General features: G+C 39.6%; 1 protein-coding gene and 1 long non-coding RNA gene across 2 annotated transcripts in view; both read right to left on the minus strand.

The window, feature by feature from the left end:
• The window catches only part of LOC107648888 (uncharacterized), a 9739-nt gene extending 1448 nt beyond the window's left edge, over positions 1 to 8291 (minus strand). Inside the window, exons 1-2 of the long non-coding RNA XR_457596.2 lie at positions 8085 to 8291; positions 3596 to 3757 (exon numbers count right to left, since the gene is read on the minus strand). This is a non-coding gene — a long non-coding RNA (uncharacterized LOC107648888). The remainder of the gene's footprint in view (positions 1 to 3595; positions 3758 to 8084) is intronic.
• A 10945-nt stretch (positions 8292 to 19236) lies between these two features.
• On the minus strand, positions 19237 to 27492 carry LOC130457195 (transcription initiation factor TFIID subunit 9-like). Its single transcript, XM_056816383.1, has 2 exons — positions 27429 to 27492; positions 19237 to 19778 (listed from the first exon to the last, which is right to left on the minus strand). Exons 1-2 carry the CDS (start codon positions 27490 to 27492, stop codon positions 19312 to 19314), a joined length of 531 nt encoding a protein of 176 aa, XP_056672361.1. The 3' UTR covers positions 19237 to 19311.
• Between the last annotated feature and the right edge of the window lie 44597 nt (positions 27493 to 72089).

Here is a 72089-nt window from a genome sequence, read left to right on the forward strand (position 1 = left end):
GAACGGCTGAGATAATGAGAGAGTGCCAGAGAAAGAAGGCTGGGAATTTTTATCTTTATTTATTCTACTTTCTTCTCCCCTGAGCTATGCCCCATTGCTGATAGCTAAAGCTAATGGGGTCCACAGGTTCAGCCTTGGGCTGGCATGCTAGCTGCTAGCTTCCAGATCAGAGAAATACCCCATTTCTGCCGCCCACAGGGGAATCTATTTATTCATGAGAAAAGGTGGAAATATTGGGATAGATCCCATTGCATCCTAGCCCAGTGCTCACCAAGAAATTGGGGAAGACATTGCTGCTAAGTAGCTATTAGGAGATTTTTCACCAAATCATCTGGCACCAAATGGATCATCACAGAATTTTGGTATCTTAAAATCTGAGAATCTGTGTTTCTTCTATGTCTGAGTATGCTCAATTCACCTTTGAGGGTCCTCTGGAGCATGTCTAGATTGCCTAACATGGAGACCTCTTCTTCTCCTACCACGTAGGTCATGATAGCCTCATTTCGTTGGTTGTCTATATCTTTAAAACTGGAAAGACTAAGCTGTTCACTCTCCTGCTTCTTGGTTTGGGGCATCTCGTATCTTCTGTGTCTGGATCATGAAGATTCTAGCTAACCCACAGCAAGGACTCCATAAAGCAGAAGGGCTTTCTTCTACATCCTCTTTTACCCTAGTTGTGAAAAATGGGTTTGGAGGTGTTTGTTTCTACTATGCTTGTTCTCAGTTTCAGATGCTGAAAGTGATCCCCCAAGATAAGAAAAGAGAATCATGGAGCCCTTGAAGACAGGATTACAGATAGGGGGGCCCAGGCTGGCATGGAAGCCCTGAGAAGGCTGGTGTCTGGGACTCTGAGCTTGAGGGGAGAGTGTGGGATTTTGGAACCGAGACTACATTCTATAGAAACCAAGGAAAGCTATGGACCTAAGCTGCCTCCCCTCCCCAGAGACTGAGAGGGTGCTGACAGCAAGGATTCCTTGTGTTGGGGGCAGAGTATGTTTGTAATTTGTGATTATACCTTCTAAAGTAAATATTTCTGCATAAAATCTATTAATCTATTATTGGCGAAATGGAGCTAGGGTAGAGAGAACCACCCTCTACATTTAGGACAGCACCATCAGTTGGGGCTGGAGTCATTTTCAGAGTCTAGACACACCCCAAACCCCTTTTAAGGATATCTGAGAAACCTGGTTAGAGAAGGAAGAAGGATAAAATCTTACCTCCCTGGCTTTCTAGACTAAGTTGTCTGTCATACTTAGAATCATAGAATCTTGGTATCTTAAAATCAAAACATTTTTTCTATCAAAATCATGGGACTAGCATGATAGAATCTAGAATTTTGGCATTTTAGTATCATAGATTCATACTTATACTTCAATATGTCAAATGCCACCTCCTGTAAGATGCCTTCCATGTAGAAAAGCATATGGGATTCTTTCTAGAGTCTTTTTCTCCCTTCAGAAACCTCTTTCTGAAGAGATTCTGGAACCTTATATTTTCTCGCTGGAAGCTGAATGTCAAAATACCAAAATCTCTTCTCTCCCAAGTTCTCTACCCTTCTATGCATAGAAGCATTTAATAATCAATCTCCGTCAATGAGGAGACCCCTAAGCCCTGGGTTACACTAATATCTGTAGTTATTGCTCCCCCAAGAGAATATAAGCATCATGAAGATGAGGACTATTTACTTTTTTCTTTTGTATCTCTACAACTTGGTGTTTGTGCCTGGTATAAAATAAGTGTGTAATAAATGTTTGTTAATTTATTGATTACTTGATTGGTTTCACCCTTGTAGCAGACTGCAACCCAACTCAAGCAGACTACAGACCCTTTACAATTAAGTTGTAAATTGATAGTTTACTAGAACTGGCAATTAGATGGTACAGTAGATAGAGTGCCTTGAGTCATAAGCATTCATTCTTCCTGAGTTCATATCTGACCTCAGATACTAGCTGTGGGATCCTGGGGAAAAAAATCTCATAACCCTGTTTGCCTCAGTTTCTTTATCTGTAAAATGGCAAACCACTCCAGCATCTTTCCCAAAAAATTATCCAAAGGGGCCACAAAGAGTTAGAGGCAATGAAAATATTCATCAACCTGCAAGCCACCTAGAAATGAGTCTTTCCAAATTAACTAGCCCATCCCCAGGCCTCTTCTGGGAACTTTTTCAGTTTGTTAGGACCTGCAAGAATCTGTACTTCTCAAAAAGGATCCCATCTCGTGAGGTCTTAGGCTTCCCCAATTTGAATAAATTTAATAGAGCATCAGTTTCTACTGGAGTCAACCCAGAGAATCTTTGCCCTCAGCCTCAGGGTTGCCACTGCTTTCTAAACCTGCCATGTTCATTATACTTCCAACTGGAGGCTCTGAGCCTATTGGATATAGCTGGCCCCTGAGGCTACTCAACATTCTGATTTCAGAGATCTGCTGCCTGGATCTGTAATTAATTTCCCCCTCATCCTGAGCTATGACTATATCTTGGTGCCTAGTTCCTGCTCCTACTTCCCTCTTTTCCCATCTCACCATTGCCTCCAGCATATGCTAAACCACAAGAATGTATTTTCCAGTGCTGATTCACAAGGGAAAAGAGAATAAACAAGGTTTAGAACAATGGGCCAGGAGAAGGCAATTAGAAGTATGGATGAATCTACTTGATGTTATATTTGCTTGTCCATAAACTCCTTGTGATATCCTAGGAAGTTATAGAGCCATGGCCTCATGTGATTTCCTCTTGACCTCTGGTTTTCTTGGAGCCCCAATCAAGCATGGTGTAGTCCATCCCCTCAACATTTCCATGTTATTTTGGTGAAAGCAGCATTCTGATATTGCCCAGAGTGATATTCTTCAACCATCCTCTCATAGAATCCAAGACTCTCAGACTTAGATGAGCAGGGGACTGTAAGGAGGAATCCCCCTTATAATATCACTGTTACTTGATTATCCATCTAAAAATTTCCAGTGATGAGAACCTCATTATCTCTCAAAAAAATTCATTCTACTCCTGGATTCCCCATAATTGTTCAGAGACCAGGTAGGTGGCATAGTGGATAAAGAGCCAGGGCTAGAGTTAGAAAAACCCATTTTCATAAGTTCGAATCTTGCCACAGACACTTCCTACCTGTATGACCCTGGTTAAGTCACTTAATTCTGTAGGTCTCAGTCTTGTTATCCATAAAATGAAATGGCAAGCCACTCCACTATCTTTGCCAAGAAAACCCAAAATGTTCCCCAACTGAGAAATGGTCAAAGTATATGAATAAGCAATTCTCAGAGGAAGAATTTAAAACTAACCATACACATATGAAAAAATGCCCCAAAATCATTATTGATTAGGTAAATGCAAAATTAAACAGTCCCTAAATACCACCTTGCACCTACCAGATTGGCTAACATGACCAAAATGGAAAATGATAAATGTTGGAGGGGCTGTGGGAAAACTGGGACACTAATACACTGCTGGTAGAACTGTGAACTGATATAATTATTCTAGATAGCAATATGGAACTAGGCTCAAAGGGCCAAAAAACTACACATACCCTAATGCAGCAATACTAGGTCTGTATCCCAAAGAGATCAGAGATAAGGGGAAAAGACCTACCTGTACCAAAATATTTTTAGCAGTTCTTTTTGTAGTGGCAAATAACTGGAAACTGAGGGGTTGTCCATCACTTGAGGATTCAATAAACAAGTGGTGGTAAATGATTGTAAGATAATTCTATTGACTCATAAGGAATAATGAACAAGATGAGTTCAGAAAAACCTGGAAAGACTTATATGAATTAATACAAAGTTAAGTGAGCAGAGCTAAGAAAATAATGTATATAGTAACAAATATCACATGATGATCAGCTGTGAAAGACTAAACCATTATCAGCAAAGCAAGCCTCCAAGATAACCAATGTAAAGATTAAAATTTAGGGGAGATGGGGAGACTGAGGCAGGTAGAAATTAGTTTCTCTCTGCAAGAAGTATTATATTTTTTAGAGGTTTATTAAAGGTTAAAGATTAAAGAATATACAAGTAAGAAACATGTGCCTAGGCCAGAGGCCTAGACAAAATAACCTCACATCACGCAAGAGACGCTCCTGCTGCAAAACGGAAGTCCAAAAGACCCAAGAGAGACCCAAAAGCCTTTGAATCAGCTTAAATACCTTCTCAATCTCAGCCCAGGTGAGATTACAAGGCATTCTGGGGAAGTGGAGCAAAGGCTTGTGGGGATTGTAGTCCTGTATTCAAGTCTATTTTTTACACCAACCACAAGTAACTCATGAAAAAAATGCTATCCATAGCCAAAGAAGATACTATTGGAATTTGAGTACAGATCAAAACATACCATCTTCCGCTACATATCCTTCATGAAATTTCTATTGTATGTGTGATCTGTGTCTTCTATCATGACATAAGCAATATGGAAATAGGTATTACATGAAATTATGGATCTAACCTATATTGGACTATATTATCCTCCAGGAGAAAGGGGGAGAGTAGAGAAGAAAATCTAAGTTTTAAAATGTCAAAAAGCAATTGTCAAAAATTATTTCTACACATAATTGAAAAATAAAACATTAAAAAATAAATTTAAAAATTATTTTCTACACGTAACTTAAAAAAAGAAAAGAAAAACATTAAAAAAGAAAACCACAAATGAGGTCACAAAGAGTCAAACATGACTATAAAATGACAACAACAAATTGTTAGGAATTTTTCCTTATTGAAATGTGCATTTGAGGCTTTGACCAATTGCTCTTGATTCTAAATTCTACCCTCTGAGGCCAAAAAGAACACATTTTATCAGTCCTCAAACAGGATGACTTTTCAAATACAATCATCATTCTCCATCCAATGTCACACCCCACCCAAACCTTCCCTCCTCAAATCTGAATACTCATTCTACTTTTGGACAGCTCCAATTGTTGGGAAGTTTGTTTTGTAATCATTAGAAAAAAATAGACCTGATCCTTTTACCCTAGCCCCAGTGAAAAGAAAACAAGGAAATGCAAGTAGTACAGACAAGGCTCTCATCACCTCAAAACTGAAAATAATTCAACCAGAAACCCAAGTCAACCTGCAAAATTTACACACACACACACACACACACACACACACACACACACACATACACGCACACACACACCATTCTTTTCCTGGTCGTGTTCAATATAGGACTAACTTCCATTACCAATTTCAGGACAAGACCAAAGAAAGAGAATCCCAGAGTATCAGTGCTGGAAGGATCTTTATAACAAAAGACACAGTGTCACAGCTAGAAATAACCCCATAATCATGAAACATAAATGTTAGTGCTAAAGGGAACCTTAGAACATAGAACATAAATTATCACTGCTAGAAAGGCCTTTGCTGTTATTCAGTCATTTCAGTCATATCTAACTCTCCATGACCCCATTCGGAGTTTTCTTGGCAAAGCTACCAGAGTAATTTGCCATTTTCTTCTCCACCTCATTTGACAGATGAAGAAACTGAGGTCAATAGGATTACGTGAGTTGCCTAGAGTTACACAGCTAGTAAGTGTCTAAGGCTAGATTTGAATTCAGAAGATGAGCCTTTTGGACTTTTTTTTTTAATATTTAATTTTTAAAAACCTGGCATTTTGAAAATTAGACTTACAAACTGGATAGTTCTTGATATTTGCAACTGTGTTACTTATTATCCAGGAAAAATAGGATTTATGAAGTTTGTAATAATGTGCTGAAAAGGTTTTGCCCTAAGGATTTATATACAGTATTTTATAAACAAGTATTCATTTTGCTTGCAACTGACCATTGTGGCCACAATGGAAATTTGTACAAAAATACTCAAGCACAGTTCTCTGGAAATGTACATCCTACTCATTCTATCTTTTACAGCAGCTTTCTTTCAATGAATATAATTGTCAAGATGATGATCACTGTACAGTTAGGGATCTCCAAGTCAGAAAGTTGAGCTAAAGGGTTCTCAGATTGTGACCACAAAGACAAATAATGATGAGGCAGCCCACCTGTGATCGTTGTGGCTATCCCTCTCTTTGGTAACTGAGAAGACATCTACAATAGGGGCAATAAGGCTTAAAAGAAAGGTGCTTCCACTAAAGCAGAGACCCATTGTAGTTCATAGAACCTGAAGAATCTTGATGTATGTCATTGTCAGGTAGATAATTAAGAAGACAGTGAGGACCCATTCATTCTGCCTCTTAGTCTAGTGTTCTAACCATTGTGACACCTAAGAAGGAGCTTTAGAGAATATTTAGTCCAACCATTTCTGGTAAAGGAAATGAAACCAAGAAAAGAGAAATGACTCCTATAGCATTACCTAACATCTGAATTAGTGACAGGACCAAGACTAAAACTCAGGTCTACAGACTCCTACCCCAGGGCTCTTTCCTCTATGACCTGGTCTTTCCCAAAGAATGAAAAAATGGCCAAACTCATTTCTGTATAGGACTAGGAACTCCTTGGAAAGGAAGAAAACCAGCATCTGGAGTAAATCGATATGGTTTCTAATATTTCATTTCCTTGGAAATATAACAAGAATGAGGCTGTTGATAGAGCCCACAATCAGGGTCCTCCACTAAACCAACTTCCTCTGGAACCAGACTGAAAACAGGTTAGCATTAAGAGAAAAGAATGTGTGTGTGTGTGTGAAAGATTTGCTTCTTCTTCTTCTTCTTTTTTTTTTTTGGTTAACATAGCTCATGCTTAATAACTATTATTCTAAGCTGTCTTAAAGAGCTGACCAAATGACTAAAAGTGCCTAAACTCAGTCAAATGAAACAATAAAATCAATTCTTAGGAAAACATAAAATAATGAAAGACCAAAATAGTGTAGCTTTCAAAATAACTCCTCTTTTGAGAAAGCAAATGCTTTCTGAGTTCTTTGGTAAATGGAGTCTCTTTTGAATTTGAACTTAGAAATTGAGTGGAAGATGCTGTTAGAAGCAGTGAATAAGAGAAAATCATGGGAAGATCTGTATAAATTCACACAAAATAAAATAAGCAGAAGTGAAGAAGAAAACAATGTACTGAAGGGAATAATGTTAGTAGGGGGAAAAATAACAATAAAAGAACCCAAGCGGACTGCTGTAAAATAATAATGACAAAGCTTGGCCACAAAGAACTGTGGGAAGGCATCCCTTCACTCCTTCTCCATAGAAATATGGGGACCTATGGGTATGGAATCTTTATTTGATTGATGTATTGGTTGGTTTTGCTGAACTGGCTTTTTTTTTTTTTAGTCTTTGTTCCAAGGGATGCCTCTTTGGCAAAGGGAGGTACATTGGGAAATGTAGGTGATATAAAAATAAAAGATATCAATAATGTTTAATTGATGTGTAATGTGGCCACTCTAGCCCCCACTGCCAGAAGGATCTTGGCATGCTCCAAAGACCTCATTATGGATGCATGTAGTAAAGGGAAGTAAAATTTTATGTATTGGAAAAAAGAAATTGAATGCCAAAAGTTGGTCAAGATGGGAAACTAATAGCAAGAGATTTTTGAGCCATGTTGAGACAAGACCTAGAGCAGCCAATACTCCAGACTTAGTCTACCAATATACTAAGACTCTCCTAGAAAGGGATCAGTGGATTTGGCTTGGAGTTGTAATGACTGGAGATAGGAATCAAAAGAGGTAATTTATGTAAAGTGCCTAGTAAAATAAAGGGTACAGAAACTATCAACTACTATTGTTATTTCTGTTGTTATTATTAGATCTATCCCGAACTGAAAAGAATGTCTGGGAATGTGGACTAAGGGCTAACTCCCCGACTCCCGCAGCAACCAAGCCTCCAAGGGGGAGAGGGGAGGAAGAAGGGGAGAGGTGAAAGGAGGGAGGGGAGGGGAGGAGGGGTGCAAATCCTTCACTTCATGCTGGGGCCACAGCAGCTGCAATCTATCAGCACTTTCCCAGCTTCCCCTGAGGCAAATCGGAGATTCTCTCCTTCCACCTTGGAACAGAATCCCAAAGTCGGGGACCATTCCCTGAAGACCAGTGACCAAAAAAAGATCACATCTATATACAGACATGCATAAATGCACCCCGTGGACTTAGGTGTTTCCATGGCCCCCCGAAATAGAGGCAAGTGACTGCAGACTCACTGGGTCGTCTTCAGCAAGTTATTCAGTTCTCTGGGTCTCTCCTTCTTCATCTGGAAAAAATGGGGAGGGGGCGGAGGAGAATTGGACTAAATAGGGTCTAAGGTCCCTTCTAGCTTTAAGTCGTGCCAAGCCGTGCCAGACCATGCCAGGCTGTCCCCTAAACACGTTCACACATCCACTTGCACACACAACACCGAGGGCTCTGTTTCTCCACCAGGGAAAGTGCTGCCCTCCCCCTTCACACAACTGTATTTAATTATGAATTTATGCAAACAGAAGATTTCAGAGTACTCAGCTCTGTTCTGACAGCCTCTGGCCCCGGGCTCTTTGAAGCCCACAACTGGCAGGCAGAGAGGGGGTGGGGACGCACCCAGCGCCATTCCCCCATTTACTGGTGGCTGGAAGCATGTTCCAGCTTGTCTGGGCCTGCCCCTTCCATTGGGACTTTTCCTCCCTGTCTTGTTCTGCCAACCCTCAGTTCATTTGGAAGCCGCTTTTAAGACAATGGCTGATTATTTATCCAAAGGAACAGACATGGCGCAGAGCTTGGCTCCAGGCTGTTCTCTCCCCTCCCATCCCCAACCCCCTTGTTGACTGTGTCAATCCCAGCAGTCTCTGCAGAGCATGGTACCTTCCTCTCAGTCCCAGACCCAGGGAGGCCAAGGGAGAGACAAGAAACCATCCTAAACAGCCCCAAACTGCGCAACACCCAGAGCAGATGGAATTACCAGAGCAGAGAAGAAAGCCTCCATTAAGCACCTACTGTGCGTACTGTCCTTTGCTCAGTCATAGGAGAAATACAAAGTTAAATGAGTCCAATGGCTCAGCATCCCTGACCCCACCCTACTTACTGTGATTTGGTGGTGGGGGATTAGGGAGCCAATTAATTAATTATCTTGGAGCATATAGCAAGAAAGTACAAAATACTATGATAATACATAATTTTATGGGATAAACTCATTGGGTAAATTTAAAACAAGTGATTCAAATCTAGCCTCAGACATTTCCTAGCTGTGTGACACTGGGAAAGTCACATCAACCTTGAAACAAAACCACCCAAGTAGTTATGTTGTGGGGGGTTTGAGGCGAGCCTCTGGGGTTTGGGATGGGTATCCTTTGTAGGAATGCAAGACTCCATAACTTAGTCTAGAAATAAAAAGAGAAATTTATTAATTTGGAATTCATGCTGAATTTGGCTGGGAGGACAGGATAGATGGAAAGTGGCTTCCTAGAGGAGATCAATTCTGGGGTCTTTATACACTTTACAGCAGGTGATACATGACTTGAGGAGGGTTTGCACTGGGCATAAGTTGGGGGGCAAGATGGGTCATCTGACCGGGGTCAGAGAGATGTCTTTTGTCCTGAAGTCATAAGGAGTGACCCTCATAGTTTAGGGGACAAATAGATGCTTTAAGTACAACTAGAGGGTATCAAAGCACAGGCTGGAGGTATATCTATGTGTCCATCTTGAAACCCAGGGGAGAATCCAGGCTTACCCTCTCTTTAGCCTTAACATGCTAGGAAGAATGCAAGGAAGCAAAGGAATTTTCCTGCTTACAGTTTGGCCTGAAACACTTTTATAATTTGGGGGTGCAGGGTAAACCTAGGGTCCCACATCAGTTAGAAAGAACAAGTCTTTAATCAGAACAAGGGAGACAGTGCTCTAACAGCCACCACAAAGAGTCATGCACAAAATAACACAGAGACAAGCTCTGGGACTCGGAGAATACTGAATGGGGGGGTGCCCCTCATAAGGGGATTTTTTTCAATGAACTGAAGAACTTGGGGTCATATATACACTTTGGGGAAATAAAGGGCAGGAAGGAGAACTGATTGGCTTATAATGGAGTCAAGGGAAGGAGGATTTCAACCAGAGGCTGGACTACCTGGGAGAGACCTAGATACAATGGGAGAAACTTCTCTCTATATATCTTCTATTATATCTACTAATTTTATCTAAGCTGAGATCATTGGGTACTTTAAGGTTTATTTTTCATTCTAGGACAAGGATTAGTCTGAGACTTCCCCAAAGGCAAGGTCCCAGAGGACAAAGGCAAATTTGGGGGTTCCATTGAACAAGGTCATCACACTTAAATCTGAATGCCAAGCCCTAGTTATAAACTCTAGATCTTAGAATTGATTCTAAAACAGAAAGTAAAGGTTTAAAAATAAAATAAAAAGTGTATAAGATCTTATGGGAATGATTGGTACCAACAGCAGGAAAAGGGATCCTTGAAGAGTTATCATTTTATTGGGGCTTTGAAGAGTAGGGAAGAATTCCATGGAGTAAGAGAGAGAGATGGTGAACCCTGGTGACACCCAAGTGATCTTAGAGAGGTAGAAAGTGTTGGTCTACCAGAAAGAAATCTGGACCTGGAGGCAAGAGAGACCAAACACTTAGCAGCTCTGGAGTCACCGGCAAATCACAACCTTTGGATACCTCAATGTCACCATCTATAAAATGGGAATCTATAATACCTACTTCATCCAGAGTTGCTCTAAAGTTCTTATGAAATAAGTTGATAATGATTGAGATATATGCTATTTGAATAATATTCCTTTTGTCTTTCTATCCAACATAGTCCTTTAGTAGGCACTACATATGTTATCTCATTTGAGTCTTACTTCTGTCAACCCTGTGAGGGATGTACTGTAACTCCCTGATATTATTATTCCCATTTTACAGGTGAGAACACCAAAAACACAAAGTCGAAGTCACTTGTCCAAAGTCACAAAGCTAGTAAAAGTCTAGGTTGGGAGTTGTACCCAGGTCTTTCTTGACCTAATCAACTGAACCAAAGGTGTCCAACAAACATGGAACATGTGGCCCACAACATGGCTTAATGTGATTAAAATGTAACTGGGAAATACTTAACAAAATAAATTAAATAAGATAAAGCATAATATTATATTTGAAAACTAGGTCAATAAGCAGGGATACCCTCAGGGATCCTTAGGTAAAGATTGGTGAACCCTGCTTCTATTTGATGTCAACACTTCTAGACTACCCAACTCACTGACTGAGTTTAAACTCTGTGACTCAATACATTCTTCTCTCACAGTGACTTCTGGGTTAGGATTATGGAGCCGATTAATTATTACTAGATTCTGGGTCAGCAAGATGGCAAAATGGAGAGAACACTGGGCCTAGGGTCATGAAGACCTGACTTCAAACCCGACCTCAGACACTTATTAGTTAGTGATCCTGGGCAAGTCACTTAACCTGTTGCCTCATTTTCCTCATCTGTTTCCTCATGAGCTAGAGAAGGAAACAGGAAACCACTGCAGCATCCTTGCCCAGAAAATCCCAAATGGTGCCACAACTGAAAAACAACTAATTTATGATGTTAAGAGGTGACAATAGGCTTATGTATTTGATAGTGGGTTAATATAAGATGGTGGTGGTGGTAGATATATTAATGGTTATAAGGTTGGAGATGGTAAGAATTTCCAGAAAGAATCAAGGCTAGATGCTAATAGTTTAGGCTAAACCAGCAAACGTGAAGAAAAAGAGACAGAGAATTATAATAGAAATAACCCTAAATTTGAAATGAGAGAATTTAGGTTGGAATCCCAAACATGACCTTGGGTAAGTCACTCTCTCTGCCCCTCAGGTTCCCAGGCTATAAAATCAAGAATTGGACTGGATGATCCCTAAAGTTCCTTCCAACTCAGACTTCTTTGATCCTGTGTTTTTTGTGACTCTTCAAGTATTTCCTGAATGAAGATACTTTTATAATGAGGTTATTTCTATTGCCAATGGGCTTATTTCTCGTTGTTGTTATTCAGTCATTTCAGATTCTCCATGCTCCATTTAGGGTTTTCTTGGCAAAGATAGTAAAGCAATTTGCCATTTTTTTTCTGCAGTCCATTTTACAGGTGAGGAAACTGAGGCACATAGGGTTAAATGACTTACCAGGATTACACAAGTAGTATTTGAGGTCAAATTTGAATTCAAATCCTCTTGACTCTAGGCCTGGCGCTCTGTCCAATGTACCACCTAGCTACTTGATTTAGGGGCTTCCTAATCACCACCATACTCCTTTAACAGACATTTCATACATACTGAGTTACATCCCAAAGATATGCAGCCTTTCACTTCCTGTCATAGTAGAAATTTCATTTGAAAGAAAAAAAAGATTGGGGGTGAGGGTGGGTAGGAGAGAAAACTTTGTTTTAGAAAAAGCTTCTCCAAGATATAGTAGAAAGAGACCAGGGATGGAAATCAGGAAATCTGAAATCTAGGGAATCACTTCCTCTTTCTAGGACTTAGTTTCCTCATTTGCAACCTGGAGCCTGTAGTCCTAGATAGGGTGTAATGTGAGATTCCATCCAATAACGTTAATGAAAAATCTCTGAATAGCTTAAAGAACCAGAAAGATATAGCTATAATTATTACATTACAAATAGCAAGTTTCAGTATTTATGGCAGCAATGAATTCAAATTAGTTTGGTGTAGTGATAATCCCAATAGTCTGGTAAGCAGGAGATTTGAGTTTTAGAACTACTTGTTGCATAAATTTGCTGTGTGACCTTAGACAAGTCACTTCTCTCTGGACTTAGTTTTCTCTTTTAAAAATGCTAAAGAGACTATATGTCCCTTGAGGGAATGGATAGTTATTTTTATCTTTCTATCAGAACTTAGTACAATCCCTGGTATATAGTGGGCACTTAAATACTTGGGTTTTTTTTCCTCATCTGAAAACTGAAGGGGTTGACTTAAATGACCTCCAAAGTTTAGTTCCAGGTTTTAAATTCTATAATTCTACTCCAAAATGTTATGAACTCTAGGGGCAGATGGGTGGCTTAGTACATAGAGCTCTAAGTCTGGAGACATGAGGTCTGGGGTTCAAATCTGTCCTCAGATACTTTCTAGCTGTGTGAGCCTGGCTAAGTCACTTAACCCCAATTACCTAGTCCTTACTGCTCTTCTGCAGTGAAACTGATAGTATCAGTTCTAAGACAAAAAGTAAGGATTTAAATAACAAACAAACAACAAAGTTATGCACTCAGTAGTTTTGCTTCACATACTGATGTCATGGCCACTCTAGATACTTTCAGGAGGGTATGACCAAAAGGGCAGTCAGATAGCACACTGGATAGAGTGCCACGCTTGGAGTCAAGAAGATTCATCTTCCTAAATTCAAATCTGGCCTCAGATATTTATTAACTGTGTGACCCTGGGCAAGTCACTTACTCCTGTTTACCTCAGTTTCCCCATCTGTCAAATGAACTGGAGAAGGAAATGGCAAACCACTCCAGACTCTGAGAAAACCCCAAGTGGGGTCATGAAGAGAGCCCAAGATGACTGAACAACAATGAATAACCATGGCCAAATCCTAGGTGATCAGAGCTCCACAGAATCTGTGGGTATGTCCCCTCCACACTCAGCTGCTTGGTCCAACAAATACAGTCAGTCACAGAACTATTTGGGGAGGTTTTTCAGCTTTCTAGGGCCTGGGTTTCAGGGTCTGCCATTCCTTGACTGGGGCTCTAAGCCAGAATATGCTTATTACCGGATAAGTAAAACTCCAGGCAGGGCTCCTGGTTGCTAAAGTGTGGGAAGTGAGCTAGCTCCATTGTTTCTACTTGTGTAGTGAAAAGGGCACAGAGGGCAATTAGCCAGCAATTAGCTTTAGTGTCAGGCCCTAAAGGAACATTAGCCCTTTTAAATACTGCCTGCATTTCCTGAAAAGACCATCTTTGAGAGCGCAGGGTGCCATATTGAATAAGAAGGTGTGTGGCAGACAGGATGCATGCTCTGTTGGGTTTTGTGGGCACCTGAGGGCTGGCGGCAAGAAGTGACATCTCTATGGTGGCACAGTGCAGGCGTGCCCGGCTTTACACAGTGGTTCCAGCTCCTCAGATTGGTGGAGGTGAGTGGAGGAATCCCAGGAATTAACACTGTCACACCTTTGGAAGGATTTTGAAGATCATCCTCTCTAAGCCCCTTGTTTTATGGGAGAGGAAGCCACCCCCCACAAGTGAATTAGCAGAAAATCATAAAGCTGAGATTTAACCTGAGTATCCCAGTTCCCAAGTTCAGCAGCTTTTCCCATTATAATCAATGGCTCCAAACCCACACAGGCTGCCTCATTTAACAGATATAGGTGACTCTGTCTTGCCTCCATTCCTAGCCTGTAAGCTTCCTGAGGTCAAGATTGTTTGTCTCACAAAGCACAAGATATATCTAATTATCTAATTCATTTTACCAAATAATAACTACTTCATTTTACCAAATAATAACATTGTAATAATAACCCACATTGACACAGCGCTTTAAATTACTTTATATATGTTATTTCATTGGCCTTATCCCCCACAGACTACGTTAGGTTCTGTGGGTACCAGCACAAAAACAAAATGGCCCCAGTCCTCAAGGACTTTCTTCCTTATATTTAGGGCTAGAGGGGGAAGGGGCACAATGAAGAAATGAAATAGGAGATATAAATGGTAGGGCTAGAATTTCTGCCCAGGCCTTCTGGTAAGGCATCATAGGATGGTAAAGAGAGCATCAGAGCCTCTGGATTTGAATTTGGACTCAGGCACTTACTATCTGTGGGATTCTCTTAGGCAAGTTACATTTTTCATCATCTGTAAAAATGAGGAGATCAGACAAGATCTACTAAAGTCCCTTCTAGCTCTAACAGTTTGAATGGTTCTTATGAGCCCATAATTTAACCCCAACCTTTCAGGAGCTGTATCCACTGTATAAAAGTACAGCCCCCATCAGTGAGTCTCTTTGAACTAGGCGAACTCAAAGGTCCCTACCAGCTCTAATGATCTATGTGATTCTTATGAGCCCATAACTAAACTCTAACTTTTTAGAAGTCATAGCCACTGCAACTGCATAAAGTGGGATATTCCCAGGAGCCCCCATCAGTGGGTCCCTTTGCACTAAGTGAACTCAATGGTTCTTTCCAGCACTGTGTATCTATGCTTCTATGACTAAAAGTCTAATTGCTTCATTACTTTTCCATCCTGCATTTCCTTCCTCTTTTTGGACTTTCTTTTAAATTAAAAAGTTTTTTTTAATTTTTTAATTTCATCAAAATATTTTATCCTCAGTAGTGGGGTCCACGTACATGTCCATCTTTGTATCCCCAGTGTTTTGGTCACAGGGCCCTACGCAGAGCAAGTAGAACAATAGATACCATACTGAACTTGGAATTAGGAAGACCACCTTCAAATTCTGCCTCAGATACTTATATCAGGGGAGATAACATGTCTAAATAGAAGTAAATACAAACTATTTGGAGAGGGGGGAGTGAAGAGGAAGAGGCACAATGAAGGAATAAGTGACAAATCACTTTACTTCTCCATGCCACTATTTCCTCACCTATAAAATGTCAGTAGTAATAGCCCTTAACTCCCACAGTGTTCTTACGAGGAACAAGTGAAATGACATTGTAAAGCACTTTGCAGACTTTAATGCACTATATAAATTAATTACTAATAAATGTTTATTTAATGAATAAATGAATAAATGTTCAGTAATATAGGATTTCCATGTATAGAAAACTTCAATTAACCAAGGCCCACTGAACTGAATTAAAATCTAATCAAATCAGTAAAGGTTCACAGAGGCAGGCCTATTTGACCTGAGCCCAATAGACCAGAAACTGAAACTAATATCCAATATTTTTGCCTACTCAAGGCAAAGAAGTTAATGGTAAGAAAATAAGGTTAGTATCAGAGGTTCTCTCCAATAATTCTCTCTTGGGACATGTCCTGGACTTTAGCCCTATCACTTCCCTATTCCTTTCCCATAATCCCTAGTCCTGGAAAGGCAAGGAGAGACAGTCAACATGGAACTTTAGAATTTGAAGGACCTTTGAAATGTAATCTGACCTGTCTTTTATAGGTAGGGACATGGAAGTCCACAGAGGGGAACAGACCTGTTCAAAGCCAAACAGATAGCCATTAGCTTCTGATCCAGGGTCATCAAATTTAGAATTCAAAAGGATTTTAGAGGCAATTAAGCAATTAAGGAGCAAATATTAAACAAGGACTTCAACCTTCTTCTTGCTATTCCAAACTTCTGTACAAAATACTTTACATGTCTTATTTCCTCCAGCTCTACAAGAGCCCTTTAATGCAAGGGTTGTCGTTTTCATTTTACAGCTGGGAAAATAGAGGCCCAGAGCAGGGTGTGACTTGCCAGAGATCATGTATCATCAGACCTGTGCCAAAAATTCACAACTTCTGACTTCATGGAGGGTCCAATTTTCTACCATACTAGAAGTAAATTATCTGTGTTACAACTAAAATTATTTCAAGAGATTAATTATACCAGTTTGTTGGTTAGGCCAGCATCTCAACCAATTAAGTGACACAGAGGAACTTCTGGATAAATGTGGCGGCACTCTAGATGCAGGACTCTTCCTTTCCTCACCACCTACAAATATCGACTACCTCAAAAAGCAAAAAAAAAAAAAAACTCACATGAATGAAGGGACTCCACAGTAGGGTGCAGCATTGAAGGTATGTGGGATTTGGGCATTTCCACACCGTAAGGGGGTGAAAAAGTTTCCACCAAAATGTGAGCTGATCCACCCCACCTACAGAGCCACAGCCAGAGCCAGCATGCACTAGAATCAGTGAATGAGTGAGGGACACCTCTGGAGTGAGTGAGGGGCACATCTGGGTCCTTGGCAGCTGACTGAGACTACCAAGAACCTACCCCTGAGAGCAGATAGACCTGAGGCCCCAGCAGGCTCAGGAGCACAGACTGTGGGCACTGACAGGGAGATAGAAAAGTGAGGTATAGCAAACAGTGAAAGCTGCAGAGACTCAAGAGCTGGCCTCAGCCAAAATCCTTGCTCCTTAGCTCCATACACAGAGAGCCTGCCCATCTCACTCATATTTCTAACTGGAAAAGGAAAGAAAAACCACCACAGTAATGGCAACCAGTGCCCAGGAACAACACCTTCCCAACACCAAGAAAAACAAGAAGAAGGGGTTGGTCCTGGATAATTTTTCTGGAGGAAAAACCCAGGCTACAAAGAAAATAGAAGAGGAAATGCAAATAAATGCACAAAAACCTTCCAAAAAATAGAAATTGTCCACAGGCTCTTGAAGAATTTAAATTGGAGCTTATCAAAAAGATGGAAGCCTTCTGGCAAGAAAAATGGGAAATAGTTCACAAAGAAAACAAAAACTCCCAATTGGAGGAACAGCTGGAAGCCACAAAAAGCAGGATAGGCCAAACCGAAAAGGAAAATCAGTCCTTAAAGTCCAGAATTGGGCAATTGGAATCCAATGATCTTGCAAAATAGCAAGCATTAATAAAGCAAAGTCAAATAGAAGAAAACATAAAATATCTCACTGAAAAGATGATGGATCAGGAAAACAGAGCACACAGAGAAAATTTGAGAATCATTGGTCTACCTGAAAAGCCAAAAATAAACAGAAATCTTGACATCATACTACAAGAAATTATCCAAGAAAACTGCCCTGATGTTCTTGAACAAGGGGGCAAAATAGACATTGAAAGGGTTCATAGAACACCCTCTACACTAAATCCTCAAAAGACAACTCCCAGGAATGTAATTGCCAAATTCAAGAGCTTCCAAGCTAAGGAGAAAATTTTACAAGAAGCCAAAAAGAAACAATTCAGATATCAAGGAGCACCAATCAGGATTACACAAGATCTGGCAGCTTCCACACTAAAGCTTGGCATATGATATTCAGAAAGGCAAGAGAATTGGGTCTTCAACCAAGGATCGACTATCCATCAAAACTGACTATATACTTCTAGGCGAAAGTTTGGGCATTCAACAAAATAGAAGATGTCCAAGTATTTGTAAAGAAAAGACCAGAACTAAGTGGAAACTTTGATATCCAAATACAAAGATCAAGAGAAACATGGGAAGGTAGATAAGAAAAAGAGGGAAAAGGGGAGAAATGTTTTTTTATTCAAACTTTCTTCTTTAAGGGTTTCAATAAGATCAAATTATTTATATTAGTATATGGGGAAAATGTTATTTGTAACTCTCAAAATATATATTCACTATAATAGTATTTAGAGGAATCATTCACAGGAAGAGATTGGGGTAATAAGTGATATAAGATGATATGCAAAAAAAGAAAAAGGGAAGGGGGAATCGAAGATGGCATCAAGAGATACTTGAAGAAATAAAATAAATAGGATAATCTTTATCACTCAAAGATACACATGGGAAGGGGAGGAGAAGAATACTCTTATAAGAAGGAGAGGAAGAGAGTGTTAATAGGTAATACTTAAACCTTACTCTCAGTGAAATCAGTTCTGACAGGGAAGAGCATCTAGATCCATTGGGTTATTGAATTCTCTCTTACAGGGAAAGTAAGGAGGGAAAACTAAGGGGGGCAGGGAGTACAAAAATGGAGGGAAAGAGAGGGGAAAGGGAACTTAACAGACCCTAAAAAATAAGAAAGGAACAAAAAGGGAGGGGGAAGAAAGGGAAGCTTATTAAGGGTGGGGATTAGGGGGACTGATTAAAAGCAAACCACTGGTTTAAAATGATATAGCAAAAGAAAGGACAGAACTAGGAAAGAATATCAAATGGCAATCATAACTTTGAACATGAATGGGATGAACTCACCCATAAAATGAAAACAAGAATATTCATAGCTGTGCTCTTTGTGGTGGCAAAAAAAAAATTTGGAAAATGAGGGGATGCCCTTCAATTGGGGAATGGCTGAAAAAATTGTAGTATATGTTGGTGATGGAATACTATTGTGCTCAAAGTAATAATAAACTAGAGGAATGACCTCCAGGAAGTGATGCAGAGGGAGAAGAGCAGAACTAGAAAAACATTGTACACAGAGACTGATACACTGTGGTACAATCAAATGTAATGGACTTCCCCATTAGTGGCAATGCAGTGATCCTGAACAACCCTGAGGGATCTATGAGAAGTTTTTTTTTTTTTTAAATGTCAAGAGAATGAAATTTTATTTAGGATTGAGTCCATACAGCTTTAGCTTCATAAATAATTCAATACTTAATAGACCTTCCTTCCATCTTCCAACATATTGATGAATAACATTGAGTTATAATTATTCTTTTTGCATGCAAGTTCTAGTGAAAAACACTTAAGATCCTACTAAAGTTTAACAATCTTAAAGGGGAGAAAAAAGTTTTACAACTACATCAGACATCGATTTGCTTTTTTTTCCTATGAATTAACATGATTACATTTATCTTCTTTAGAAATGCACTGAGGCTGTCCGATGAAGCTGTTTACAAGTTATCATAATCATCGTCATCTTCATGTTTTCTTTTCAAAGCATTTGGTGACTCAACTGGGGTATTCTGGGATACCACATTAGTAGTGATGAGGATGTTTTTTTGCCCCATCAGAGAATGGTTAATCATAACATTCTGAACAGCAGGAGCTGCTGGAGCAGCTGGCTTGGCACTCATTTCATTACCTGGTATGGGAACAGCAGATTGGGAGGGTGGCATCTGCACAGCAAACCTTTGATTTTGTGGTGGCCCTGATGCAGGGGTTCTAGCTTTATTTGGAGCAGCAGCTGGCTGGGCAGGTGGGTTGCCCAAAGTAGGAGTGTTGGGTCTGCTGATAACAGCACCAACATGCAGGTGAGGAACGGTTATCCTTCCAGCTGGAGCAGGCCCCTTTTCTGATAAAGGCTTAAGCCTGTAGTTTGGTGCTGTTAAACAGTATCTTTTGGGTGGCAGAAAGAACACTATCCACATTCAGAGGAAAAACTGTGAGAGTAGAAACACTGAAGAAAAACAACTACTTGATTGCATGGGTCGAGAGGGATATGGTTGGGGATGTAGACTCTAAATGAACATCTAAATGAACATCCAAGTGCAAACATCAACAACATGGAAATAGGTTCTGATCAAGGACACATGTAACACCCAGTGGAATTGCGCGTCAGCTACTAGAAGGGTCGGGGTAGTGGAGGGAGGGATAGAATATGATTCTTGTAAACAAGGAATAATGTTCTAAATTGACCAAATAAAATTAAAAACACACACACAGACAAAAATTAAATTAAAAAAGTGACACAGGTCAATGGCCTTCTCTCAATGGCCAGAGACCCTGAATTTGGTCAGGCAGCTCAATAAATAGGGTTTTAGGAGCTTATTATTCAGTCCCATCCCCCCTTGAAGGACTCCTCTAATTGGTAAACAGCCAGTTAAGAGTCCACCAAACTATCCAGTCCTCCCCATTCTCATGTCATGGGGGATATATACATGGGAAAACAACCCTACTCCCCTTCACTTATTTTTTTCTAACCTTTACCTTTCGTCTTAGAATCAATACCATCTATTGGTTCCAAGGAAGAAGAATGGTAAAGGTTAGGCAATGGGGGTTAAGTGACTTGTCCATGGTGACACATAGTTTAGAAGTGTCCGAGGCCAGACTTGAATCCAGAATCTCTAGTCTCTGGTCCTGGCCCTCTAATCATGGTGCCACCTAGATGCCTCCTTCCCCTCCATTTATTAACCAAATTCTTTTTTTTTTAAAGGAAGACATTCCTAAAAATTCCTAAGAACATAGAAAATGCAAAAAACAGTAGACCAAATGAAATCTATGGTCCAGATCACAGGCACAGAAATACATGGTAATTCTCCCTAACATACAGTAATTGAGACCTTTACATCCAGGGATATAAGAATATGAACAGTGTATATAGACAGTACGTGAAAAACAAATTCTCATGTTGGATGCATTAGAAACCTTGAACTTGGGAGTCAGGAGACTTGTGTTCAAATCCCATCTGTGACACATAAATTTGGACAAAGTCACTTGTACTCTCTCCCCTCAGTTTCTTCATTTGTAAAATAAGTGTGTTGGATTCTATGTTTCTAAGGCTTCTTCCAACTTTGACAGTCTAGGTTCTGAGATCATTTTCTACACGTTTATTCTTGGATGCTGCAAAATTTCCCAGGATGGCAATATTCCCTAATCGCTGAGAGCAAGAAGCTGGAGGGGAATGAGGGCTACTGCCAAGCCCCTTCTACTGCTGAGGCTGATTCCAAGGTGTGAAAAGGCAATCAAGAAGGAAGGTCCTGGCAATACAAAGGTGTGAAAAGTGGAATTTTCTCATTAAACCAGCAATGCATCCAGGCTATTGTTGATGCAAACCATTGGCACAGAAAGTGGGTTTAGAGGGAGACCCTTGTAAATTGCTTTATCAGTTTGGAAAGAGCCACTGTTTTCCCTGAAGGAGATTCAGGAAGATTTTGTTGTTGTTGCTATAGTTCTTTAACATTCCAGTTTGACATTCCAAGATGCCTTCACACAGTAAATATGGAAGCAAATAGGAGAAGAAGGAAGGAAGGAAAAAGCATTTATTAAGTACTTACTATTTGCCAGGCACTGTGCTAAGTGTTTTACAAATATTATCTCATTTGATCCTCAAAACTACCTAGATTGGTGTTCTTATTATCCCTATTTTACAGAAGAGGGGAAAAAAAACTAAGGCAGAAAAAAGTAAATGACTTTACCAGGGTTACTCAGTTAGTAAGTGTCTGAGGCTAGATTTGAAATGAGGTCTTCCTAACTCCAAGTCCTGCATTCTTATCCACTAACCTTGCTAGCTAGCATGGTACCAGTTGAGGATACCCCAGATGTTAGGCATGTAGTAGGTGTTCAGCAAATTCACTAAAAGATTCTGAAGAGTTGGAGGAGATTAATCTTGTTGAAAGACATCTAGTACATTCTAAGCAAAATTTCTCCCTATAGTACAGAAGAAAGAACATTGGTTCTGGAAAGTGGATTTTTTGTGACATTCTCCAAGTCTCCTCACACACTTTTCTTCCTCTCCAATAAAGGGGCTGGATTAGATGGGTTCTGTGGTCCCTTCCTACTCTAGATGTCCAAAGGGTAAGTCAGCATCCCAGTGTTCCAATGTTTGTGTTTTCAGTTAGCACAGCATTGTTCCCTGAGGAATAAAGCCTTTGGCCTTTGGGACCCAAGAATAGAAAAAGCTGAAACAAAGACTCATCTAGATCACCTGTAGAAACTTTGCTCCTTCCAGCAATACAGTGATCCAGGGCAATTTGGAAGGACTTACGACAAAGAATGCTTTCCACCTCTAGAGAAAGAACTGGTGGAGTCTGATCAAAGTAGATTAAAGCAAACTATTTTTCTGCTTTAGTTTATTTGTGTTTTATTTGAGGGGTTTGGTTTTATACAAGTATTCTCTTACAATAATGACCAATATGAAAATGTTTTACATGATCATACATGTATAACCCAGATCAAGTTGTATGGAATCTTGGGGAGGGGAGAAAGGAGACAATTTATATCTTGTGGTTTTGGAGATCATGTGTTGGAAATGATTGTTTCAGGGGCAGCAAGGTGGCCCTGTGGATTGAGATCCAGGCCTAGAGATAGGAGGTACTAGATTCAAATATGACTTCAGACACTAGCTATGTAACCCTGGGCAAGTCACTTTAACTGCCACCCTCTTTTCTGCCTTGGAACCACTATGATGGAAAATAAGGGTTTTGGTTTTTTTTTTTTTAAAGAAGAAAATTTCTCTATGCTTAGAAAGACCCCAAAATATTACAGAATTGGAAAGATGGTAGGGAGCTCAGGAGCCAAGTAGTCTAACTTATATATGAAAAGAATCCCCATTAGAACATACTTGACAAGAGAACATCTAGCTTCTGCTTAATAACCTCTAAGAAAGGGGAACTTACCAGTTCAAGGTAGCCCATTCCACTTGTAGACAGCTCTAGGAAGTTCTTTCTGACACTAAGTCTAAATCAGCTTTTTTCAACTCCCATCTTTTGCTGCTGGTTCATCTCTCTGGGGTCAAGAAAAACCATTCTAATCCTCTTCCACATCACAGTCCTTCAGATATTTGAAAGCAGCCATCATGCCCCACTCTCCTCTCACCCCAATCTTCTCTTCTCCACAATAAACATACCCAACTCTTCTTTTTTAAAGGCCTTACCTTCCATCTGTGTATTGGTTCCAAGGCAGAAAATTAGTAAGGGCTAGACAATGGGAGTTAAATGACTTGCCCAGGATCCCACAGCTATGAAATATCTGAGACCAGATTTCTGAGGCCAAATGGCTTCCCGTGCCCAAGCCTGACTCTCAGTCCACTGAGCCAAATAACTGCCTATGCCCAGTTTTTCTGGTGGATTCCAAGCTAAACATGCTCAGTTCCTTCTGTCTAGAAGCATAGATAAGATGTTGACATAAGCACAATATGAAGGAGAATATGACATGTAAATTAGATGGACAGTGGTCTAAGAAGTCTGAAGAAGTATCACTCTCTGCAGAAGATATGATGACAAAACTCAAGAATCCTAAAAAACTAGCTGAAATAATTAATAACTTTAGCAAAATTGCCAAATATAAAATAAGTCCATATACATCATTAGCATTTCTATACATTACCAATACAATTCAATAGCAAGAAATAGAAACAGAAATTTCATTTAAAATAACTCTAGATAGTATAAAATACTTGAGAAGGTACATACCAAGACAAACACAGAAATTATATGAACACAATTACAAAACACTTTTCACACAAATAAAAGTAAGATCTAAATAATTGGGAAAATATGAGCTAATATAATAAAAATATGACAATTTTACTTAAATTAATTTACATATTCAGTGCCATACCAAAAATTATTTTATAGAATTAGAAAAAATAATAACAAAATTCATTGGGAAGAACAAAAGGTCAATAAAATTAAAGGCATTAATGAAAAAAAATGTGAAGGATTGATGGCCTAGCAGTACCAAATACCAAACTATACTATAAAGCAATAATCAAAACAATCTGGTATTGGCTAATAAAAAGAATGGTGGATCAATGGAATAAATTAGATACACTATTTACAGGAGTAAATGACCATAGCAATCTAGTATTTGATACATCCAAAGATTCCAGCTTTGGGGATTAAAAACTTACTATTTAACATTGCTAGGAAAACTAGGAAACTATGGCAGAAACCATTTAGACTAACATCCTATACCATGATAAGGTTAAAATGGGTACATGATTTAGACATAAAGGGAGATACCATAACTAAATTAGGGGATATAGAATAGTTTACATTTTACATCTGTAGAAAAAGGAATTTATGATCAAAAAAGAAATAGAAAGATTACAAGATGTAAAATTAATTATTTGATTACATTAAATTTTTAAGTTTTTGTACAAACAAAACTAATGTAACCAAGATTAGAAGGGAAACAACAAATTGGGGGGAAATTTATAACAAATTTCTCAAAAAAGGTCTCATTTCTCAAATATATAGTAAAGTAAGTCAAATTTATAAGAATACAAGCCAATTGACAAATAATCAAAGGATCAGTTTTCAGATGAAAAAATCAATAATCATATGAAAAAATGTCCTAAATCACTCTTGATTATAGAAATGCAAATTAAAACAACTCTGAGGTACCCCCTCACACCTATCAGATCGGCCAATATGACATTTAAAAAAGTGATAAATGTTGGAGGAGATATGGCAAAATTAGGATATTAACACATTGTTGGTGGAATTGTGAACTGATCCAACTATTCTAGAGGACAATTTGATATAACTTACTCCATTTTACTTCTCTCTCCCCATTTTTCTTAGTACAATCCTCTTTTTCAGCCCTAGTTTTTTGAACATATCATCTTAAACAGCTTACTTCAACACCCCCTGTCTATGTATACCTCTCCTAACTACTATGATAATGATAATTTCTAAGAGTTACAGATATCATCTTTCCCTATAGGATTATAAACAATCTGATCTTATTGAAGCTTTAGTAAATTTTTTCTTTCTTATTTGCTTTTTTATGTTTCACTTGTATTTTATATTTAGACATCAAATTGTTTAAGTCTGGTCTTTTCTTCAGGAATGCCTGGAAATCTTCCATTTTATTAAATAACCACACTTTTCCTTGAAAAAGTATAGTTAGTTTTGATGGGTGAGTGATTCCTGTTTATAAACCCAGTACCCTTGCCTTCTAGAATATCATATTCCATTCCTTTTGATTTTTCAATATGGAAGCCACTAGATTCTGTGTAATCCTGCCTGAGGCTCCATGATATTTGGATTGTTTCTTTCTGTCTGTTTGCAACATTTTCTCCTTGGCATGAGAACTCTTGATCTTGGTTATAACATTCCTAGGAGTTGTCATTTGGGGATTTATTGCAGGAGGTGATCTGCACATTCATTCTATTTCTATTTTACTCTCTTGTTCAAGAATATCAGGGCAGTTTTCTTTGATAATTTTTATGATATCTAGGTTTTTGTTGTTATTGTTGTTCATGACTTTCAGGTAGTACCATAATTCTTAAATTGCCTCTCCTAAATTTATTTTCTAGGTCAGTTGTTTTTTCAATGAGATATTACATATTTTATTCTATTATTTCATTCTTTTGATTTTGTTTTGTTTCTTGATGTCTTGTGAAGTAATTAACTTCCATTTATCCAATTATAATTTTTAAAAACTAAATTTCTTCCATGGCCTTTTGATTCTCCTTTTCCTTTTTGTCCCTTCTCTTTTTCATGGAACTCTTTTCTTCACTGGATTTTTTTTACCTCTTTTTCCAGTTGACTAATTTTGCTTTTTAAGCTGTTATTTTCTTTTTGTATTACTTTCATTTCTCTTTCCATTTTCTTCAACCTGTCTTATTTTATTTTTGAATTCTTTTTTTAAGTTCTTCCAGAGCTTGAAACCAATTGCCATTATTTTTTTAAAGTTTCACATGTGGTTGCTTGAATTTCACCATCCCCTGTTGGTTCTGTGCTTTGCTATTTGTCCCCATAGAAATTTTCAAGTGTTAAATGTTTCTTCTGCTGTTTGCTCATTTCCCCAGCCATTTTCTGCCTGTGGCCTGGGAATTCTGAAAGCTGCTTGCTGACTCTGTTTCCTTTGCTGCTGGCTTGCTGGGTTCAGAAATATGAGCTATTTTGCTATGAGACTAGGTCTGCACTGCAGTAGGGCAGGCTTGAAATGGCTCAGCCCTATGGACTTCCAGGTCTCACTATGGGTTGGTGCCAGGACCTGGAACTTCAAAGTGTGGGTCACAAATACTCTTTTTCTCGTATAGCCTGCATCCTGGAATCCTGAAGTTAGCCTATGTCCAATTTCAGAAGCTAGAGTATTTGGGAGGAGGAGGAGTGGGAAGATTGGTTTGGAAGGATTATCAGAGCAATTTAGACTTTTGCTGCTACTAAGCTACCATCTTGGCTCTTCCTGACCCCCCCCCTCCACCTAGGGCAATTTGGGACTATGTCCAAAAGGCTATAAAATTGTGCATACCCTATGATCTTTTCATTACAGGATATATCTTTTAAGTCTGTATCCTAAGGAGGTTTTAAAAAGAGGAAAAGGGCTTGATTTCACAAAAAAAATTTATAGCAGCTCTTTTTATGGTAAAAAGAATTATAAATGGAGGGGATATCCATCAATTGAGAAATGGATAAACAAATTATGGATAAAACATCATCATGATGGAATACTATTGTGCTATAAGAAATGATGAGCAGGATGATTTCAGAAAAAAAGAGACCTACATGAACTGATGCAGTGTGAAATAAGTAAAAGCAGGAGGATATTGTACACAGTAACATCAATATTGTACAATGATCTACTGTGAAAGACTTACTATTATCAACAATACAAGGAACCAAGACAAAGAACGCTATCCACCCCCAGAGAAAGAACTCTTGGAGACAGATCAAAATATAGTATTTTTCACTTTAGTTTATTTGTTTGTATTTGGGGAGGTTGGTTTTATATGAGTATTCTTTTACTACAATGACCAATATGGAAGTATGTTTTGCATAATAAATGTAAAACCCAGATCAAATTGCTTACCATTTCCTTGGAAGGGAGGAAGGGAGATGATTCAGATTTTATAATTTTGGGGAAAATATGTTGGAAATTGTTCTTACTTATAATTGGAAAAATAAAATATCATAGGTGGGGAGAAGAAATCTGAAGAAGTAAGGACCATTTAGAGCTGGAAATAATAAGAAATAATTCACAGAAGAACCAGCACCTGAAATAGGCTTTGTAGGATGGGTAGGAGTAAAAGCCAGAGAGGAAAAGAGCATATCTCAGGTTTGAGAAACTGTGTGTGTGTGTGTGTGTGTGTGTGTGTGTGTGTGAGAGAGAGAGAGAGAGAGAGAGAGAGAGAGAGAGAGAGAGAGAGAGAGAGAGAGAGAACAAAATCAAGAATGAGGCAGAAATACCAATTTGGGATAAAGAGGAAAAGGCCAATGATGTCTGGTGGGATAAGACTAGAGATACTGCAGCAAAGTGACATTAAGTTTTGAGTAGAAGGTAGGGGCTGCCTGGTCCTATGGATATGGTAAAAGGCAAGATATTTAATCTATCTGACCTGGTAACTCTTCTAGTTGATGGCAAGAGTTGTTAGCAATGGCAGTGATGGCCATGATGGCCATGAACCTAGTAATGTTCATAATTAATGGTGACAGTAATAATAGTGATATTAATAGTGATTATTGTGATGACAATAATAAAGAATAGTGATGACCACTATGAGATGGGATAGTGAAAGGTACATAGAATGTGGATTAGACACTAGATTTGTGGATGGGAAGACCTGAATTCAAATCACATATTAGCTGTGTGATCCTGGGCAAATCTGTTAAATTCCCTGTGCCCTAGTTTTCTGATTTGTAAAATGGGAGAAGGGAAGAAGGGGGAGACTCTGCAGCAGTTAAGGTCCCTTCTAGCTATAAATCTCTGCTCTGATGATGGTGGCAGTGATGTGATAATAATGGTGACTATGGGCATATGACAGTGCATAGCAGTTCCCTTACCCTCTCATTCCGGAGATTTACTGATGCCAGCATAAGATGGTGATTTACTAAAAACCATTATCTCCAATAACAGGAAAAATTCTTGAGAAATGGAAACCATTATTCTTTTCTGTAAACTGAGGACAGTTCCTTGCACATAGTAGTCACTACATAAATGTTTATCGAACTGACCAGCCCTACCTACTTTGCAGCATGGTTACAAGGATCAAATTAAACAAAATGCCAGTCCCTTGAAAAAGTATGATGTGCTTTGCAAATGTAGTGAGTGATAATAACAAAAGCTGACATTTATATGGCTGGTTTCCAAGAACATTCCTCTCCCCATTAACCCTTTGGGAACAGGTACTAAGAGTATGATTCGCTTGATTTTGCCAATGAGAATGCCAAAGGTCAGAGAGGTCAACCAGCAGAGTTAGAGGTAGAATTCCAATCAACTTGTCTTTCTGGACTCCAAGTCTGGTGTTGCTTCCATTATAGCACACTGCAGGGGATGGACACTGTATCTGTAATCCAAGGACTAGGCCTAGATAAGTGTGAAGAAGCTTATTGCCACAGTATTGGTCACCAGGAAGTGATTTTTTGAAAAAGATAGTTATCTACCTTAGGGAGTAGGGAAAGGGAAGGAGGGAAGAAGAGAATTTAGAACTCAAAAATGTTAGAAAACAAATGTTAAAAAAAGTCCTTAAATCCAACCTTCTATCTTAGAATCAATACTGTGTATGGTTCCAAAGCAGTAAGGGCTAGGCACAATGGGAGTTAAGTTACTAACCCAGGGTCATACAGCTACCAAGTGTCTAAGACTAGATTTCAACCCAGGATCTCCCATCTCTGGGTCAGACTCTTAATATGCTAATCCTCCTTGCTGTTCCCTTCACCATAGAATTTTGATCAGGAAGACATCATGTCAATTGTCTAGTCCAACCTATTAATTTATAGATACATTAGAGAACTAACAGGAGTGACCAGTGTGGCCCAAGGTCATATAGGTGGTAAATAGCCAAGATGGAATTTGTACCCTGGTTTTCTGACTCTAAATCCAATACCTGTTCCTCTGTGCCCCACTGCCTCAGGCCCAATTTGCTGAGCCAAGGTGGAGACCTAGACAGGCAGCCCTTTCTCCACAGAAGCCCAAAGCAGCTGGCACAGCCTCAGGCAAGGCCCAGGTACCATGGAGACAGCTCATCAGAGAGGAAGAGCTAGAAGAAAAATGCCAGGCTCTGTATCCCTTCAGGCAGAGCTGATGCCACCTGCTTCCTATCCCCTGCCCCCCATTCTCAGACATGGCCCTCCCATGCACAAAAACATCCACTGTGCCACCTTCAACGTCATTCCTCCTTACTCCCTCTAAGAAGCAATTGGAACCAAGTTTGAAGACTTTACCGGTTAGGCCAGGGGAAAGTATGTTATTATCTCAATTCTGCTATCTGGGGATTCTGTAAGATGTCAATGCAAAGTCCAAAATCTTCTAGATCCTTTAGATCTTTTTTTTAATTGAAAATTTTCATTTAATTAAATAATTTAGAATATTTTACCATGGTTACATGATTTACATTCTTTCCCTCCTCATCCCAACCCCTTTAGCCAATGAAAAATTCCACTGGGTTTTACATGTGTCATTGTAGATCCTTTAGATTTCATGAGGTTACCCCCATCAACTCCAAGTGATCCCTTCTCAGAGGATTGACTAGAACACGTTCTCTCAATTCACTGCTCAATTGAATCCTGGCCTTTAATTCCCACATTGGTTTCATACAGGCTCTAAAAGGGCATGACCAAACCCCTCAGCCAGGCACTGTGCTAAATAAAGCCAAGACCCAGAAAGAGCAAATGAATGACCCAAAGTGATTCAGGCAAGAAATAACAGAGCCAGGATTCTGGCCCAAGTCTTTTAACACCAAATCCTCCACTCTTGATACATCACACTGCCTCTGCTTTCATTGGTACAACGTTCCCCATTGCTCCTAGTTCTGCCCTCTAAGACCAAGCAGAAGAAACATCATCCCACTCCATTCAAAGTCCTGTGAATATATAAAAGCATGTTGTTGTTATTATTTGTACCTTTGTTTTCAAAGAAGAAGACCAATAACAACACAAGGTAGTGTCTGGACTTATTCATGCATTGGATTTTTTTGTTTTGATTTGATTCTTTTAATTGAAAGATTTTACTTAATTAATTTAGAATATTTTTCCATGGTTACATGATTCATGTTCTTTCCCTCCCCTCCTTTCCTGCCCTCCCCCCATATCCGACATGCAATTCCACTGGGTTTTTCTTCGGTCATTGATCAAGACCTATTTCCATATTATTGATTTTTGCACTGGGGTGATTGCTTAGAGTCTACATCCCCAGTCATATCCTCATCGAATCATGTGATCAAGCAGTTGTTTTTCTTCTGTGTTTTTATCCCCACAGTTTTTCCTCTGGATGCGGATAGGGTCCTTTCTCATAAGTCCCTCAGAATGATCCTGGATCATACACTGCTGCTAGTAGAAAAGTCCATTACATTCGATTGTACCACAGTGTAATGTCTCTGTGTACAATGTTCTCCTGGTTCTGCTCCTTTCACTCTGCATCACTTCCTGGAGGTTGTTCCAATCTCCATTGAATTCCTCCACTTTATTATTCCTTTGTGCACAATAGTATTCCATCACCAACATATACCACAGTTTGTTCAGTCATTCCCCAACTGAAGGGCATCCCCTCATTTTCCAATTTTTGGCCACGACAAAGAGTGCAGCTATGAATATTCTTGTACATGTCTTTTTCCTTATTGTCTCTTTGGGATACAAACCCAGCAGTGCTATGGCTGGATCAAAGGGCAGACAGTCTTTTATCGCCCTTTGGGCATAGTTCCAAATTGCCCTCCAGAATGGTTGGATCAGTTCACAACTCCACCAGCAATGAATTAATGTACCTACTTTGCCACATCCCCTCCAGCATTCACTGCTTTCCTCTGCTGTCATGTTGGCCAATCTGATAGGTGTGAGGTGATACTTCAGAGTTGTTTTGATGCATGCATTGGATTTAGGTAAGGTAGTGTTGCACAAAGTCTTCTGGCCTCACTCTCTTTTGGAGTCATCCAAGTCCAGTGTCAAGACAAAAGTCAAAACGACTGGTAATGCATGTAAAACCCAGTGGAACTATTTGTTGGCTGCAGGAGGGGGATGGGAGAAGGGGAGGGAAAGAACATGAATCATGTAACCATGAAAAAATATTCTAAATCAATTAATTAAATAAAAAATTTCGAATTAAAAAAAAAAACACTGGTGATGGCCCAGGATGTAGTGGATGACCTTAGCATCCTCGATGTCTGGCCAAGGTCTATTCACTCCACAATGTCTCCTTCAGCCTTCTTTATGAGCATCAGAATTAATTGTTCTCATCTTGAAAACATATATCTTGTCTCATCTTGTTCAGCACTTGAAACCATTTATCATGTGTCTCCTGAATCTTTTCTATGTTAAACATCCCCACCCCCTTCAACTGATCCATATATAGTAAGGTGTTGGATCGTACTCCAATTCCTTTGGATGCATTTTTCTGGACACCCTTGTCCCTCTATAAATATAACCTCCACAGGGGCAGCTGGGTTGCTCAGTGGATTGAGAGCCAGGCCTAGAGATGGGAGGTCCTAGGTTCAAATCTGGCCTCAGACACTTCCCAGCTGTGTGACCCTGGGCAAGTCACTTGACCCCCATTGCCTAGCCCTTTCCGCTCTTCTGCCTTGGAGCTAATACACAGTATTGGCTCCAAGACAGAAGGTAAGGGTTTAAAAAAATAAATTAAATAAATAAATAAATATAACCTCCAGGAAATGATAGACTCAAGATGCAGAATGAAATGTACATTTTCCCACCCCACCCCTGCCCATGACCCATATGGGAATTGCTTTTGTTTGACTATACATATTTATTTCAAGGAATTCCTCCCCACTTTGGGAAGTGGGGGTGGGTGGGAGAAAAAGTAAAATACATGTTAATTGAAAATTAAATTTAAAATGTTTAAATCTAACTTCCAGAGCTGAATACAACAATGCAGATAAAGTTCGACTAAAACAAAGGGATTCTAAGCGCAGGTTCTAGACTCTTGCTACATCTTCCTAAGGAGCAGGCCACAGCCCAATAAACCTTTATATTTCTTTAGGAGACTATAGGAACAACTCAGCAAACATTCAGTCCTAAGGAGTCAGTGGCTCCTTCATTTTCCAACAATACAGAGAACTAGTTACCAGCCAATTTGACCCACTCCTTGGGCTGGGCCATCCAGTGATTTTCATCCCAGATGCAAGGTACAAGAATAATGTTACCTAGGAAGGCTGGTAATGGTTTCCAAACCAGCTCCTGACACGCCCCAGGATTCAATCTCTGTCTCCATAGCCCACCACACTATTTGTCACTCCCAGCCTCCTGCAGATGGAGTGTACCTGCTTATCTGAGAGGCTCAAGCTGTGGGATTTATGTACTGCAAAGTCTATTTATAAAACCTACAAGAGTTGGAGCACAGATTCCTCACAATAAATTTTTCATCTCCACACTCTGGGATTTTCTCTGTGCCCATTTATCACATTCTGGGCACTTTCCAAGAAAGGGAATCCCATTCTGTGTCTCAGAGGAAGAAGCCTGGATCCTGCAGGACTTCCTAAAGTGGAAGGAATGCACCCCCAAACCTAAAAGTGGCCTAGATCTAGAAGGATGTGAGGATTCAATTCAATTCAGTAATTCAATTCAATAAACATTTATTAAGGACCTACTCTGTGCAGGTATTGAGCCTTGGAAAATGTGATTCCCTGACGCTCATCCCTTCCACACCCCTGCCCCAGGGAATGTCAGAACTCAAACTGATAATCTATCTCTGGGGGCAGCTATCAATGGATAGAGCACCAGGCCTGGATGTAGAAGGACCTGGGTTCAAATTTGATCTCAGATACTTCGAAGCTGTATGTGTGACTCAAGGCAAATCACTTAGCCTCGATTTGATTGATAGAATTGATACTAATACAGAAGGTTTAAAAAAAAAAAGTCTAGGGGGCAGCCGTGGATTGAGAGCCAGGCCTAGAAATGGGAGGTCCTGGGTTCAAATTTGACTTCAGATACTTCCTAGATGTGTGACCCTGAGCAAGTCACTTGACCCCCCCATTGCCTAGCCTTTACCACTCTTCTTCCTTAGAACCAATAAATAGTATTGATTCTAAGATGGAAGGTAAGGATTTTTAGATTGTTTTTCAAAGTCTATCTCTGTTACACTTAATCTTTCTAAGCCTCCATTTTCTAATCTGTAAAATAAGGGGGTTAGATTTGATGGCCTGATGGTCTAGATCTAAATATGATCTTAGGTTCCATTCACCTAGCACCTAGAATTAATCAATGGATAACAGATAAGAATAACTCTAATTTCTAGAGTGCTTTAAAGGTTCACAAAGTACTTTATCCACTACAACACAGAGACAGAAAAGACAAATATTATTATAATATAATATAGTATAGTATAATATAAGATATGATATGATATGATATATATATGATGTGATGTGATGTGATGTGATAAGATAATAATATCTATTTTATAAATGAAGAAACTGAGACTTAGAAACATCAAATGTCTTTCCCAGAATCACAAAATTCCTGGAAAGGATTTTTAAGTTCCCAAGAAAAAGTAGGGAAGAGATTTCTGGGCCAGGGTCTCCCTTGAATTCATATGCTGCCATTGTCCACTGTATGTAAGAATATCCCTTCCTCTAAAAAAAAAAAATGAGAGTACAGTTCAGATTTAGAAATTTTCTCTCCATCCCAAATCTCTTGCCCCAAATGTGGAGCAGTACTGGGCCCACGTACAAGGTGCTACTGCTATGGACAAAAAGGCCAAACCTGACATATTCTCTGCTCTCAAGGCTCTTGCCACCTGCAAGGGGGATGGCAGGTTTGGGGAAGGCCACAAATAGTGAGCCACTTCTAGGTGTATAGACCAAAGTTTCTAAATCTGTAGAATGAGGGTATTGAATGTAAATGACCTCAAAGGTCCTTTCCTGCTGGAATCCTCCTACCCAAACTGCCCTGTATTCAGTGTTTTGTGCTTTCCCTTTTCCCTAGCCATTCTAGAACCCATCCAGAAGGGATGGGAAGTCAGAAGTGCTGTCATCACCACTTTCCAGAATCATCAGGACTGTCATAGGGAAGAACCTACCACCAATGAGGGGTGTTCAGACTTCATATTCCTCTCCCTCCCTCTTTACTACCCATCCAGATGCTTGAATGCCCATAGAGCTTGGATAAGAAGCACCTATTCTGTTCCTTCTGATGAGATGGAAGACCACTAGGCTTTACCTGCCATCTGCCCAGCCATTATCTCTCAGCATCCACAAAGTCCCACCACCTGTGGACCCAGCCACCATCATCTGATCTACTGCCCTAGCAAACCTAAGGACCCCTGTGCCTCATCATCCACTTCTCTGCCAAATATTCTTTTCTGTACCTCCCCCAATTAATTTTACTTTTTCTATTTGTATTCCGAGCTTAGCACATCATAAATGTTTGTTGATTGATTGATCCTGTGAGAAGAGAAATCCATATGAAATGCTTTAGGAACATTTGAATAAGGATAAATAGTTTTCTGTTGAGTCTTCATGAAGGATGGGAAATACGAGCTGAATTTTAACAGAAAAGAATGCTTTCAATAGGTAGAGATAAAGTGAGAATATGCCTGGACCAATGCACGTACCATGGCAAAGGAAGGAAAGAGAAGTTTAGAAAGTGTCTTTACATCATTCAATTAACATGTGTTAAGGAGCATGATGCAATATATTAGGCCAGAAAGTGAGGATGAGGCCAGATTGTATCTGTGTTTATACTTCTACTCCATAGAGCATTTTCTGAAGCCTTAGCGTTTTTTAGTACAAGTCGAATTGTATTCATTGATTCAGAGGTCTTTCCTAAATTCCCCTCTAAGTGCCTGATTCCACTGCATCCCACACCAACCCCAGTCCACTGGACTTCAGTGCCTGGAAGAGTAAGCCTGATGACTTTAGGCAACTCTGTCCACTTATATCCAATTTATTTACAAGTCAAAATATCACTCATCATGGTGTCATTGGTCTTCTTCAAGAAATGAACAAGTCTTATAGATGGCTCAGCTATTGTGGAGACCAAAAGGAGAAGAATCAGTATTTTTGCCCTCAGGGAGTTTACATCAAAAGAGTTCCTATGCATGTTGAACTCTCACAGCCAAGAACCTGACCTACTGGTGAGAAGCAGAACCTAAAGTAGAAAGTGGGCTAGATTAAATGAGAGAGCTGGATTCTAGAATCTGTAGCACCTTGGGTAAGTCACATTCCTTTGGACCACAGATTATCCTTCTGTAAGATAAAGGAATCCATTTCAGGGACCTCTCAGACCTCTTCCAGCTCTAATATTCTATATTCTAATTTTCTTTCCATTTCTCACTTTCTGTGATTTTATCTACGAATAATGTTAGGCTCATTTAGCTCTAGGAAGGACTTTAGAGATCATCTAATCCAACTTTCTCATTATGCAGATGGGGAAACTGAGGACCATTGAGCAAAAGTGATTTTCCTAAATTCACCAAAGGGAGATTTGGGGATGGGGGGTCTAACTTGGAACTCTTACAGTTCCATGGCATGTACTTCTGCAGAAACATAAACTTTTATACAAACATTACATAAATTAGAATAAGTGCTTTGACTTGGTGTGTTTGACTCCCAAGGGCAAAACTGGAAGTAAAGGGCGTGCATTAGGTGGGGATGGGCCAAAAGAAGGCAAATCTTGACTTGATGTAAGGAAAATCTTTTTAACTATCCTTGCACTCTCCAAAAGTGGAAATATTGCTGCCTGGTCCATAGTGAGCAGCCTGCCACTACCAGAGGTCTTTGACCATTTGTCAAGTGCACTAAGAATTACATTTTTCTCAAGATAACTTCCCAGGTCCCTTCTAACTCTGAGATTTGGCAATAGCTGACTCTAAGATTATTACCTATGAACACTTGATTCTATAACCTTACTCCAAAATGACGCCATTGAACTCTACCAATAAATATGTCGTCACCTAGTCCCTGAATTACCCTTCCAGGCCTCTTTTCTTAGGGTTGAGGAGTGTGCAGGTGAAAAAATTGCCACACTTGAGCTACATTCCCAGAAATTTGTGGCAAATTTTCCACCTGCACAGGAGGCACAAGAAAGACCCGTAAGGCCTCAGTTTTAGGTAGCAGCCCTGGGAGAGGCAGGCCTAGCCAAAAGAAATGGCCCTTTTGTATCTAAAGCAAGATTCTGAATTGTCCGTGAATTTCCCCCTAAGTCAGAGTTATCCTGCTCCCTGCTTTAACACTACTTCTCTTCCCAACATACATACATACAAAATATGCATATATACATGAACATGTACACACATACATATGTATATGCACATACACACTCTCCCAAAGCAACCGAAGAACCTAGCCACTCTGTTCATTAAAATATATCCTCCACCAGGGAAAAGGTTAATTGCTGAATTTACATTTTGTCAGCAGCCAGTGGTTATACTAATAATTCTATTTTGTGGTGCTTGGAGATCTAGAGGGATTTGGGGTGGGGGGATGTCGATTCTTCACTGGGTTTCCAAGGCAGGGTTGGGCCCTCCTGGGGACCACGGCTCTGACACACAGTAATTGGCATCTTTCTCTAGCCTACTTGATGTCAGCACTCCCTGTAATTCTCCTGGACAGGGCAGTATCCCCTAGGATGCTGGCCCTTTTCATCTCTTCTTCCGGAAGGCCCCCCTTCGCCTTTGTGCTTCAGTAATGAGGAGGTGATCAATGAAAGCCCCCAAGCACCTTCCGTACCTTAAACCCCAACCCCCTGGGCAAGAGGGCCCGGCTCCAACAGGCAGGTGCCTGTGGCGACATCTAAGAAAGATGGCGCCCCTCAGGGGGGCCGAGAATGCTGGAAGCCTTCTCATAATCGTAGTGATCATAGCCACACCAGCTGGGTTGGAGCTTCCAAAGCCCTTTCAAACACATTCCCTCACCGGGGCCTCGAAGAGGGAGGCAGGACAGAAATGATGATTCACATCTCAGAGGAAGAAACTGAGGATATTATTTGCCGCGGATCTCACAGCTAGTCCTTATCAGAGACGAGAGACTTGAACCTAAGTCTTCTGACTGTGAATCTCCAACTCTAACCACCAAAATCTGCCCGGAGAATGGGGTTCTTAACCCGGGATCCAGGAATGTATTTTTAATTATAACTATTTTAACATAACTGGCTTCTTTTTTGTGTATTTTGTGCATTTAAAAATATTTATTTCTGAAAAGGAGTCCATAAGCTTTCTCAGATTGCGTGACATAGAAAAAAATAAAGAAACCCTGGCTTTATGTATAATAAAAAGACAAATACTAATGAACGCCACTGGGGCAGATAGATGGTTCATTGAGAGAGGGCCAGGGTTGGAGATGCTAGGTCCTGGGTTCAAATGTGATCTCAGACGCTTCCTAACTCTGTGATTCTCGGCAAGTCACTTAATGCCAGTTGCCTAGTCCTCACTCTCTTTTGCCTTAGAACCATTAAGAAGGTAAGAGTTTTTTTAAAAAAAGATTTAAAAGCACTTTCCTCAAAACAACCCAGGGAGGTAGTATATTACCATCACCATTTTGTAGAGAAAAAACCGAGCCTCAGAAAGGAAAAAATGAGCAGAGCAAAGTAATGGAGTATTATATACTATATATTGCATATAATAGATCATATTTTTATATACAAAGGAATAAATAAGTAAATAAAAAGAATATGCAAGAATACGAACGAAACACTAAAAAGACTGCAGGATTCAAATTAATGCAGTAATGAATCATAACTGTAGAGGATGGATGATGAAAGAGACTTCACACTCTTCCTGGGAGGAAGGTGGTGGACTACAGGGCCAGAAGAGGGCCTATGCTTTCAGACCTAGTCAAGGCAGAAGCTGATTTTGCATAACGATGCTTCCTTTCATGCAGAGGCTTTCATGAAAGGAGGATCTTGGGAAATGATTTCTATATTTAAGAAAATAAAAAGTCCTTTTTTAAAAAAATGGAAATTAATATGGGTTTTAGATTGGGTTTTAGTTTTTAAAAGATTATTACAAAAATGAATACTATGGAAATGGGTATTGAGTGATAATACATGTATAACCCAGTGGAATTGCTTGTCAGCTCTGAGAGGGGGAGGGAGAAAAGGAGGGAGAGAACATGAATCATGTAACCACGGAAAAATACTTAAATAAATTTTTTTTCAAAAAAGTAAAAGCAGTAGAGGATAAAAAAAATAAAATTAAAAAAAGTGGAAATTACTTGCCCATGGGCCACCCAGTTAGTAAAGGCTAAAAAATTCAGATTTCTCCAGAGCTAGATAGTACTCTCACCATTACACCCTGCTCCTTCCTTCCCTCTCTTCCATTATAGATTTCCTTACTTGGTGGGAGGTCTAACTGATTGGCTTTTTAGGTCCTTTGAAATTCCTGAAAGAACACACAGAGTTTTCCTAAAATAGAACTTATTCCTACCACCATCCTACCTCCATTGGAGATTGCAGAAAGGATTCCTATTTGGGGAGGGAAATCAGAAGAAAGGGCATATAAGGTTCTTCATCTCATGAAATCATTCCCATTTTCCAGTAGAGAGAACTGAGGCCCAGGAGGGTTATAGGGCTTGCCAGAGGTTACTGAAGGATTTGGGGCCAGAGTGGCACTACTGATTCCCAGTTCAGGTTTTTTCCACTGTGGTAGAGTGTATTTTAATAAGAAAAAAACAAGTTAGTCCCTCCCAGGCTCTGTAGAGAGTGGGATGGTTTCCCATATATGCCCCCAAGGGTTTTTCCTTATCTTATTTCAAAAGTCTACGGAGCCTGGTTTCTCTCCTGCTCCCAGCTAGACAATCTTATCGCCTAATGATTCTTTACTCTCCCAGGGTTTCTCTAAGATAATCAGACTAAACACCCCCCCTTCTCTTTTTACCTTGGCTAAAACTGGGGGCCTTCCTCTCTTCCCCCCAGGTCTTGCCACCCTGTCTGCATCCTGCCTTCACGTTTAAAAATGAAACAAAACCAACCCAAACTGTAAAACCTGTCTACTCCCTCTCCCACCCTGATGTTTCCATTCCTCCACCCGCTTCTCATTTTTCACAATAGCTCAGTGAAATAAATGAGGCTGTTAGGTCTCAAAGGCAGTGTGGCCCCTCACTCCCCAGGCCCAACAAAGTTATAGTTCATTGGGTTTAGAGCCAAAATGAACTTTAAAAATTATCTATTAAACTTCCAAAGTAGCTAGGTGGCTCAGTGGATAGAGTACTGGACCCAGAATGAGAAAGCTTCTTCTTCCTGAGTTCAAATCCATCCTCAGATACTTACTAGCTATGTGAGCCACTTACTAGCAAGTCACTTAACTCTACCTGCCTCAGTTTCCTCATCTGTAAAATAAGCCGGAGAAGGAATACTTATGCCAAGAAAACTCCAAATGAGATTCTGGAAACTCAAAAACAATTGAACAACCAAAAAATTTAACCTTATTTCCCAAATGATAAAAAGGAAGCTCAGCAATATTAAGTAGGAACACTAAGGTTCAGATCCAGGTCCTCACATTTGAAATCTCATGCTCTTCTCACACTTCTGGAGGTGTAATAGAGCAAGCTCTGACCAGACAGTGAGAGCCCACTGTAAAATTTTCAGTGTGAGCATTTACAGCTCAGAAAAAACAAATGCCATAAATGAGAACTTGATATATTGTTCTGTTGATTATCTACATTTAAGAAAGTGATGGAAAATGCTAATTATGTAGGTTAAACTTAAAAGTATATCTTGTATAGAGTCTTGGTTTTTTTTTGAGAGATAGTTGTTAAATATTTAGTAACATCCCACCTTATATACCCATTTCATTCTATCCCTTCTTTCTCCAAATCCCACCTCATTCCAGTGGGTTTAGAGTTTGGGTTTTGGAGTTAGGGGATCTGGGTTCAGATCTTCATTTATGCTACTTATGATAGCTATGAACTTAGGCAAGTCATCTCTTTAGATCTCAGTTTCCTCATTAGTAAAATCAAAATGTAAGCAAGACTACCTTGGAATAAGAATCAAATAAACCAATGACCTATCTTCTAAACTTTTATAATAGTCTCTCTCTTCAGTTCCAGGACAGAAGAGTAGTGAGGGCTAGGTAAAGGGGGTTAAGTGACTTGCCCACGATCACACATCTAGGCAGTGTCTGAGATCAAATATGAACCCAAGACCTCTCATCTCTAGACCTGGCTCTCCATCAACTGAGCCACCTTACTGGCCCCTCCCAAACTATCTTAAAAGTGATAGCAGAATACTCTTATTAAAGAACATCTTTTATCAATCAACAAACACAAAAGGATAGTTAGGGAGCTTAGAAACATATATGACTGTGGGCAAATAACTTCATTTCATTCTCCCCATCTATAACATGGGTTCTGGGGGACACAATTTAATGACATTATCACTGCCACATTAACTGGATGCTTAAAGCTGACATTCCTTCCTTCTTTCCCTTCTCTCCTGTCTTCACAGACATCGATATGTTTTCTTATTCAAAGCAGGAGAAAACTTGTCTATGAAAACTTGTCTGAAACTAGATTTTGAACTCACAAGGATGGGTTTTTCTGATGCCATATTGTGAAATTAGAATCTGTTACCCTAAAAACCTATGATTCCCAGCAAAACTACGATTCCCAGAACCTCACTCAAAATTGGACATTAATTTAATCCTACAATGCCCAGCTCTCTATTCACTGTGCTATATTCTTAGACATTTTTTAGCTCTCACACTCTATCTTATGTTTAGTGCAGCTCATCTCCCATCTTTCCTACCTATCAATGATAAATATATTAATGGGCTCATACCTCTCTTCCCAAAAGATGGCTCCCAGATTTACTTTTAAATCATAGAACATTCCTTGATAGATGCAACCTCTAGTTAGCTTTGATTCAACAATCCTCTGAGTATCATTGTCCAACAAACAGAAACCAAAGAATTTTGTTACTCTCATTATATATAGTCCAGACAGGAGACTGATTACCTACAGGAAGAGGAAAATCTTCAGCTGCTTCTATTTGCAGATCATGTTGCACTAATCAGATAAAAGATCTCCCTAATGGGATCCATAGCCCAAAAGACATCAAACTTCAAAAGACATCAACTTAACCATCCACACAAACAAGATAAACTGGATGAAAAATGTATATTACCCAAACCAGACAATGGTGCTGGGTCACAAGTTAATAGAAAGGGAGAGGAATCAAAATTATATTATTGAACCAAATTCTTCTTCTCTGAAACTTCCAACTATTTCTCTTAGTTCTGTCTATTGGGGCCATAAAGAACAAGTTAAATTCTATTTAGTCATCTGTAAAATGGGTATGACTAGCACTCAGAGGCAATACAATGGATAATAGATTTGAGCTTGGATTCAAAAAGACCTGAATTCAAATATAGAATCACACAAATTCTACCTTTGTGACCCTAGACAAGTTACTTAACCTCTTAGTATCTTAATTTTCTCATCTGTGAAATGGAGGAAATAATAGCATCTGCCTCCCTGAATTGTTGTGAGATTTATATGAGGTAATACTTGTGAATCTTTGGGGTAAAGCTGTGCAAATCTTAAAGTCTTATATAAATGCTATTAGCAAGATTTTTGTGAGGATAAAATTAGATAATATTTGTAAAATGCTTTGCAAATTTTAAAGTACTTTATAAATACCACTATTGTTATTAGAATTTGTTATTATATTCCACTTCCCTAAAGTAGTTTTCCTGGCTCCCCCAAATACTCTCTTCTTCAAACTAAATTTTCTTTCTAAGCCTCAGTTTCCTCATCTATAAACTGGAGATAATAATGACCCCTACTTTCCATGGTTGTTGTGAGAATCAAATGCTTATCCCCTTCTTTTCCTTCTTCCCTATGAACAAGACTCATAGAAATCCCAGCATCACCTTGAATATCATATAGAACCACAAAAGTGTATGAAATTAGACCTTTTCACTTGGTTCTCATTCAAATTCACTCATAAAAAGTATCACTTCCTGAGGAGAGGCAAAAGCATCAGGAGCTCTCCCATTAGTCAGGTGGGCTCAGAGAATGACGTGAATTCCCACAAGTCTCATTCCTGTCCATGATCTTCCATTATCGATGACCATTCAGCCCCAGGATGTGTGAGGGGCAAGCTCTGCTACCACTACTACCCTATCTCTCTCATTGAATATTCTGAAGAAATCCTTTACTGAATCCTTTACTGAAAGGAGGGGGAGAGAGAGAGAGAGAGAGAGAGAGAGAGAGAGAGAGAGAGAGAGAGAGAGAGAGAGAGAGAGAGAGAGAGAGAGAGAGAGAGAGAGAGAGAGAGAGAGAGAGAGAGAGAGAGAGAGAGAGAGAGAGAGAGAGAGAAGAGAGAGAGAGAGAGAGAGAGAGAGAGAGAGAGAGAGAGAGAGAGAGAGAGAAGAGAGAGAGAGAGAGAGAGAGAGAGAGAGAGAGAGAGAGAAAGAGAGAGAGAGAGAAGAGAGAGAGAGAGAGAGAGAGAGAGAGAGAGAAGAGAGAGAGAGAGAGGAAGAGAGAGAGAGAGAGAGAGAGAGAGAGAGAGAGAGAGAGAGAGAGAGAGAGAGAGAGAGAGGAGAGAGAGAGGGGGGGGGAATAGAGAGAGACAGACAGAGAGGGGGAGGGAGAGAGGGAGAGGGAGAGGGAGAGTAGGGAGAATTCTGGTTAACAGCTGCTTTACTATTTTTCCTCAGGGAAAGAAATAAATCGGTAGTCTAATGAAACAAGAGTAGAAGCTGGGGGGGGGGGGGGGGGGCTCAGCCCCCACTACCATGGAGGAGAACGTTCCCAAACTTCCTCTACAGTGACTGATGGTAATTATTCTAATAAATGAATAACAATCATAGTTCTTCTCATTTCTAGAGTGCTTTTTGGTCCCTGTAGACCTTTCATAAATGCAGCTTCAACAGAGTTAGTAGAAAGACTGCCTAACTAGAAGTCAAGGCACCTTGGTTAGAATCTAGGTCCTACAAGTTACTGCCCATATGACCTTGAGAAAATAACTTCCCTTCTCTCTCAGTCTCAATTTATTCATCTATTAAATGGGTGGATTGGACAAGTTGACTTCTAAGCTCTATTTCTTCAGATTTTATAAAATTGAGGCTTGTTTTCTGTTACTATGCCACATGGTTCACTTAAGGCAAATAAGATGGGAGAGGAAGGAAGACAGGAGAGAGAAATTTAATGAGCATTCAATATAAGCTGACTGTCTGATGGCAGGGCAAAATGGATGGGAAGTCTGCATTGGAGTCAGAAAGACATGGGTTTAAGGTTGACACCTATACTTCTTCACCATGTGGTCAGGGCTAAAATGCTTTTCAGTGCCTCCAGGTGACCCTCTAAGAATAAAAAGTACAGGTTATGGACAGCATGGCAGAGTCAATATGGAATTAGATTCTGGGTCAGGAAAACTTAGCTTCTCATCTTGCCTCTGATACAAGCTGTGTGTCTCTGAACAAGTCAGTCATACTCGCTCCTCAATATTCTCAGCCACAAAATGGGGATATTCATAATACCTACTGCACAGTTCATAGGATAGCTAATGAAGATTAAATGAGATCATATCTATAATTTTTAAGTGATAACTACAACTGTTATTTCTATAACTAGTAGGATTTTCCACACTTGAAGTCCTCCATATGGAAGAAATCATATCTGGACCAAAAGTAATATTATTAGTAATAAATAATACTATTAATAATAATAATCACTAATATTGACTCCATGAGAGGCCTATGGACTTATATCTGGGACTTCAACAAAGAAACTCTGACCCTTCTTCATTTCTTGATTCCTAGGACCTCTGGGATCTGTACTGACTTTCCCACATTTATTGAATGAAAGATGGCATAACTATAAAACATCAAATCTCAAAGAAACTTTGTGGATGGATTGGAGTAGGGAGAAACTGGAGGCAGGCAGAAATGCCAGTAGACTTTTACAATAATCCAGGCATAAAGTAGCAGCATCAGAGAAAAGGAGCTGCAGTGGTGAAATCAATAGGTCTTGGCAGCAGGTGGGAGATAGGAGGTAAGACATAGTGAGGATTCCAGGATGACTTCTAGGTTGGGAGACTGAGGGTCTAGGAGGATGGATTTGTCCTCTACAGTAATAAAGAAGGGAGGAGAGAAGACAGTTTAGGAAGAAAGATAATGAGTTCTATTTTGGATGGAATGAGTTTAAGATGTCTACTGGACATCCATTTTGAGATGTCTGAAAGGGATTTGAATGCGCTTGAAGAAATAAGACTAGAGGCCAGCAGAGAATTTGAGACAGGATAGGTAGATCTAAGGATCATCAATTAATTAAATCCATGGGAGTTGATGACCTCCAAGAGAAATAGTATAGAGAAAGAAGGGAAGAGGGCTCAGGACAAAACCTTAAAAGACAGCTCTTGGTTAGAGATCTTGATCTGGATGAGGATGCAGCAAATGAGACTGAGAAAGAGTCATCTGACTGGTAGGAGAATGAGGGGAGAGTAATCTCCTAGCCATCTACTGAGAAGAAAGTATCAAGGAAGAGATGGTGATCAGTGGTATCAAAGGCTAGAGAGAGGTCAAGTAGAATAAAGATTAAGAAAAGCCCATTGGATTTGGCAACTAAGGGATCATTAATAACTTTGGAGAGAGCAGTTTCAGAGGAATGATAAAATCAGAAGCCAGAATGTAAGGAATTAAGAAGGGAATGAGAGGGACAGTGAGATGGCTCAGTGGATGGAGAGCCAGGCCTAGAGATGGGAGGTTCTAGATTCACATTTGTCCTCAGACACCTCCTTAGCTGTGTGACCCTGAGGAAGTCACTTAGCCCCAATCACCTAGCCCTTATCAATCTAATACGTGGTACTAACTCTGAAGATGGAAGGTATGGGTTTCAAAAAAAGAAGATAATGGGAGAAAAAGTGGAGGCACCTATTAAAAATAATCTATTAGAAGAGACTAGCTACAAAGGGTAGAAGAGATATAGGACCATAGTTAGCTTTCAGAGAATGTTAATTAAATCTAGAACCCTTCCTCAACTTTCATTCTATCTCATTTTATTCATCTTGAGTAAATATTGTGAATTTTAGATTTACTCTACCCTGTTTAGTCTTTAGAATTTTAGCAACCAGGAATGTATACACCCCCACTTAAGGATTAACTATGGGGGAGGATGGTCTATGACCCTCATGTGCTAGCAAGTCACAAATCAGAACAATTGACTGCCCCCCCCCCATCCCCCGGGCTGTCCAAAGCCAAGTTTAAACCACCATTGGTCCATGTGAGACACAGGAAGTGATGTAAAGAACTGCCTTTATATTTCCCATCACTTCCTGGGAGAGAGACTTTTGCAGACTTTGGCAGTGGAACTTGACTTGGAGTAGCTCCAGTGTGGAACCTCAGACTGCTTCCCTGAAATGACCACATGGTGAGTTATAAGGCTGACTCCCCTTTCCCTTGACCTTTCTGAAGGCACCAGCCTCCAAGGAGGCCCCTCATCTTGGAGGAGGCCTCATGGCTGGAAACTGAGCTAGATTTAATCTTCTGGGAAGGCCCCTTGGCCAAGGCTTCTGAACTCCCCATGGCTCAGACCAGGCCGGAACACATCTTCCCTTTCTCTCTTTCTCCCTCATTCTTAATTTCTTCCTTCTATTGTAAATAAACCACCATAAAATTCCATTCTGATTTGAGTATTTTGTTGGGATTTAGAACTTGAATCCCTGGCAACCACTAAAATTTTTACCCTAAAATTTACCCTTAACTAATATATATATATATATATATATATATATATATATATATACACATATACATATACATACATACATTTGTGCCTGTGGGTGTGCCCGTATAAGTATGTGGCCCTATGTGAGGGCTATATAAAATGTAAATGGGTATAGATGCTTGGGTCCATGCACTGGCAAACTGGGGAAAGAAATAGAAAGAGGCAGGAGAGAACAGACCTCTACCTAGATAAATAGCGATGGGTGCTGCCTGGTAATGGGATGTTAACCTTTTAAAAGAGATATCAGCAGCAGCCACTGATGCAGTGACCTACAACCAACAGCATTACGCTTGCCTCACAAATACCCAATTAGATTGCCATCTAAACCCAGAGCAGTTCAAGTTTGTAATTAATGGTCCTTCAAGGCAGGCAGCAGTTACAGGGCTAACTGAGCACCACAAACAGAGACATCAAACAGGGGAGAAGGAGAGGGAAAGGCTGACAAAAGAGACAATTCCCTAGCCCACCTTTCACAGAAAACCTAAGGTATCCCAGGATTTTGAGGTAGAAGGATCATGTTGGCCAAAGCAACTCATGTTATGGCAGCCTGGATAGGCTGAATGGAATCACCCATTGCCTCTCCTCCAGGTTGTGCTGGACACATAATTTCTGAGATAACTGACCAAGGTCGAGAGTGTTCTGGGATCTGACTCAGGATTAGGTCTGTGATCATAGTCAGGGATCTGGCAAAGAGAGACCAAAGCTGAGGCTGAATCTGACAAAGAAAGGGGTCAATTCAATTCATTGATTCATTAGACCAGTGATGGGCAACCTTTTGCACTTTGTGTGTCAAAATTTGCAAAAAAAAACAAGCATAACTCGGGTAATGTGTCACTTCGAGAGAAAAAAAAAGCGTCCTTCTTGGCATGCAGCCCTATACTTCTCTGTATGCATCCCCATGTGGCCTCATGTCATTGAAAATGGCTACACCTGTCAGTGCTGACATGTGTGTCATAGGTTCACCATCATGGCCCTAGACACCGGGGCTACAAAGACAAAAGACAAAATGAAAATAGTCCCTGCCTCCAAAGAGTTTATGTTCTTCTGAAGAAATACAGAATGTACACAAATCAGTCCATGTAAGATATATGCAAAAGAATCAAAGATAACTCCATGGGGGGGGAGGGGGAAGCATTAACTAATACTTGGGGAGGGAGATGGATCAGGTCAGGAAATGGTCTAGGAGAGAGATCCTTGACCTCTTTTTGTGTCATAGATTCCTTTGGTAGTCTGGTGAAGCCTGCTGATAGACTGCTTCTCAGGATAATATTTTTAAACTCATAAAATAAAATACATAGGATGACAAAAGAAATCAATTCTATTGAGATACAATTAACAAAATATTAACTTGTTTCGCTCATGAACCACTAGGTTAAGAACCCCTGGTGTGGCATTAGGACACAGTCTGAAGCCAGGATTATGGCTCTATCAGTTATAGAACTCTACTTTTCTCCACATGAAGTTAATTAGAGACAGTTGATTTATTTCTTTTTTTTTTCTTGTGCAACAAATAAAAACCCGCCCTCCTCTGCATTGTCCCCTGCAGCAAAGGCAGGACTGGGTGGGTGAGCTTAGGACCAACCACACTGATGTTAGAGAAGGGGACTACACCCTAGCACTCCTTCAGCATAATTTTCTCCTCCCTCCCAACCCAGTTCCTAACAATATCCAGTCACAGGGATTTGTTAAAGCAGCCAAGGAAGCAAGACAAACAGGGAAAAGACAAGAAAGTCAGCCCAAGCTAGAAAGCATCATGGAAAGAACTTTGGACCAAGAGTCAATGGTTCAGACCATCCTAAATCCATCCCCGTCTCATAGCTCCATTCTGTGCCTCAATTTTCTCATCTATAAAATGGCCAGAAAGAAAAGGGCACTTATTTGGTTTCACATGCCCTTCCAGCTCTGATATTCTATGTTCCATATCCTCAGGGTCCTCCCAGCTTTCACAGGCTACAATATGACACTCCCATCAAAGAAGAATTCAAATCAACATAAAACTCCAACTTCCCTTTGCTGCTAATTGGGGATGGAATTAGAGTAATTCCCAGGGAGCTTTCTAGTGCTTGGTAAATAAAACCCTATTACTGGTTGATCCCTGAACAAAGATCCTTTAGCATGGACTGCCTAGATACCCTAATCCACCGGCTGGGTCCTTAGAGGGTACACAGGTGCTAGACCCATTGAAAACATTTCCTTCATAAAGCAACTCTAGTTGGTAAGCCAGGGCTAGGGGCTTTTGCCACAGATGACCCTCTGGTTTGGCAATTCTCCCTGGAAGACTTGCTGAGGGTGATGAGGTAAAGGGCAGCGGAAGGCTCCTAGTAGCACATTAGTTCAATTCAATTAAGACTTCACCTAAAACTGTTGCCTGTTCTACTGTGCTATGGAGAACGGGGCAGGTTAGGGAAGGGGCAAATCTGGACCCTGACTTCTAGGAGTTCAGAGTCTTGGTGGGGGGACAGACTCTTCTTCCTGAAATAGAACAGAAAGGGATGTAGAAAGGTCCAAACAGAAATTCAACAAAATGCACAAATAAATATGAGTTGTGCCCATTGGTGATCCAGACAGGAAGTATTACTATAGTGGAGAAGAGGAAAGTGATAAAGGGATCAAAAAGGAAAAAGAACAACATGGGTAAGAATTATTAGAGAAGGCTTTTTGGAAAGGGATGGACTTGACTGGCCTTGAAAAATTAACAGTTTGGAAAGGTTCAGAGAGCAGAGCCAAGATGACAGCTTAGTTAGTAACAGTGAAAACTGAAACTGCTCCGAGAATCCTCCCAAACCAACCTTAAAAAATGGGAAGGTTCAGAACAATTTGAGCAATCTCCCAGAATTAAACCCTACCCATTGGATGAGGGACCTAAAGTCACATCCATGAAGGATCCAGGATATAAGTATGGTGTTAGTAGTGAACAGAAAAAGGTGAATGGTGAACAGAGAAAGAGTGATACACACACACTCACACACTCACACACACACACACACACACACACATACATATACACGTGCTTATATCATCTCCCAACACCTCATCGGAGTATGGAGAAGAACCAAGGTTCAAAAAGGATATTTCAGTAGAAGGCACACTCTGGCAGAACCAACCAAACTGCAAAAGTCCTTTAGCATAGGTTCAGCAATAGATCAGGAGTCAATCACATGAATCCTAATTCTGTTCCCCATCAGATTTTTTCACTAAGGGACAAATTTCTTCAATTATGTGAAGACTCATGAGACTACCTCCTACGAAGGTGTACTACTGAGAGGTTGGAACTGTCTCAGTAGGGGGAGACCCCACAGTGAATGGAACTATAGATCCTAGAAATATTGAAGGACTAGCACATATATACATACACAGGAACACAGGAACAAACAAGCACATTTTAGTAATTTGGTACTTTTATATTTTACTGGTATGAGTACTCCCTTCAGTGATGTAGACTGATACTCCTCCTCAGCTTTTCATCCTTATCTGAAGCATTTGAAAGGGGCATCTTTTGTTTTCTGATTAAATTGTCATCTGGAAAAGGGTCATCCTACTATTGAGTTTGACTTGCTAGTCCATCTGTGATGGACTTTTGTGTAAACAGCATTTGGCAGAAAGGAGCTAAGCTAGAGAGTATAAACTGAGAGTTACCCTCTCCTTTAACAGTGATGAGAGAAGTGACTTCTGTTTTGAACCTCAAAAATATACCCTCATCCAGAAATACTTGAGAGGTTCAATATATGTATAAATCTAACCTAATACTCCTCTTGGATATAGGCAATGGAAGAAATAAGTGTCCAGCCTTAGCCTTTCTCCTGCTCCTATCAAGGTAGGTAGAAATAGCAACTTCCCTTGAAGAAGGATGGGTCAGATTCTAGAAATATTTCTCCATGCTGGATCATCATCATCATATGAGCATGCATGTCCTACATGGACATACATATATCTTACAAGTATGATACAAGGTAAATATGAAAAGGCCAAAAAAGTTACCAGGAGTGAGAAAGAGAATGGCAATCAGAAAAGCTTCTTGGAGGATATAGTTCCTAAAGTGGGAATTAATGGAAGAGAAGGATCCCAATCGGTTTTTTCAGAGATGAAGACGAGACATACTCCAGGCAAAAATAGAGAGGCAGAAGAGGGCAGGAAAGGGTTGGGAAACAGCTCATAATCTCTGGAACACAGAAAGAGATAAATATGAGGGGAAAGTTAGAGTTTATATTTTCGCCTGGGGATAAAAAGGAGGTACTGAAGATTTTTGAACAAGGAAATGGCATGCTGAAGCCAGTGCTTCAGGAAGGCTAATCTGGCAGGTCATAAGGATGGATTGGAGGAGGAAACAAGATGCAGAGACAACCTAGTGCTCCAGGGCTCAATGCAGTTATACAATATTATCTCCAAGCATTTGCCTCATTATCATTAGGGGATCTTTGTTTTGCCTGGTGAGCCCCTTGAGTGAACATATCTCTCCTCTTTTAACATTTGCTGCACTCAATGAAAATAACCAGAGGACCATTGAACAGTTGCCTCTACAGACACATTGGTTTCAGATGGCAATGGCTACATAGAAGTTCTTAGACACAAATACATACACCAAGATTTAAAGAAACATTTGCATGTAGATGTGCACATAAGCATATTCAAATAGGCACACACAGATATGCATATATACAGACAGGTACAAATACAGACATGCACATCCCTAGTTTCCACCATGAGAGAATCTGTGGTGGTTAAAGCCATTGTCCTTGTGTGGTCATTGTTGTTTTGTCTTTTTGAGTCACACCTAACTCTTCCTAACTTATTTTGGAGTTTTCTTGGCCAGGGTACTGAAGTGGTTTGCCATTTCCTTCTCGAGCTCATTTTTCAGATGAGGAAACTGAGTCAAACAAGGTTAAGTGACTTACTCAGGGTCACACAAATGGTGTCTGAGGCCAGATTTAAACTCAGGTCTTCCTGAGATCTGCCACTCTACTTACTTTGCCAGCTAGCTATGCTTTTTAGGAAGGGCCCATAAAATCCCAAGAAAGGGGCTGTAGATAAAAGAAGGTCAGGTTTCAAGGATCTGCCTCCACCAAGTTCTTGCCTGTCATTTGACTCAGTGATGTCACCCTAGAGGTTTCCAATCCCTGCAAGCTTCACCTTCCAAGAATGAGGGGTGTCTGAGCATGATGAGAATTGGCCCAACCTCCCTTTGCCAGATGAGTGCGTGGGCTGAAGCCCTGAGGGATGTGATGGGAATTCTTTGTGACAAGGGGAAAAAAAATCACCTATTGAGCAGAAAATCCAACACGCCATGTTCTTGTTGACAACAGAATGGGAGTCTGTTCTTTTCTGGGACCCTGTCCTCCCAATGTCACAGCCTCAAAAAATTTGGAACAGGAAGGAATCTCAGAGATTGTCCAGGACAACCTCTTCATTTGCAGATGGGAAAACTAAGCCCCAGAAGAAGAAAGGGCTTTGTTTTAGGTCAGTCTAAGGTAGTGTCCAAATTGACATTTGAGCAGAACTCCCTTGATCCCTAGACAAGGGCTTTTTTCACCAAGCTTCCTCTTTCCCTCAGCTGAGCCCAGGCCACCAATGCCTTTGGCTGGCTCTCAGGATATGGCCACACACTATGGCTGGCACTATACTCCCACTTTCACAAGGAGACCCAGCAGAGTCTGAGAGGAAGAAATAGCACATTAGACTCCAGGGACAGGATCTAAAAAGATCTTAGCAGACTAGAACAATGGCCTGCATCCAAAGAGATTCAGTATGATAGATATGAAGTCATATTCTCAGGTTTAAGAAAAAACATATAAAGGATGAGTAGACATGACCAAATGATAATTCACATCAAAAACAAATCTTAGAGGTTTATCATGGATTGAGAACTTGATATGAGTCAGTTGTATGACACAAAGCCAAAAATCACTCACTCAGCCTTGACCATTTTAATAGAAGCCAAATGTCTAGAATGAGAGAAATGAATGTCTTTGTTTACTGCTCCCACCAGACCACATCTAGAATTCAGATCAGCTCTGGACACCATATTTTAAAAGACATGGACATGATGGAACAAACTCCTTTTTTTCAGAGGAGAAAGACCAGGATAGTAAAAGTCTAGAGATGGTTCCTTTAGAGGTATAGATGAAAGGAATAGAATATATCTATCTAGGAGAAGAGAAAACTCAAAGAAAGCATTCTAGCTGTCTTCAAGTATTTAAAGGGTTGCCATGTGGGAGAGGGTTAGAAGCATCTCTTCATCTCCAAGCAACAGAGTTGAGAGAAATGAATGTTATTGGGGAGCAGAATTCTCTATTAAAAAAGAAGCTCCTAATAATTATTGTTCAGTCACATTCAACCCTTCATGACCCCATTTGGGGTTTTCATGGAAGAGATACTAGAGTTATTTGCCAGTCCTTCTCCAGGTCATTTTGCTAATGAGGAAACTGAGGCAAATAGGATGAAGCGACTTGCTCAGAGTCACACAGCTAGTGACGAAGCCAGATTTGAACTTAAGGAGATGTGCCTTCCTGACTCCAGACCCAGCACTCTACTGTACTATCTAGCTGCCTAACTAAAGATTAGAGTTATCCAAAAGTGGTCCCCATTGCTGGAGAATGTTGGAGAATGCTCCTTGTGGGAAGTGTAGAAAAGAATCCTGTTCAGGTACACACTGACCTCTAACTCTAGCTCTAGCATTACTAACATGAGTCTTTATTCCTTCTTTTCATGGTCCCTAGCTACTTTCTACTCTCTTCCCTCCTCTATCCCATAGAGCTGTATTGGGATGGCTGATTAAAGCTCTTTTTTAAAGGGCTTATTCACTGAAGGCTATCATCACTCTGACATCTGTCACACATGAAAAATGGTATCTTAGGCTGAGTTTAATCCTGGCTCTATTCTATAAAGCCCAACTCCCCCAGAGAGTATTATGCATCTTCACTTGTCCCTAGAGTCTGGTTTGTTTTACATGAAGAGCTCTGTAGTTGGCCCAAGATATATAAAACCATAGACACCCTTCAGAGCTTTTTATGGACCAGATCAGGGTTCTGGTTGTCTTTTGTCCTACCAACATCAAGAATAGCTAGTTACTCATAAAATGAAGAAACTGCCCTTCTTTCTGGAGCATTATGGGGTTGACTGAGGAAATTGCAGAAACATAGACTTCCAGAGTGGAGAGGGGGCCTTAGAAAAAAGAACATGAAATGTCAAAGTAGAAAGGGGTCTTAGGAAACAAATTATAAAATCATCAATAATAAAATGAAAGAAGATTCCAAATTTTTAATAGCAATGTAAAAGAAATACAAATTAAAACAACTGTAAAGTAGCATCTCTAGATTCTGACAAAATGACAAAAGGACAAAAATGATAAATACAAGATGGTGCAGTGGATAGCACATGAAAGACTTGAGTTCAAATTCTGCCTCAGACTTATACCAGCTTATCATGAAAAACACACTTCTATATTGGTCATTGCTGTAACAGCACACATGCATAACCAAACCCCCAAAATAAAATCATAAATACACTGATGTGAAAGATAGCATGCTTTGATCTGCATCTGTCCAACTTCAACAGTTTTCTTTAGAGGTGGATAGCATTTCCATCATAAGTCTTTCAGAATTGTCCCAGATCATTACATTACTAAGAGTATTCCAGGGTTGTTATAAGGATCAAATGAGATCATATTTGTAAAGCATCTTGAAAGCCTGAAAGTACAATATAAATGCAAGCTATGATCATCATCATTGCTGTGATTAATAAAAAAAATCACTAAATTGTACATCCTCTTTGACACAATGATGCTACTACTAGTCTTATACTCTCAGAAAAGTTAAAGTCAGAGGGATATCTATGACTCATAAACAAAATTAGTCATAGCAACACTATTTGTGGAATTAAGGAATTTGAAAAATGTCATTGGGTAAGGAACATCTGAACCAATTATGGTATAGAAATGTAATGAAATAGTTCTGCTTCATAATTATAATCTAAGCATCAACACCCATTGTTATGGGACTCTCTCCTCATCGGTAGATATAGATGCCCTGCACCTACCGGAGGGACCTCAGAGCAATGAGGAGAGAATCCCATAGGAATAGATTTTGGGTCTTAGATTACCTAAGAAAGGATGACAAAAAAAAATTCAGAGAAGCTTGGGAAGACTCACTTGAACTGAAAGCAGAAGGGAGGTAAGTAGAACCAGAAGAGCAATTAACATGATGATTAAGATCATGTGAAGGACAAGAAACAAAAATAGCTGAACTGTGATCAATTTAGTGACCAATAATCTCAGTGACTTACAGGAATTGTATTATTTCCAAATATATATCATGAGGCAACTAGGTTGCTAAGTGAATAGAACTCTAGACCTGGAATTAGGAAGACCTGGGGATTTGATCTCAGGAAGATAAGTTTTCCTGATTCTATGCTGGGTGCTTTATCCACTGTCACCTAGTGCCCCCAATGTCAAATTCAGAGGACAATAAACCAAGGAGAGAGTATCCAGGAAAATGAGGTAGTCGACAGTCTGAATACCTGCAAAAAGATCACAGGAGATGAGGACTAAAAAAGGGCCCCTGGATTTGGCAGTTAGAAAACTTTTGCAAGAACAGTTTCAGTTGAATGGTGGAAAGGGAGTTCAGATTACAAAATTTTAAAAAACGAGTGGGTGGTGAGGAAATGGAGGCAGTGAGTGTAAGTGATTATTTCTTATTTTCTGGCAGTAAAAGGGGAAACTGATATGACAGTAGCTTGAGGGGATTCAAGGTCAAATGAAGTATTTTTTTAAGGCTTAAGGAAACCTGAACATGTCTATAGACAAAAGGGAAGAAAATAGTTGATGAGGAAAGTCTCAAGATGAAAGAGAAAGGAGGAATGATTGAAGGGGCCAGTTACTAGAGGAGACAAAAAAAGGAAGGAAGAGTCCAGGTTGCTGGGCACTAGTTAACAAAGGCAGAGGCCTTCAGAAGAGGAAGAAGGAACAAGAGAAAATGCAAAAGGGTTTAAAGGTAAAAAAAAAATAGGTGAGAGGAGAAGACTCACAATGGATGGCTTTAATATTCTCAATAAAGTAGGATAAAAGGTCATTTGCTAAGATGAGAGCAGGGACATAATCAGTGGTGAGATATTAAAAGAGAGGAAAGTACTTTAGCCATCGTTAGGCTTTATATATTAGAAAAGAGGAAAACAGGCTGGGTCTTTCTTCACTAGGAACTTTGTGTGACCATTGGATTAGCCTCTGTTTCCTGTGTTGTTAAATTGGTTTTCCTCATCTGGGCTTAGCTTCAAAGTATCCAATCCTACTCTACTCCAACATTTTACCTTTGTCTTTATTTTGGAATAGAATATACCTTACCACATAGATGTCAGTCATTTCTCCCATCCTTCAGTGATACCTAAGGGGAACATTTACTTCTTTCCATTAGAAGTTATTCTTTCTCTGTTGTGTCTGCTACTCTCTATTGTACCAGTCTTAGAAGATCTATGCTGGCAGTTTTGTCTTTTCACTTTTCTTTTCAATTTGGACTTCCTATTGATTAGATTTGCAAAGTTATACTCCATTCCTGGTCAAGAAATTGTCATCATTTCTATTTTAAGCCATGGTCCAGATATCCAAATTCTATTCTTAGTCATCAGCATAGATCTCACTTATTTCCCAAAGCTAGTCCTCTCTTTTGAATCTTCACCTTCACTTGATAATAGTGATAAAAAAAAACATATCTGCTTCTAAGGTCTTAATTTTGAACTAAAGACTTCATAGAATCACAGAAAGTGAGCACTGGAAAAGCCATCTAATCCACACACCAAAGTAGTACCCATTATAACATAGCCAAATGGTGGTCATTGTGTCTCTCCTTGAAGAGTGCTATGGAAGGGAAACCTATGACCTCTTGAGATAACTGGAGTTTTTTTGCAAACTGAAAAAGACAAGGAATGGCAAAAACTGCTAGCCTAGGTCTGATGATCAGTACCACTTTTAACCAACTCTAATTTTAAGAAAATTTTTAGTTTATTTGTTTTCCTTAATATTCATTTAGATTAGTCTCTTTACAACTTCCACACATTCATAATGGTTATGCCCTCTGGACCCAAATAGAATAAGTCTAATTCTTTTTCCATAGGACATCCCTTCAAATATTCTAAGGCAGCTGTTATACTAATCTCCCCTCAAATCTTCTCGTTTCCAGACTAAACATACTGAGTTCTTTAAGCTAATCTTTATATGACATGAACTCAAGATTCTTCACCATCTTGATAGCTTTCTTTTTGACACTCCAACTTGAACTGTGCTGTCCAGTATTATATGTAATGCTTCAGATGGAATTTCACAAGGGAAGACATCTAAAAACTATGTCTCTCTTAATATAGCACAAGATGGCATTAACTTTCTTGGATGCCTCATCCTACTATTATTGCTCACTCATATGGAGCATGCAGTCCATTTAAAAAAACCAGATATTTCTTCCAAACAACCACCAACTAACTATGCCTTCCACATTTTGTACTTGTAAGATTGACTTTTTATACCCCAATGTATGACTTTACATTTATCCTTGCTGAATTTCATCTGACTCAACTGAGCCCAATATTAAAACCTGCCAAGATCAGATCCTGAGTCTATCATCCCTTGCTAACATTCCCTCACAGCTTTGTGTCATCTGGAAATATCATGAACAAGGCATCTATGACCTTTTATATAAGTGGTTAATAAAAATGTTAAACAGCATAGGATCAAGACCAGAGATCCCTTTGGCACTCTATTGGAAATTTACTTGCCACCCTGACACTGACCCATTAACAACCACTCTTTGAGTCAGTCAGACCATACAAACAGTTCTGAATCCTTCTAATTATTCTATCATCTAGTCCTCATTTTTCTGCAAGAATATCATGAGACCTTTTATCAAAAGCTTTGCTAAAATCTAAATCAATTATACCCACAACATTATCCTTCCTCACTTAGTTTTACAATCTTGTCAAAAAAGTGAGGTTAATCTAGCAGAACAGGCTTAAAAAAAAAAAACCAAAAAACCTTACCTTCCATACTGTGTGTTGGTTCTAAGGCAGAAGAATGGTAATGGCTAGTCAATAAGGGTTAAATGACGTGCCTAGAGTCAAACAGCTAGGAAGTATCCAAGGCTAGAGTTTAACCCATGACTCACCTCTAGATCTAGCTCACAATCCACTGAGGCATCTAGCTATGCCCCATAATGGGTTTTTGATGAAGCTATATTGGCTCATTGTAATCATCCCTTTCCTGTCAAGATATTTACCAACTATCTTTTCAATGATTCACTCTAGAATATCTCCAGAAATCTAAATCAGGCTCACTGGCCTAGAGTTTTCAAGTTCTGTTCTCTTCCCAATTTTTTTTTTAAATCAAGACTTAAGCCCTTCACCAATCTTGTGATACCTATCATGATACCTATCATGTTGTCCCTTGTCTTTGTCATCTACCTTTGACAATGGATCTAAAAATTACAACTGCCAGTTCTTTCAAAGCAACCTTACTCATCTAGGGTATCACCCTCCCTGATAGCTACTTTTATTCTATCACACCTAAGGCAAAGACAATTGCTTGTCCTTGGAAAGGAAGCTGGAATTGAGTTGTTCTTTCTTCTCTCGATGTGTGTTATCAATATCACATGCAGCTCAAGGAAAGGTTCAGTGCCTTCTCTGACCTTCCCTTTTCTCTCAATATTAAAAAAAAAATTATTTTCTATCATTTTCCTTGCCAGCCTCAGCTCACTCTGAATTTTACAATCAATCAGAAAGTATTAAAGATCTACTTTGTGCCAGACACTGGGCTTAACTCAGGAGGCACTGTGCTGTTTTTACAGGACCAGGTTACTCACATTCATCATCTGTTACCTTGTTGCCTTGTTTCTATTTTATGTACATATAATTCTTTTTTCATGTCTAAATTGGCTGGTGCTTCCACATTGATCTAATCTGACAATTCCATTTTTCCTCTTCATTGGAAGTGCTTTTCCTTTTGTCTTCAGAATTTCACTCTTGAGTTTCTCAAGCTCCTTTTTTTTTTAGACCCTCATCTTCTGTCTTAGAAGCAATGCAAATATCAATTCTAAGATAGAAGAGTGGTAAGGGCTAGGCTAGGGTTTAATTGCCATGACCAGGGTCACACAACTAGGAACCTTCTGAAGTCAAATTTGAACCCAGGTCCTCCTGTCTCCAGGACTGGCACTCTATTCACTGAGCCATCCAACTCTTCCTCCAAATCTTTCTGAACTGACTTCATTGGAAGCATTTTAGTCCAGGGGAGCTTAACTATCTTTTTTCTGTATCCTTTGAAATCTCTTTACCAGGGCAGCTAGATTGTTCGGTGGATTAAGAGCCAGATCAAGAGTTTTTTTTTTAAACAATTACATTTAATAACAAATTTCCACATTAAGTTCTCCAAAGTTATATGATCCAAGTTGTCTTCCTCTCTCCCCCCTTCTGGAGCTGGCAAGCAATTCAATTTGATTTATACATGTATTATCATGCAAAACTCATTTCCAAACTGTTCATTTTTGTAAGTAATAGTCATGTAAAACCAAAATCCCCCCAAAAAACCCCAAAGAAACCAAAGTGAAAAATCTGCATTCTGACTCCCACAGGTCTTTCTCTGGAGGTGGACAGTGTTCTTTCTCATAAGTCCCTCAGAAATGTCCTGGATCACTGCATTGCTGAGTGTAGCTAAGTTGATCATTCCACAATATTGCTGTTACTGTTTACAATGTTCTCCTGGTTCAGATTCTAGAAGGCAGTGCCCACTTCCTTGATCCCAGGGTTCTATTTCCACTTCAGTAACAAATTCCTTATTGTTAGTGAGAATAAGATCCAGAATAGATTTTTCCCCTTGTTAATTTCCCTAACTTTTTAATTAAGTAAAGTCAACAAGCATTTATTAAGACTTTTCTATGTCCCAGATACTGCACAAAGGGCTGGGAATAGAAAGAAAGGCAAAAGTTGCTACCCTCTATTTTAAGTATTATACATTTTAATTTTTACACCTCAAGGAGCTCACAACCTGGTGGAGGGAGACAGCATTCAAACAAAAATGTATTAACAAGAAATAAGCTGGATACATTGGAGATATTATCATTAATGTGGATCAGGAGAAGTTTCTTGTAGAAGGTGGAATTTTAGCTGGGACTTGGAGAAAGTCAGAGAAGAGAGGAGGAAAGAGAGAATTACAGGAATGGGGAACAGCCAGTGAAAAATGAAGATTTGAGAGGTATAGTTTGCTGTTCAAGGAACAGATAGGAAAGTGAGAAATCAAGCATGATATGAACCTGGGAGAGAGGTAAGATAGTGGTACCCTCAATAGTAACAGGGTAGTTAGGATGAGGACTTTAGGGAGGAAGATAATGAGTTCAGTTTTAGACATGATGGATTTAAGATGTCTACAAGACATGAATTGAGTTATTGTATAAGTACTTGGAGATGAGAGATTAGAAGTCTGGAGAATAGTTAGGGCTAAAGAGATCTGAGAATCATCAACAGAAAGAAAAATGTTATTTGAATCCATGAGAGCTAATAATATCATCAAATGAAATATTTATGGAGGTAGAAGAATAAGGGACTTCAGACATAGCTTCAGGGAACACTCATGGTTATTGAATGAGACTGACCTGGATGTTGATCCAGCAAAAAAGACTTAGGATAGGATAGATGGAAGAGCATTTGACATGAAAATTTACAGGGAAAAGAGTATCATTAAGAAGGTGTTTGGGGGGGAGGAGCTAAGTGGTTCAATGGAGAGGGCAGCTTGGTGGCTCAGTGGATTGAGAGCCAGGCCCAGAGATGGGAGGTCCTGGGTTCAAATTTGGCTTCAGACCCTTCCTTGCTATGTGACCCTGGGCAGGTCACTTAACCTCCATTGCTTAGTCCTTACCACTCTTCTCCTTTGGTACCAATACCCAGCACTGATTCCAAGACGGAAGGTAAGAGTTTATCCAAATGGTTGGACAAATTCACAGTTCCACCAAGAAGGTCCCAATTTTTCCACATCCCCTCCAACATTGTTTGCCTTTTCTGTCATGTTAGCCAATCTGATGGTTGTGAGGTAGGCATTCAAGTGAAAGTTTTTTGAGATTGAAGAAGATTTGAGTATTTTAATAGGGGAAGCAACCAGGGAGAAAATGAAGATTACTGAGAGCAGGATCTGTAAAGATGCACTGCCCTCAATTTTTTCAGGGTAGTATAAGACAAGATTCTCAGTTGAGAGGGGATAAGGGAGAGTGATGAGAGGTTTCAAGAAAGATGGAAAGATTTAGAAAAACCACAGTGATGAGTGGGGTAGTGAATTGATCGAGAAGTGTAAAAGGTTAACCAAAATTAGAAGGGAAGCAACAAATTGGGAAAAAATCTTAATAACAAAAACCTCTGACAAAGGACTAATTACTCAAATATATAAGGAGCTAAATCAATTGTACAAAAAAAAAATCAAGCCATTCTCCAATTGATAAATGGGCAAGGGACATGAATAGGCAATTTTCAGATGAAGAAATCAAAACTATCAATAAGCACATGAAAAAGTGTTCTAAATTTTTTATAATTAGAGAAATGCAAATCAAAACAACTCTGAGGTGCCACCTCACACCTAGAGGATTAGCTAAAATGACAGCATAGAAAAGTAATAAATGTTGGAGGGGGTGTGGCAAAGTCGGGACATTAATGCATTGCTGGTGGAGTTGTGAATTGATTCAACTATTCTGGACAGCAATTTGGAACTATGCCCAAAGGGCCCTAAAAGACTATCTGCCCTTTGATCCAGCCATAGCACTGCTGGGTTTGTACCCCAAAGAGATAATAAGGAAAAATACATGTACAAGAATATTCATAGCTGTACTCGTTGTGGTGGCAAAAAATTGGAAAATGAGGGGGTGTCCATTGATTGAGGAATGGCTGAACAAATTGTGGTATCTGTTGGTGATGGAATACTATTGTGCTCTAAGGAATATTGAACTGGAGAAATTCCTTGTGAATTGGAACAACCTTCAGGAATTGATGCAGAGTGAAAGGAGCAGAACCAGGAGAACATTGTACACAGAGACTGATACACTGTGGCACAATTGAATGTAGTGGACTTCTCTACTAGCAGCAATGAAATGATCCAGGACAATTCTGAGGGACATATGAGAAAGAACACTATCCATATCTAGAGAAAGAACTGTGGGAGTAGAAACACATAAGAAAAATAACTGCTCGATTGCATGATTCTATGGGTATATGATTGGGGATGTAAACTCTAAATGAACAGCCTAGTGCAAATATCAATAATATGGAAATAGGTCTTGATCAATGACACATGTAAAACCCAGTGGAATTGTGTTTTGGCTATGGGAGGGGGGTAGGAGAGGTGGGGAGGGAAAGAACATGAATCATGTAACCATGGAAAAGTTTTCTTAATCAACAAAATTAAAAAAGAGGTATAAAAGGTTATATGACATGAATCTGTAGTAGATTTAGTCAGCATTTTCATGATTTTACTCCAACTTCATTTAACAACATGTGAATGACAATGAAGGCAGTAAATGGGTCAGACCTCACTGGGATCTTGTATATAATCCTGTAGGCAATAGGGAATCACTGAAGGTTTGGGGTAGAAGAGTACCATAGTTTGAAATAACAATATGGCAGATGCATATGGGATAAGTTGAAGATGGAAGATACAGAGACAAAGAGGTTATTGCAACAGTCCAGGGGAAAAAGAAAGGCCTGAACAATGACACAGGTTACATATGTGAAGAGAAAGGGAAGGATGCAAGTGATATTGTGGAGGTAGAATCAACAGGAATTGGTAAGTGTTAAACTATAGGCGATGAAGGAAAGAGAGGAGTCAAGGAGGACTCTAACACTGTAAATCAAGGTGACTAAAAGGATGGATATCTGGAAGGAAAATAAAATAATTCCATTTTGGACCAGTTGAATCAGAGATGTGTACAGGTCATTGAAGTGGAGGTGTCCAGCCGGCATAACATAACATAAACATAAACATAAACATAAGTTTAGGATTCAGTAGAGGTATTAGAACTGGGTAGTATAGAGATGATGAGTGCAATCTGGATCACCATTTGCCAAGGTCATCCTAGAGAGAATTCTATTTGAGACAGTGGAAAGCACACTAGACTTGGAGCCAGAGGACTTGGGTTCAAATCCTGCTTCTATCACTTACTATCTATGTAACTTTTAAACAAGTTACATAAACTTTCTGAGCCTCTGTTCCTCATCTGAAGTCTTAAGGGATTGGACTCAATAATCACAAGTCTCCTCTGGGTCTAAATCTATGTGGACTACATGGATCCTGTGGACTAGATGGATCTTTACAACTCTTAAATTTCTGGGAGGGTCACATATAGTCAAGGATGTAGGTACCTAGAAGAAAGCAAGATCCCTGTGAGGGAGACAGCACAGTGGATAGAGTGCTAGACCTGAGTTCAAGTTTGGCCTCAGATAGTTACTAGCTATGTAAAAGTCACAACCTCTGTTTGCCTCAATTTCCTCATCTTTAAAATGAGAATAATAATAGCACCTACCTCCTAGCATTATTGGGAGGGTTTGTCATTTAACACAGTGTCTGGTACCTGGATAGGTGGTATAAAAATGTTAATTACTAATACAAGTATTATTTCTAGAATGGGTAGGAGATAATCTAAAGAATCAAAGGATCCTAGCTGTGGAATTAGAAAGGACCTTTGAGATGAGCTAATCCATCCCCATTATCTTTCATAAGAAAAATGAAGCCTAGAGAAATTTGTCCAAGGTCACACAGGTAATAAATGGCAGTAGCAAGATATAAACCTAGTTCAGATTTTGATTCTAAATCCACTATTCCTTCCAGGACTACAGTGTCCTTAGAGGAGATGGGTCTTGTGCCAAGACTTTAGGACAAGACAAATTTGGATAAAGAAAAATGAGGTCAGTCATTCCCAGCCCAAAGAATAACCTAAGCAAAAACGGTCTTCCCTGACAAGGAAGCAAACAGAGGGCATATCACACAGGCACATAGAACACAAGGCAAGAAAGAACATGCCATATATCAGGCAAAGTAAGAGGTCTAACCTATAGAGAGCAGAGGGTCTGAGCCCCAGGAATCACCGGAGTCTTATCAGTGAGAGACTGAGTGAGGACAAACTGTGAAGGGTGTCGGAATTTAGTTTTGATACTTTGAACAGAGGGATGGTAGCCTGGTATATTAAAAAGAGTATTGGACTTACTGTTGGAAGATCTATGTCAAGTACCATGTCTCCCACTTACTTAGTCTTAAACAAGCCCCTTCCCTCTGAGCTTAGTCTTCTTATCTGTAAAATGGGAACAATAATTCTTATGCTACCTATCTCACTATTGTCATAGTGAATTCCCTCTGCAAACCTTAGAAGGTTTTAGAAATGGAATGTTATAGGCTCACAAATCTAGAATTGGAAAGGATTAACCCTAACCCTCCTCATTTTAGAGAGGAAGAAAGTGAGGCACAACGAGTCACACCCAAGGCAGTGTCTGATTCCAGATCATCCTGACCAGGGTGAGAACTTTTTCCACTACACCAGCTTGGCTCACAAATACTCGTTCTAGCCTACATAAGCTTAGGAGCTGAACACTGACATGATGAATACATGTTTCCTGAAGAGTGATCTTGAATGACATGCAAACATCACTTTCATGGCAGCAGAGGACGTTTAGATTGAAAACCAGTTGAGAGTCTATAGAAAATAGCTTTATTAATACCAAAAACCAAAAACATGGGTCAACCCATCGAAGCTGCAATGGTATCCAGCAATGGGAAGAGAGCTATGACCAGAGAAAACCACCTAGGATCAAGTCCCAGTTTGACCAATAAATGGATATATTGTTGTTGCTTTTCATTCATTTCAGTCTTGTTGGATCCTTGTGACCCCATTTGGGGTTTTCTTAGAAAAGATTCTAGAATTATTTGCCTTCTCCAACTCATTTTTCAGATGATGAAACTGAAGCAAACAAGGTTTAGTGACTTGGCCAGGGTCACAAAGCTAGGAAGTATCTAAGATCAGATTTGAACTCAGGAAGATGAGTCTTCCTGACTCCCGGTCCAGCACTCTATCCACTGCACCACCTAACTTCCCCTAAAATTTTAACTAAATTCATTGTAACTTCAAGTCTCTGTGCCTCAATTTCAACAGCTATAAAATGGAACTAAATAATCTCTAAGTCCTCCTTCACTACTAAAAGCCTATGATTTTAACACCCAACCTTCGATTGGAGTGCTTACATTCTACACACTAAGGGCCAGTCCTTCAAGCTCTTATATTCTAAGAAATAGTTTTGTTTGATTTTCTTTTACTAGTATTATTATTATGCCTCCAAAAACGGGTTCTTCCTCAGAAGAAAAGGAAACCCAGGGGATTACTAATGAGCTCAAATGAGTGTCTACAATAGAGAAATCTCAGTAAACATGATCGGCAACTATGAATTCTTGTTAGCAACCCCAGTACATTTAGTGTACAATGAAACAAGTGTGACATTTTTCAGTAAACAGAAAACTTGTTATTGGTTGTTTGTGACAACCTGACAAATTAAATTGCTTTGAAATTTAATCTGTCTCCAATCATTAGGAGAAAGGGGAAAGAAAAGCCTTAGACTCATATTGAATGTTTAAATCTATTTGACATTATAAGCCATGTCATAACCATGTTTTAAGAGAACAGATTTTCTCATCAGAATAGAAGTACTTGCCCATCCAGGAATCGTTGAGTCATGGGGGCATTTGACGTTTCCACTTTTGGTTGCTATATAGCCAACAGGGCCAGAAACCCATCCTGAGAAATCTGGACTTGTGATGAATTTTTTTATTAATGAAAATTTTGGTCCTATGGCCTGTGCCTCAGTTTCCATTTCTATAAACATGAAATGTGAAAAAGGGTTAGCTTTAAAGTCAGGAGATCTGGGTTCAAGTGAAACACTTTTCCCATATTTACTAGTTGTGTGACCACAGACAAGTCCTTTCTTCTCCCTAAGCTTCAGTTTTATTTTATTTTATTTTTTAAATTTTATTTAATTGATTAATTTAGAGCATTTTTCCAGGATTACACAAATCATGTTCTTTCCCAACCCTCCCCCCAATCCCCTCCCATATCTGACGCACAATTCCACTGGGTTTTACATGTGTCCTTGGTCAAGACCTTTTTCCATATTGTTGATATTTGTACCAGGGTGATCGTTTGGAGTCTACATCCCCAATCATATCCCCATTGACCCATGTGATCAAAGCTTCAGTTTCAACATATATAAAAGGAGAAGCATAATACTTATGCTGACTTCCACATATGGCAGTTGGGAGGAAATGTAAGTTGTTACTTTTATTAATATTCAGATTATAGGAATGCATGAACAGCCATTTATTAAGTGCATTCTATGGGGCCAGACAAGACTCATTTTCCTAAATTCAAATCTAGATTCAGACACTTTCTAGCCTTGAGACTCTGGACAAATCACTAAACCTTATTTGCTTCAGTTTCTTCACCTCTAAAATGAGCAATAGAAGATAATACAAACCACTCCAGTATCTTTGCCAAGAAAACCCCAAACTGAGCCACAAAGAGTCAGATTCGACTGAAAAATGATTGAATGGACAATAAAATGAGACTGTGCACTGGCTATGCAAATACAAAAATGAAGACAGTCCTTGCCCACAGGGAATGTCTATTCTAACAAAGAGCCAAGAGACAGCCAGATAGAGGAGTGATAAACAAGAAGAGATTGGGGGGGAGGGGGAGTTCAAGAAGCAGGGAGTAAAGTGAACTGTGGCTGGGCAGAGACAGAGGCAGTCAGCAGTAAGGATTGCAGGGACCCCAGAAATTCCATGGAAATAAGGGTTAATTCTCCAGGCTGATGAGGAAAAGCCTAGAGAATAAAGGATATTCCCTATCTGTACCATCAAAATTACAGGTTGTTATAAGGATCAAATGGGAAAATGTGTTTAGAGCATTTTTTTAAACACAGTAAAATGCTATAAATCTAAGTCATTGTTCTCTTCTCTGACTTAAGAATTCCTGGTCCAGAGCTGAAGTTTGGGCATCTTTTCTTTACCATCACCATCCCTTCCCTTTTGCCCCCAATTCCTCTGAAACCCTGTCTTAGCCTTTAAAAGCCCCTGGGAAAGAAAGTCACCCTGAGATTTACAAACTGGGGAAAAGAAGGAAGCAAAAACTGTTATTCTACAGCTCAACTCTTATTACTCTATTGATTCATCAGTAAAATTCACTTAACTAGTTTTCAAGGCCCTCCCCGCCAAGGAAATGGCTTAATCCATTGAATTGGAAAACTCTTTCGCTGATTCAAGTTGAAAATGCCACAGTGACCGTGGGGGGCCATTAATCATAGAAAGCTCCAAACCACTACCATTCCTTGTCCCAGGCTCAGGGCACCCACCTCATGAAACAGACTGGGATTCCCTCATTTGGCTTTTTAAAGTCTTTGAGAAGGAAAGCAAAAGTGAGATTTACAAATTGAATGGCTTGAGGACCTCAACCAGACCCCACCGGACAGACACCCGCAGGACCCATGGTTTTTCTGTTATTCAGTCATGTCCAACTCTTTGTGATCCCACAGACCTTACTGTCCACGGGGTTTTCTTGGCAAAGACTTTGGAGGGGTTTGCCATTCCTTCTCCAGTAGATTAAGGCAAGTAGGGCTAAGTGACTTGCCCAGGGTCACATAGCTAGAGAATATTTAAGCCCAGATTTAAGTTAAAGTCTGTCTGATTCCACTCTCAGAGTCCACTGACTAGCCTCCTGATGGAAATTTGGAAATAATAGCAACCTTGGAAGACAGAGCAACTGAGATTAAATTCTTGCTCTGCCTCTGACTGGCTATATGAGTTTGGGCTTCTCCTCCCTTCACTTCCCCTTTCTCTCTTGACTTTAGTTACCTCCTTTGTAAGATGAGAAAGTTTGACTAAATGATCTCTAATGTCCTTTTCAGCTCTATGTTGTGTGACTTCATATTCCTATAACACCTACATTGGAATCCCAGCTTGCTAACTCTGATCTCTCTGAGACTCAGTTTCCTCATTTGTAAAAAGTGAATAATAAAGGTTATTTATGATCTGTTTTAATGATAAGGATGTAAGACATAACCTACACTTAGGACTAACTTTTCATATTGATATTGCTGTTGTTTCTGTTGCTGTTTTTGTTGTTATCATCATTGTTGATGTTTTTTGTTGTATAAGGGGTGGTCTTTTCATCAGGATTGCTTTAAAGTCCTCTATTTCATTCAATATTTATTTTTTCCTTGAAAAATTATATTCAGACTTGTTTATTCTTGATTGATGACCAAGAAGGCTTAGAGCTTGGTCAGACATGAAAGACACCAAGATCATCGACTGCATCCTGGAGCATCGCCAGTCATCCTGACTCTTGTCTTATCACTGGACTTATAAGAAGACTTCGTACAACTCTACCTCACTTAAATCCAATTGATGATCAAGTTAAGACATCGTTCATCATGATGAATTGGTTCTCTTCAAAAATAAAGAACTACAACAGGTGGTGTTCCTGACCTCTTCATTTTATCAAGTGTGGGGAGCTCCCAATAAGGAAACTACTTCAACCAATGCAAATCAACAACTAATCTATAACTTACAGGCTTGATAAGTTACCTTTCCATGGGGAGCTTCTTGTCAAGAGAATTTTATAAGGACAGTTAGGGAAATACTATTGAGAATAATGTCTTAAGAAATGCTAAAAATACTATTCTTTGTTGTGGCTGGAGAGAAACTGGAAGAGACAGAGAGAAAGAAGATTGAGATTTCAATCATGGTTGAACTGTTTTAACATTTATTTTGTAAAGATGACAAAGTGAATTCATAAGAGACCTTTGGTACCTTGAGTGAACTAAAAAGTAGAGGACTTAGTTTTCAGAAGTAAAGAGAAGTCATCTGCTATTACAATGAGAGTTTTAGGTAACACTGGCTATTATTATTTCCAAAGCTAAAATATTCTAAATAGTTATCTATGTCTTTGTTTAGTTATTGATTTCATATTCTTAATAAAGTATATATCACTAGTTTTAATATTTATTTAATCCTAGGAAATTAATATTTTTAACATAGCAATATGAGTGTTACTGGGGGAAGAGGTTAATTGGGGTTTTATAACTTAATTGAATGAGAGATATCAAATGTTATTAATTGGGGACAGCAAGGTGGTTTGAGACACAGGACTAAAGACACGAGTTCCAGGGTTCAAATCTGGCCTCAGACACACTTCCTAGCTGTGCGACCCTGGGCAAGTCACTTCTCACCCATTGCCTAGTCCTTATTGCTCTTCTGTCTTGGAACCAGTACATAGTGCTGATTGTAAGCTGGAAGGTAATATTTTTTAAATGTTTTTAAGTAATAAGGAAAATGTCAAGCATACCCTCTAGGTTATACTAAAACAAGAGTTATTTTTGTGTTATGGTCCTCTTTGGCTTACAGGTGAAGCTGAAGAACCCAAGCTCAAAATAATTTTTTACATACATAAAATAAAACACATAGAATTACAAAAGAAATCAATTACATTGAAATGTTCCTATCAAAATATATTTTATTATTACATTTTTATTTTAATAACAAATTTCCACATGTTTTCCAAAGTCATATGATCCATATTGTCTCTCTCTCCTGGAGCTCACAAGCAATGTTCTATGTATATTATTATACAAAACAGATGAAATATATTTAAAAAGATATGTTCATGAACCCCAGGTCCCTGCCCTATAATTTAGACTAAGAACAAACAAATGAAAAATAAAAAGCTACACAAATGAATGAATGAATAAGTAAATAGATAAATGAATAAATGAATGGATAGAGAGCTAGATATAGAAATGAATGAAGTAGTGGACTGAGGAATACATGTGGATGATGCTGTAATTCTTGGTATAAAAGTCTTTATTATTATTTATCCTATTCTGAGCACTGACAGATAGAATCATAATTTTGCTCACTATTTTCCTCTGCCTAGAATACCCCATCTTCTTTATGCTTTTCATAAATCCCACACATACATCAAGCAATCCCCTTTAAGCCCCACCTGCTCCAGAGAGCCTTCTCTGATCTTCTATACCACCCACACCAATTCTCTTTCCTCCAATGCACCCTGCTAGCTTTTATCATTCATGCTATCCAATACATCAAGGTCCTGATTAAATAATGCTAAGCAGTGGAAATAATCTGGGAGTCTGGATAGTTTGATTCTAATTCCAGATCTGGTTCCAGTTTAATAGTTTAAGTTTAAGACATGTGAATTTGGGCTAGTCATTTCTAATGATACCTATTATGTGCCAGATACTGTACTAGGTGCTGAAGACACAAAGACAAAGGGAAAATAATCCTTCTCTTCAAGGAGTTGGAGAAAACAGAATGTGTGCAAAGACCTATGTATAAACCACCTACCAATAAGAGAGGGCGGTCAATAGAAGCTTCTGTAGAAAGTGATATTTGATCTGAGCTCAAGAAAGAAGATAAGGCAGCAACTAGGTGGTTCAATGGATTGAGAGCCAGGTCTAGAGACAGGAGGTCCTGGGTCCAAATCTGACCTCAGACACTTCCCAGCTGTGTGACCCTGGGCAAGTCACTTAACCCCCACTGCCTAGCCCTTCCCACTCTTCCCTTGGAACCAATATGCAGTACTGGTAAGAATAAAAAATAAATGAAGATAGGAATTCTATGAGGTAGAGATGATGAGGGAGATCCACCAGCAAGAGGGAAAGCAATACCAAGACATGGAGAGGAGATGCAATATTTAGTAGAGGGAAGAGCAAAGAGGTCGTTTGGCTGGAACATAGAATAGGCGAAGGAAAAGACGTATTGAGGACTTAAGTTCAGACCAAATCGTGAGACCTAATTGCTGCACCTCAGTTTCCTGCCTCTGAAAAGTGCAGAGGTGGGGGCTGAATTAGGTGATCACTAAAATCCCTACCAACTCTCATTTTCACAGATTAACTCCAGCTCACGGTTACTTCTCTTCTCCAAATTCTGGCCGCTTTTCTAGCCAGAACCACATGATTAAACCTTTGAAGAAACAATGTCCCCTATTGTGTCTCCCCAGACAGACTGTGCTCCCCAAGGGTAGGGCCCGAGTCTGCCCCTCCTGTGTCTCTCCAGATTATGAGCTCCCCAAGGGCAGGACCTAGGTCTGTTCTTCCAGCTCCCAGACAGGGAGCTCCTCCAGGACCCAGTCTATTTCTTCACTGTCTTTCCCACAACTGAGCATAACACCAAGCTAGGCACATGGGGTTTGGGATGGAAGTGGGGAGAGGTGGTTTGTAAAGGCTTATTGACTTGCCTCACCCGTGTCTTCCGAGGATAAACTCCCAACAGATGGCATATGATGAAGGAACACGTAGGGAACATGCAGACGATGGAATAATAAACATGGAAGGAAGACATGAAGGGAAAAGATTAAATATTTATATTGTCTGGGAGCCAAGGCTAAGTGTCTCACTGGAGCGGTGAGTGATTGAATAGGTAGGAGAATGCTGAGGGAGTGGTGGGGTGGATCCCTGGCCCTCTGGTCCTTGGTAGAAAAAGGTTTCAAAAGTATTTGTTTTCCTGGGTCTACATTTCTAATGTAGAGTATTAAGGGGAAAAGAGACCTCAGAGGTTATCTAGTCCTAGGATCTCACAGAGCTAGAAGAGAGAGGGGGCAGAAATCCATCCAACCTCTCTGACAGGTGTAATACGAATCCCTTCTACAAAGTCTTTGACTAGTGGTCAGCCAGTTTAAATACCTCTAGGGACAATACCACTAGCTACCTGTCATGGCAGCCCATTCCACGGTCTGATAGTTCTAAATCATCAAAATATTCTTAATTATGAATGTTCTTATTTACGCTGAATGAAATCTACCTGCCTATAGTTTCCTCATCATTCCTCGTCATTCAGCCCTCTGGGGACAGGCAGAACAAGTCTAATCCTTCTTTCATATGACACTCAAAGAGCTAGAAGGAACTTCAGAGATTGTGAAGTCTAACCTCCTCATTATACAGATGAGGAAATGGGAGTCCATTACAGTGATTTCCCAGTATCACACAAGAAGTCTATGATCCCATGATTATATATTTGAAGGCAGTGATCATTTTCTCTAAGTCTCCTCTCCAGGCTAAGCATCGCCAGTTCATCCAACCAGTGCACATATGGCAAGAGGGTCACCTTCTTTTATACATACTCATTCATCAATATGGTGCTTAAAACAAAATCTCCTTCACCCCCATCCCACCCTGCCCCCTTTTACTGATGGAGAAACTGATTGACTCAAGAGAGGGAAAGGGGATTACCAAAGCCAAGTCAGTGGCTTGACATGTACAACTTCCACCCAACAAAGCAACTTTGAGATAGAATCTGTCCCCCAAACTCCAGGTGTCTGTCCCACAGAGTAGACATTCAAGTGTGTCTACTTATATGTTTCTAGAAAATCATATAAATTGAGTACCAGCTCAAGTCTGAAAGCCTAAAGAGGGGAATTGGGTGGGAACTGGCTTTGTTTCAATTCCTCTGTTTGTGTTGGCTTTGCATTTGTTGTCTTATCTTCCTAAACCCTCATGGCAGTGTCCCTAAGAGAGTCAAGCTGGCCTTCTCAGTCAGTAAGAGAGCTGATAATATCTAAGGAATAGTGAACAGGGTACTGGATTTAGAATCTGGGGTTCAATCTGAGTTCAGATCTCAGGTCTGCTCCATTCTCAGGGCCACTGAGAGAGTTATAGCCTTCTCTGGGCTTCAATTTTCCCATATGCAAATTGAGGGGCTGGGAGTCAGATAAACTAATATCTTGGAATCCAACGCCCTTAATTTTACAGATGAGTGAACTGAGTCACAGAAAGATTAAGTGACTTGCCTAGGATCACACAAGTAGCATATTACAGAATTCCAACTCAAATCTTCCTGATTCCAACTCTAGCAGGCTCCCTAAATACCAGTCTCACTATCATCTAATATTCTGAAGTAATAAATCTCAGGAAGATGAATAGAAAAAACTACAAGGAACATTTATAGCAATAAATAACAATGATATTCTAAAAAAGGTCTATTCCAATGCCTCATCTCATTATGGAACAGAAGCAATCTGTCGGACATTTTTCAGTCATGTCTGACTTTGTAATCCCTTTTGAGATTTTCTTGGCACAGATACTAAAGCAGTTTGCCATTTCCTTCTCCAACTTATTTTATGGATGAATAAACTGAGGCAAGTAAGTTAAGTGACAAATTTGCCTAGAGTCATCTAGCTAGTAAGAGTCTAAGACATGTGAAGACTTCCCCCTTCCCCTATCATTGAAGACTTCTCTTGGCAGAATGGGTAGATGAGAAGAGTTTATTCCAGTGGCCATGAAGGTGACTGAAGCAGATGCTATAGAGTGCTTAAAGCTCGGTCATACATGAAAAATGCCAGG

Source organism: Monodelphis domestica, chromosome 1 (assembly GCF_027887165.1).
Source record: "Monodelphis domestica isolate mMonDom1 chromosome 1, mMonDom1.pri, whole genome shotgun sequence".
Lineage (NCBI taxonomy): Eukaryota > Metazoa > Chordata > Mammalia > Didelphimorphia > Didelphidae > Monodelphis > Monodelphis domestica.

Coding starts and splice junctions, on each gene's coding strand:
- LOC130457195 (XM_056816383.1), bottom strand. CDS start 27,492: ATGGCCATCATGGCCATCACTGCCATTGCTAACAACTCTTGCCATCAA. Junction 19,779..27,428: donor TCAACTAGAAGAGTTACCAG/GTCAGATAGATT, acceptor GAATGTGGATAG/TGTTCTTTCTGCCACCCAAA.